Source organism: Muscardinus avellanarius (assembly GCF_963383645.1).
Source record: "Muscardinus avellanarius genome assembly, chromosome: 11".
NCBI lineage: Eukaryota > Metazoa > Chordata > Mammalia > Rodentia > Gliridae > Muscardinus > Muscardinus avellanarius.
The window spans coordinates 103,931,363-104,002,569 of record NC_137797.1 but is presented as its reverse complement, the minus strand read 5'-3'; the positions used below and the strand labels follow the sequence as shown (position 1 = coordinate 104,002,569).

The 71,207-nt window shown below is 48.7% G+C and overlaps 2 protein-coding genes across 3 annotated transcripts; one reads left to right on the top strand and one right to left on the bottom strand.

Annotated features, from left to right (window-relative positions):
* Positions 1-6,013: 6,013 nt before the first annotated feature.
* Positions 6,014-25,477, top strand: GSG1 (germ cell associated 1; the record flags this gene model as incomplete). Of its 2 annotated transcripts, none has more annotated exons than XM_080705276.1 (6): positions 6,014-6,061; positions 17,616-17,934; positions 18,980-19,027; positions 20,030-20,182; positions 21,990-22,101; positions 25,159-25,477. In XM_080705276.1, 6 exons carry the CDS (start codon positions 6,014-6,016, stop codon positions 25,475-25,477), a joined length of 999 nt encoding a protein of 332 aa, XP_080561402.1. The 2 variants fall into 2 exon arrangements, with proteins under 2 accessions (XP_080561402.1, XP_080561401.1); XM_080705275.1 differs by having other exon boundaries at positions 18,980-19,150.
* A 5,356-nt stretch (positions 25,478-30,833) lies between these two features.
* FAM234B (family with sequence similarity 234 member B) lies at positions 30,834-68,753 on the bottom strand (the record flags this gene model as incomplete). Its single annotated transcript, XM_080705037.1, has 12 exons — positions 30,834-31,069; positions 34,205-34,322; positions 37,213-37,368; positions 37,740-37,821; positions 37,998-38,141; positions 40,492-40,633; positions 41,426-41,573; positions 45,065-45,195; positions 50,740-50,928; positions 53,198-53,296; positions 55,761-56,156; positions 68,717-68,753. The coding sequence occupies 12 exons, from the start codon at positions 68,751-68,753 to the stop codon at positions 30,834-30,836; spliced, it is 1,878 nt and encodes a 625-aa protein (XP_080561163.1).
* Between the last annotated feature and the right edge of the window lie 2,454 nt (positions 68,754-71,207).

Here is a 71,207-nt window from a genome sequence, read left to right as displayed (position 1 = left end):
GATTGAACTAGGAAGAAAATGTCTGGAATAAAGGAGATCCCTTAGGGTGCCACTTAGTGTTATTACGGCCAATGGGACACTATAATAACCCAGTCCAGGCAGGATGGCAAATGGCCCGGGCCCTTTAGGAATGACGATGTGGGTCACTGCTCCAGGTAAAGAATCAAGACTGCTTCTGTGCTTGCTGAAGGCAAAAGAACACAGAATGGGTAGGAGAAGGTGGTGGTTATAAATACCAGCCATGAGCAGGTGATCACTTGCAGAAATGAAGGCTATGTACTGTCTTTCTTTCTTTCTTTCTTTCTTTCTTTCTTTCTTTCTTTCTTTCTTTCTTTTTTTGTGGTACTAGAGATGGAACCCAGGGGCATTCTACCTCCCAGCTACACCCCCAGCCCTATTTTTTTATTTTTTATTTTATTTATTTATTTATTTATTTATTTATTTATTTTTTGGTGGTACTAGGGTTCCTGGAAGCCCCTCTACCTCCGGGCTACACTCCCAGACCTATTTTTACATTTTTATTTGGAAACAGGGTCTCCTAAGCCAGCACGCGCGGCTGGCTTCGAACCTGCGCGAACCTCCTGTCTCTGCCTCCCAAGCGCGGGGATTACAAGCGTGCACCACCACGCCTGGCCCTATTTTTTTATTTTGAAACAGGGTCTCACTGAGTTGCATGGAGCCTCACTAAGTAGCTGAGGCTGTCCACGAACCGCAATCCTCCTCTCAGCCTCCCAAATGCTGGGATGACAAATGTGTGCCACCACGCCCAGCTTGTGAGCTGTCTTTCTTTCCTGTTTTGTTAAGGAGATGTTTGTGCACATATACACCTATATTAAATAAATATATTTGTTTTCTTTCCTCTCATTCTTTTATTAGATAGCATAATACTACTGACTTTACATCAGCTACTAAATCCACAGTACAGTACTTAAGTTATAAGATATCATGATAAGAACAAGAAACATACACACACACACACATTCTGCCTCCTCTTCTGGGGAAGGAAGTAGTGTGTGTTTGGTTGGATGCAGGCCAGTTATATCGTGTTAGGCAGAATTTGGTCTTGCTATGCCTTTATGGTCTAAAGAGATGCATTTGGGTGTCAAGTTAACAAGGGATAAATTTATGATAATTAAATCTTTTGTGTGGGGGGTAGGGGAGTAGGGATATATAACCCCGGGCATTCTGTGCCTCCAACCTGCATCGCCAGCCCTATTTTATTTCTTATTTTGAAACACAATCTCACTAAGTTGTTGAATCTGGCCTTGAACCTGCGACCGACGACCCTCCCCGTCTCACTGCCCAAGAACCGATTACAGGCAGGCGCCACCTCGCTGGGCGTGACAGTTCACCTTGTCAATTTGACTGGATTTGAGAGATACTTGGGAAATGAGTACAGCGCTTCTGGGTGCGTCTGTGATGGTGTTTCCAGTGATGATTGGCAGGTGGGTCAACAAACTGAGGGGAGAAGACTATCCCTGAATCTGGGCTGCACCACCCAATAGGCTGGACACCCAGATGGAACAAAAAGTGGAAGGAGGAGGAACCCGCCAGTGTGCGCAGGTGCATTCTTCTTGAGTGAGTATGTTTTCTTTGCTGCTGTATATTTTCTTTATACCCTGTCCATAAAGGACTCCAACTTCTCAGCCTGGACAGCAGCACTGCTCCAGAGACCTTCCACCCTTCAGCTCAAACTGGGGCTGCACCACCGGCCCCTCGTTCTCTGAGGCTTTCTGCTTCTTTGACTTAGTAGCTACTGCTTTTCTGGCTCCCCAACCTTGAGGATGGCCTTTGTGAAACCACCTAGCCCCTGTTCATGTGAACCAATCGAATAAGTCACATATATGATTTATTGTCAATCTAATAAGGCATGCATATGATTTACTATCATATGTAGAATATATTATTTATGATGCATATCATATATATGACTTATTAAATATATCTGTTCTATTGATTTACTGTCTCTGTTCCTCTAGAGACCCCTAACATACATATATACATATATACTTATATGTAAGCCGGGTGTAGTGGTGCACGCCTGGAATCCCAGTACTTGGCCGAAAAAGGAGGATCACAGATTCAAGAACAGTCTCAGCATTTAGTGAGATTCTCATCAACTTGATGAGACCCTGTTTTCAAAATAAAAAATGAAATAGGGCTGGGGGTGTGACTCAGAGGTAGAATGCCCCTGAGTTCAATCCCCAACATCACAAAAAATACTTATATGTATATGAATCCTGAATTTTCACGGATGCCTCTAGTTCCAACCCGTCCTGTAGGGTTCCGTGGCCTTTCTCCAGTTCATATTTTGATACCTTTTTTCCACAGTGAGAACTTGCTCCCAGCAGCAGTAACAAACACACTTTCTCGTCTGTCCAATCCCACAGTTGAATGGCTTCACAGTTTCCTTATTCATTGACATGGTATATACATAGAATGTTCCCCAAAGGCTCTTCACGTGTTGAAGGTCTGGTCCCCAGTGAAGCAGTGCACAGAGGTGGGGCTTTGGGGAAGTGGTTGGACCACGAAGACACTGACCTCATCAGTGGATTGATCCGTTGATTTATTCATTACCTAGAGAGACTCCTGGAGGGTAGTGAAAACTATACGAGGTAGAATATAGTTAGAGGAGTGGACCCTTGAGGGCGTGTGCTTGGGGACAGGATCTTGTCCCAGGCTCCCTCCTTTCTCTCTCTCTCTGCCTCTTGGCTGCTACGAGCTGAGCAACTCTCCTCCTCTTCCCCCTCCCTTTGGGTCCAAAGCCATGGGGCCGGCCAGCCATGGTCTGAAATTGCGAACCAAAACACATCTTCCCTTCTTTGTACTTGTTTTTCTGAGGCATTTGTCACAGTGACAAAAAGCTACCCCAGAACAAGCGAGGTAGGTGCACTAAAAAGAGTTGAGTTGGTCGCAGTTTCCCCCCCAATCTCACTGAAGACTGACCAAGGGCAGCCCAGCGCTGTGTCTCTGGGCCCCTTGAATCCGTGCTTTCCTTTGTTCAGCCCCCTTTGTCGTGGTCGTGATTTTCATGTGAAATGCGATTGAGTTTTTTATTTTCACTCTGCTTACCATTTTAGGTTTCTGATCCCTGTCTTGTTTTAATTTTATTTTTGTTTTAATTTCATTTTTGAGTGTGTAGAACACTAGCATGCTTCCAAAAATTAAAAGTGCGCCCAAAAAAGAAAATCCTCAAGAGAAATGTCACTCCCTGCAGCTTCGCGTCCATTCCCTCCCTCCAGCAAATAACCAGCTTCGCTACTCTCCTGCTTTGTCCTGCCTGTGTTTCTTTTGGTAGGAATAAGCAAATTCTTGTCTAGCTTCCTCTTCTTTCCTACACAAAAGATGGCATACTATATACTCTTAAGCACTGGGGATTTTTTTTTTAATTTCCTGGAAATCATTCCCTATCAGTTCATAGAAATTTCCTTTGTTGTTGTCTTGTTTTGTTTTGTTTCTTGGACATTTGGGTCGATTCCAATATTTTACAGTTACAAATAACGCAATACTGAATGACTTCATCCTAAATATCACCATATTGTGGGAGGTGTATCCCACGTCGCAGCCAGACCACACGCACTCTGCGAGCTCAGAGGAAAGAGAGGGTAATGAAGGCTGGAATGACAGGCTGTTGAGCCTGGAATCCTGTGTCTGGACGGTTATGGAGGATTTAGAAGTGATGGCAAAGAGGAGGAAGGAATTCAAATGCAGGGGAACCCTATGGAAGGCTTGCAGGTGAACTGGGTATGACAAGCTTCCCAGAGCAGGCCTTCGTTCAGACCCTTTGCTAGAATCATGGGGAAGCCAACAGCCTTCTTCAGAAGCCTCAGAGAGTTAGCGTTTCCGTGAGAAGAGATCCCAAACCCTAATTGAACGCTCATTAAAATCATGCTAATGAACGTCTCCTAAGTCTCCACATACCAATCCTTTAGACCCGCCATTTGGTACATCATTAATTTTCAGGGAAGGGTCTAGAGTTGCGATCATAGAGCTACTGGCCACGTGCGGCCCTTGGGTCCTCCAGATGGAGATTGGTCCAGCTGAAGAACCGAGATTCTAATTTTATTTCATTTGAATTCATTTATATCTTTTTGCGTGTGTGTGGTACTGGGGGTGGAACCCAGGGGCTTTCCTACCTACAGGCTATACTTCCAGACCTACTTTTTATTTTATTTTGAAACAGGATCTCACTAAGTTGCTGAGAGCCTCACTAAACTAAGTAGCTGAGGCTGGCTTCGAACCTGTGTGATCCTCCTGTCTCCGCCTACCAAGCGCTGGAATTACAAGCATACGCCACCACGCTTTAAGATTTATATCTCAATTTTAAAAATGGAAGCAGTGTGTTTTTCTACTGAATGTGACTCAGTTTTGGGAGGGCTATGTTCTTTAAGCACAGCATTGTGTAAGATTTCACCGATGTATTGCAGTGTGTGTGTGTCCAGTTGACTATTTTAAATGTGGCTACTAGCCAGGCATGGTGGTGCACACTTGTAATCCCAATACTTGGGAGGCTGAGACAGGAGGATCTAGGTTCACCGACAGCTTTGGCTACTTAGTGAGGCCCTTTGCAACTCAGTGAGACCCTGTTTCAAAGTAATGAATACAAAAATAGATCTGGGGGTGTAGCTTGGAGGTAGAATGCCCCTGAGTTCTATCCCCAGTACCGCAGATAGATAGATAGATAGATAGATAGATAGATAGATAGATAGATAGATAGATAGAATAAAAAATAGGCTGGGGGTGTAGCTCGAAGGTAGAACGCCCCTGGATTTCATCCCCAGTACCATAAAATAAAATTTTAACTTTTAATTTAATTTTTTTTTTTTTTTTGCGGGTCTGGAGCTGGAACCCAGAAGCATTTGACCTCCAAGCTACACCCCCTGCCTAATTTTTTATTCTTTATTTTGAAACAGGGTCTCACTGAGTTGCAAAGGGCCTCACTAAGTAGCTGAGGCTGTCCGCGAACCGTGATCCTCCAGTCTCAGCCTCCCAAATGCTGGGATTACAAGCGTGCGCCACCACGCCCGGCTTAACTTTTAATTTTAAAAAAATGTGGCTACTAGGAAATTTTAAGAGGCACATGTGGCACACATTGGATTTCTCTCTGATGGCCTTACAACTCAGAGTGACCCCGTTGGCATCATGTGGGACCATCCCAGACCTGAGAAATCTGCACTGAAACAAGCTCCCCAGGCAAACTTTGGGCAAAATGAGACAAGTACCATCCAGAGACCTCAGAAGATACCCTGGCCTTTGAAAGATACCCAGAGTCATAAAAACACAATCCCATCACTTATAGGGAAGTGGATGAAACTGGAGGACATTACACTGAGATTAGTCAGTCTCAAAAAATAAGAAATCGGATGCTCACCCTAATGTTTGGAAGCTAGGGAGAAAATGGGTCGTAGGAGGAACTCTAGACGAAGAAGGAGAAACCACAGATGATCAAATAAGGCGATCTGAGGGGATGGAGGGGGGAAGAGGGAAACTCCCTAATGTACATGATGGACATTCACAAATACATCAAAGTCAATCACTGAGCCAAACATGAGAAGGAGGGCAGGGGAGGGAGTGGGGTGGGAATTGGTAAGGGCTCATTGGGTGATGTGTACATGTGTGTCTCCACCATCTTGTATCCTATTAAGATGTCTGACTACAATACACCGATAAAAAAAATTTTTTTTAAATAGAAAAAAAAAGAAATGAAATTTTAAAAAGACACCTAGCGTGCCCGCAACCTGGTCCTTCTGGGGATGGGAGGAAGAGGGGGTGGGCAGGACAGTGACCCCTGCCGGCCACTGTGACATCACAGAGTAAACCTCACGGCCCCGCCCAGCCCTCCCTGGTGCCAGCCTGCCCCAGCTCTCCAACACAAACCATACCACCCTCCCCTCTGCTGGTAAGAGGGGACCTGATTCATCTTCTCACTAGCCCTCTTTCGACCCAGCTGATTAAGACCAACCACCAGAGGAGAAGCTGACAGCTCTCTGCCTCCAAACAGTGACCACAGTGAATGAGCGGTCACTCTCAGCTGACTCAGAATGTTTACGGCACCCAGAAGGTGGGTATGCGGCTTTCTGAACTCTCATGGCGACGTGGGGTGCCCTTAGTGTGGGATCTGTAACCCAGGGTATATACCCATTCACAGGGCTCATTTATCTCACATGTCCCAGCAAGGAGCTCGGGAACCCCGGTAGGACTGACCAAAGGGGACGGAAATTTGCTACTCAGGCCTACCTGGGTGGTTCTTCAACCTGGGACGGTCGTGCCTTGTCCTCTTGCCTTTCTCTTTACACTGAAACCTCACTCCTTCTTGGTCTCTTCTTCGGTTTCCTTTTCTTCTCTGTATCCAGGAACTTCTGAGCTCTTAGCGATGGCTCTTTTGTTTTTCCTACCACCTGCATGACTCCTATTGCCAAAACCTGGTCCCTGGCAATGGCTTAAGGGCAGTGGTGACAACGGAGACGTGACGGTTCTGTGCCAGAGAACGGGGAACGCCCCGGGGCCTGCTGGGCGCCTCGGGGATTGAACTGGGCAGGGAAGCGCGCCTCCCACTCTGGTCTCAGGCAACCTGCTAAGGTTACCAGGGACCCTTCCAGAACCAGGCGGGCCCTCCCAGACAGCAGCCTGGCCTTGCTTGCTCACATCCAGGGACGATTACCTTTCTTTCAGGCTCAGAACTACCAGCTTTCAACCCAAAAGGTTACTGAAAAAACAAGTAGTATCTTGCCTTTCTCAATCTTAATAATTCGCAGAGGAACTAGAGCACATACACACACACACACACACACACACACACACACACACACACACGCTCGCTCGCTCACGGTCGAAGCAATGTGGTATGCTTTTGAGCAGCTAGAAATCAGAGTGTTCAAGTCAGGCGTGGTGGCGCACACTTGTGATCCCAGCAATTGGGAGACTGATACAGGAGGATACAGGTTTGCAGCCAGCCTCAGCTACTTAATGAGGCTCTCTGCAACTTAATGAGACCCTGTTTTCAAAATAAAGAATAAAAAAAATAGGGCTGGGGGTTTAGCTTCAGGGAGAATGCCCCTGGGTTCAATCCCCGGTACCACAAAAAAAAAAAAAAAAAAAAAAAAGAGAGAGAGAGAAATAAAAGGAAGGAAGAAAGAAAGAAAGAAAGAAAGGAATAAATCAGCGTGTTGAGAAGACAGGATAATCTAAATAAGATATTTCTGGGCCTGCAGGACAGAACCTAGTGATTCTGAAGAGCCGTGGGCTGAGGCAGCTCCCTGAATTGAGAATCAGCCCAGAGTGAACAAACAGGCCATAAATAGGAGAACCCTCAGAAGGGGATGTAAAAAATTACAGAAGCAGCCAGTCGTGGATTGGAGTAAATTTATTTTTGTTTGTTTTTTAATCTAGGAGAAACAGGGATTGTGGGTAAGTCTGTTTGCTAATCTATGCCTGAGAAGTGTAAATTGCACTTAATCCATTGCCTCGCCCTGTAGGCTCGGACCCCTGCCATCTGGCTGGCCGTCTGCGGATTTTGTTAAAGATAACTGGGCCTGTCCTTTACTGAGCAGCAAGCAGGCTGCGTTCGGGTTATTGATGTTTGCTTTTTGGTACTGGGGATAGAATCCAGGGGCATTCTACCTCTGAGCAACATCCTTAGCCCTATTTTATTTTTTATTTGGAAACAAAGTCTCGCTAAATTGCTGAGGCTGGCCGTGAGCCTGTGAGCTTCCGGTCTCAGCCTCCCAAGTACTGGGATTATAAACGTGTACCACCACGCCCGGCTTGCGTTTGGCAGCTTTGAATGCCGCCTTCACCAGCCATTCGGTAGCTCTGTGGCCCTGAATTGAGTCCAAAGCTCTGAATTTGAGTCGCACTTGTAGAATAGAGGTGCCACCTTTATTTCAGGCTAGACGTGAGGATCAAAGATGTTCTTGTAAAGTCTGGAGCCTGGGGCCCATACGGCTCATTCCCGCCTCATTCCCACTTTAAAACACAGTCCCTCCGCCTCTGTCGGCCTTCCTAACAGCACTGTGGAGGAGGAGGACCCTTCCCCCTCTTTCGTTCACTCCTGGGAGGCTTCGGTAACCGTGGGTGGCGCAGAGGCTAGAACTCAGATCTGCTAAGGGGATCATGATGAGGCCGCTGCACCTTAGATCTACAAAATGAAGCCAAGGGACACCCTGTCCCTTTAGAACAGGACCCGCACCTTTGGGAGAAGAGAGGGGAAATGCCTGGCTTTGCAGTGCTCAGCAACCTGCAGATCCACCGACCAGGTGTGGGGTCTCGATCCCACGACCCCCAAGCAGGCCTGGCCCGGGGTCGGGGTCGCAGTTCCCAGGGGCCGCCACTGCCAGCCCTGCCAGCCCGCGCCCCCTGGCCGCCGCTAGGGCGGGGCCTGGACAAACAATCCCAAACACGCCCCTGGCGCGTCGCCATGGCAACGCACGCGTTGCTAGGCGACCGTGGCGCCGTAGTACACGAGGGGAGGGGCGCTCCCCGAGGGCGGGGACGGACGGGCGGGCTCCGGCTCGGGCTTCGGGGATTCTGGGCGAAAACGGGGGACGGAAACGGCCCCCAGCCGCGCCCCGCACTCCGACTCGGCGTCCCCAAAGCCCCCAGCCCGCCCTGCCGGCGCCACCCTGCGCCGGCCCGGGATGTGCGGCTCGGCGGCCCCTCTGACTCACGCCAGCTGCTGCGAGCGGGGAAGAAGGCGGCTTCCTCTCCTGGAAATGACGGCCTCGCCAAAGGCCTCAGCCATCCCATTAAGAAGCGGAAAGGGGAGGCCAGAGAGGCCCGCCTTGCCTTCCTTCCTTCCCCTGGCCAGGGTGGAAGCGTTCCCGGCATGTTTAGGGAGACCCGGGTCCTTTTCTTGAGCTTTTGGGGTTCCGTGTCCCCCTGTGGTTGGGAATGATCAGCCCGAGGCAGAAATTTCTGAACAAGAGCAAAGGCCTTTTGGGGGTGTTCCTCCAGGCCCCTCTCTCCTGGGGCAGATGTCAAAGTATCCTGTATGAAAAGACCTTGCTGACTTTCATGGGTGAAGGGCTCAAATGCTCCACACTGAAGTAGAAACTTATATAATTATAGAGCAGCAAAATCACAGAAGTGCTGGTGGCACGCTTGTGTAATCCCTGAGACAGGAGGATCACGGGTTTGCAGACGGCCTCAGCTACTTAGTGAGGCCCTCTCCAACTTGGTGAGACCCTGTTGCAAAATAAACCGGACGTGGCGGCACATGCTTGTAATCCCACCATTTGGGAGGCTGAGAAGGACAGCCTCAGCTACTACTTAGTGAGGCCCTTTGCAACTCAGCAAGACCCTGTTTCAAAAATAAAGGAATAAAATATAGGGCTAGGGGTGTATCTTGGAGGTAAAATGCCCCTGGGCTCCATTCTCAGTACTGAAAAAAATAAAAATTAAAAAAGAATAAAAACTAGGGCTGGGGTGTAGCTGGAAGGTAGACTGCCCCTGGGTTCCATCCCCAGTACCGCAAAAAAAAAAAAAAAAGATTCTAGACACAGGCCTTAAAGGGCTCGAGGATTATCGCGTGGAAAACGACACACATTTCCAATTGGTCACTGGCTTCTGGGCAACTTGTCTGTCCCTGTGAGCTATAGATAATACTCATTTGTGAGATCATTGCTGTTTTCTGAGCTTTGCTCGTGGAAAAGCAAAAGGCAGGAATGTTCCCACAGATCGGAGGAAATGCGCTGGCAGAGTCTGCCGGAAGTCCAGGTGCGCCTGGGTGAGGAGGCTCGGGCGTGTCTGTGGACCTGTGGACCTTCATTGGCTTCCCAGGGCTTTTATATATGTGATGGAGAAGAATTGTGCCTTTAGCAATACAGGCTGCCTGCATACATTTATTCACATCTGCGCCCGTAGGCTTCCTGGTTATATTCACGAGCCCCGTTGGCATTAAAAACCACATCCGTTTAGTGGAGGATGTTAAAACTTCCCTGGGCTCTGAGGATCAAAAATGAATAAAACATGTCCCCGACTCTGTCAAGCAACTTAAAAATCAAGTGAGCTTAGCAGACAAACCGCGTGATGAGTTCCAGGAGAGGCATGCACCCCAGAAAGTAACAGAGAGGAAGGCCAAATCTGTTAGCGCCCGTGATGGCAAAAACACTCGCATCCCACTCATGTCTACCAACTGTCAGAAAGGAATTAGCAAGTGGAAATCTGACTTCTGGAAGAAGGGCAGAGAATGAGCCGGGTGTGGCGGCGCTTGGCTATAATCCCAGTACTTGAGAGGCTGGGACAGGAGGATGGTAGTTGGAGGACAGCCTCAGCAAGTAGTGACTCTCATCAACCTAGTGAGACCCTGTTTCAAAATAAAAAGTGGTTTAAAAGGGAGGGTGTAGCCGGGCGTGGTGGCGCACAGTTATAATCCCAGTATTTGGGAGGCTGAGACAGGAGGATCGCAGGTTCGCAGCCAGCCTCAGTGACTTAGGCCCTCTGCAACTTAGACCCTGTTTAGAGCCTGGCTTTAAACCTGTGATCCTCCTCTCTCAGCCTCCCAAGTGCTGGGATTGCAAACCTGCTCCACCACACCCGGCTGATTCAGCATTCTTGCCTATCACTGTATTCACCTCTAATCTATAGTGCACTCGCAAAAATAATAAACTGAATTTCTGTCTACAAAGTACATGTAGGTGCCCAAAGACTATTATTTTTTTACATTTGTACAGTACAGGGAATAGTGCCTGAGGGCCTTTGCCATGAGTCCTAACCATGCTTTGTGATATCATAGTGGTGAGGTGCCTGCTGTCCCTGGGGAACGAGCCCTACAATGGCAGCGGTCCAACACACCAGAGTTAAAATACTGTTTTAAAGCCGGGCATGGTGGCGCACGATTGTAATCCCAGCATTTGGGAGGCTGAGACAGGAGGATCATGGTTTGCGGACAGCCTCAGCTACTTAGTGAGGCCCTCTGCAACTCAGAGAGACCCTGTTTCAAAATAAAGAATAAGAAAATAAAGCTGGAGGTGCAACTCAGAAGTAGAATGCTCCTGGGTTTCATCCCCAGTACTGAAAAAAAAAAACTGTTTTGAGATGCAAAATCTTCATGTCTGTGCTGAGATGTGAGATTCTGAGCCTAATTATATTTATGTGGCTTGGACTAGCAATGACTTTTTTGGTACTAAGAAAGGAAAAGTAAGGGGAAAAAAGCATATATATATATATATATATATATGTATATATATATATACACACATACATACATACATACATACATACATACATACATACTGGCCCAAATTACAATGAAAGGAAGTCAGTAAGATGCCGGACTCTGATTTTTGTGGGCAGGCAGAGAAACTCGTGTTTGGTCAAAAAGAGGAAGTTTGACAGGTGGCCCGGAGTCCTCGGGGCGGGGTGCCCAAGACAGGCCAGGTCCAGCAGAGTGGACACAGTCTCAAAAGGCGGAGACCTAGGCTTTATGGAGGCCTAAAATAATATCGTTTTGAAGGCCCTCTTCAAGAACACAAAGTTAGCCGGGCGTGGTGGCGCACGCTTGTAATCCCCGCACTTGGGAGGCTGAGACAGGAGGATCGCGCGGGTTCGAAGCCAGCCTCAGCTACTTGGTGAGGCTCTCAGCAACTTAGCGAGACCCTGTTTCCAAATAAAACATAAAACCGGTCTGGGAGTATAGCCTGGAGGTAGAAAGCCCCTGGTTTCCATCCCCAGGACCACAAAAAAATAATAAATAAAACAAAGTTACAAGTTTTGAGCTGGGTAACAGGGTTTCGGAAGCTGCCCAAGTTAGTGGCAGGCAGCAGAGCTGAGGTTCCCGTAGCCTCTCCCTAAACCCACCTCTGGGCCTCCTGTAAGGCACTGAAGATGGCCACTCCCATCCCTTTTATTTTTTTTTAGAAGGCAAACTTCAGGCTATTAAGGCAAAAGGGTGCGGTTTATGAGCATAGGCAATAAAAACCAAAGACACGAGGCTGTGCCAAACGGTGACTCAGGCCGGGCATGAGACGTGTCTGCAAGTATTTGTAGGGTGTAAGGGAAAAGAATTGTTCACTGTTCTAGGGTGAAGAAGAGAACCCAGGGTACAATTAAGAAGAGAAAAATGCGCAGATTGAGCCCGTCAGGAAACACTGGTGAACTGTATTTTCGGATATTGTGGCGCTGATTTCCCATGGCAAATATTTGAGGGTCTGTTGAGTCACTGGAAAGTAAAACTGGCCACAAAATTTTAAAAAGAGGGAAAAAAAGTACTACAGGAAATAATCACACAAGAAGTCCTCCAGGGAGTGGCTGGATGCCCCCAGAGTTCACCCCAGCCCTGAATTCCATAAGGATTAGTGTGTGGGGAGGAGGCCGACTCGGCCAGAGAACAGCTAGTAGGGGAGCAGGCACCTCCGCCCATATTCGGCTGACTGATGGGGGAAGCCGGAACGGAGGCCGGAAAATATGGGAGAACAGCGCCACCCAGCGTTGTGAGGAAGCTCTGCAGCCAGGAAGCCAGCCCGTGGATTCCAAGGCCAAAATCACAGGCTTGGCGGCGCAGGCTTGCAATCCCAGCATTTGGGAGGCTGAGACAAGGAGGGTCACGGTTATCCGCCAGCCTCAGCTACTTACTGAGGCCCTTTGCAACTCAGTGAGACCCTGTTTCAAAATAAAGAATAAAAAATAGGGCTGGGGTGTAGCTCAGAGGTAGAATGACCCTGGGTTCCATCCTCAACACCGCAAAAATAAATAAATTAATTGATTAATGAAAAACCGGGCTGGGGGTGTAGGTCAGAGGTAGAATGCCTCTGAGTTCAATCCCCAGTCCCATCAGGGGATGGGTGGGGGGCGGGGAGCTCCCTTTGCAAACCCAGATCTTTGTCTCTTTGAGCTTAATCCCAGATCTGCATTGGTACAATCTCCCAGAACAGCTGGGTTGTGTTTGCACCGCCAAAGATTAAATACAACGGCAAGACCACATTTAATCAAGAAGAGCTTTAAAACCTTGCAGGGGGGAGGGGGCAGTTCTTGCAACATCAGCCCAAAGGGCCTCACAGCTCAGATCCTGCTGTCCTCCGAGACGCCGACCATGGCCAAGGTAACCAGCTCCCCCTTTGATAGTTCAGCAGATAAGCCCACGGTTATTTTGCACCTGGTCCTTCTAAGCACTGTGCCTGCGTGTGTGTGTGTGTGTGTGTGTGTGTGTGTGTGTGTGTGTGTGTGTGTTACTAGGGATGGAACCCAGAGGCATTCTATCTCCAAGCTACACCCCCTGCCCTATTTTATATCCTTTATTTTGAAAGAGGGTCTCACTAAGTTGCAGAGGGCCTCAGTAAGCAGCTGAGGCTTTCCGAGAACCGGCGATCCTCCTGTCTCAGCCTCCTCCTGAGTGCGGGGATGACAAGCGTGTGCCACCACGCCCAGCTCTAATATTGGTTTTCTGTTTATATGTGTTGATTGAGGGATTGCGGACATATTGGCACCTATGAATTTCCCAATGGTCTATGCTCTGAAATGTCAGAGAATTCACTCTGTCCCTATTTTAAAGAGCACAGAGTGACCTTAGCATGGGGTTTCTTAGCAGAGCAAAGATAGAGCTTTCCCGATGGTGCTGTGTCTCCAGGATCACTTTAAGGAAGCCTTGCAAAATTAGATTCATTCCTTCCATTTCAAGGGGTATCTGGATCCTAGATAGAAAAGGTTATGTGGTGAAGGGTATGGCGTGATGGCTACTGAGGATCATTCTTAAGAAAGCTCTTGAGTGAGATGAACATTCCATTATTAAGAAGTCAAATCTTAGCTGGGCGTGGCGGCGCACGCTTGTAATCCCCGCACTTGGGAGGCGGAGACAGGAGGATTGTGCAGGTTCGAAGCCAGCCTCAGCTGGTTTAAGAACCCCTGTTTCCAAATAAAATATAAAATAGGTCTGGGAGTATAGCCCGGAGGTAGAAGGCCCCTGGGTTCCATCCCCAGTACCACCAAACAAACAAACAAAATAAAGAATATAAAATAGGGCTGGTGGTGTATCTTAGAGGTAGAATGCCTCCGGGTTTCATCCCCAGTACCACACACACACAAGTCAAATCTTGAACGGGGTTCCTCCTGCTTTGGGGGGTCACTTACCCTAGAAGGAGCCTCTCGGAGAGAATCCAAGCTCCTCTTCATCCTTCGTTTTCAAACCACCTGTTTGTGAGCTCGAACGCCACGAGGCGGGCGTAGCTCAGTGCGGGGCTGTTCTCTCGGATTTCTGAATAACCTGGAGACTTCCTTACAAACACGCGGAACCTGAAATGGACCGAGTGTAGAGTGTTAATCTGATGTGATGTGAGAGTCCACAGACTTCCAGACCAAGTAAGATGGAAAACAGCTGAGGCTCCAAATTTAGAATCGCTGAAATAAGCAGGTGGGTCTCTATACAGAATGATTGGGAGCTGTTTCAACCGGAAGCCCGTTGCCTATTGGAGCAGTGACTATAAGAACAACCAGAAAGAAAATGATGCCAAGACCCAATAGGACTTTCATAACTAAAAAGATGAAAACATTGTTTGGGGGAAGCAGGGAAACATGTGATTTCAGTTTCTAACCACGTCCGATCTTCCTCCATTCTAGATGTTGTGTGTGTTGTTGTTGTTGTTGTTTTGTTTTGTTTTATTTGTCTTTAATCCAGATCACCCAAAGTCTTGCGAGAAGTGACAATCCAACCGGGCATGGTGGTGCAAGGTTGTGATCCCAGTATTTGGGAGGCTGAGACGAGGATCGCAGGTTCGAGGACAGCCTCAGCAAATAGTGAGACTCTCTTCAACCTAGCAAGACCTTGTTTCCAAATAAAAATAAAATAGGGCTGGGGGTGTAGCTCGCTAGAAGTGGAATGCTCCTGGGTCCTATTGATGGAGCATTCTATACACACACACACACACAAAAATAAGTGATAATTCTTTGGAGTTAGTTTGTTGAGTACTTAAAAAAGAACAAAAAATCCATTAACGCATTGCTTTCCAGCAACCATTTTATCTTGTTGACTCTTCTGGTTTTTATAGATCTGCCCATCTTTTTTTCTTTCTTTGTTTTTTGAGTTGGTTGGTTTTGGTTTTTATTTTTGTTTTTGCAGTACTGGGGATGGAACCCAAAGTCATTCTGTCTCTGAGCTACACCCCCTGCCCTATTTTTTATTTTTTTATTTTGAAACAAGGTCTCACTAAGTTGCAGAGGGCCTCACTAAGTAGCTGAGGCTGGCCTCGAACCTGCGATCCTCCTGTCTCAGCTTCCCGGGTACTGGAATTCCCTGCATGCCCACCTGATGTATTTTCTACTGCCAGGAATAACATGTATTTTGTCTGTGGTGAGCACTGCTTTTCGTCCCTGGGAATCCTAAAGAATGAACAGCTCTGGGTCTAAACTAAAGTTGTCTGTTAAATGTCAAGCGAGGGGTGGAGGGAGGGGCGGACTGATGGGCCTGTCCATCCGACTGTGGTTTTGTTTACATCTCTTAAGCTAAGCAGATTGGGGTCTGATTAATTCTGATATGAGCAAGCCCTGGGAAGCTCAGATGGTTTACTTTAAGAAGCATCTGTTAGCAACTAAGCATAAGCTTTATTTTTCTTTAATTCTGTTCAGCGTGCATTACTCTACCGCATACCTACTTTGCTTAAGCAAAGCACAAGATCCATCACCATTATTTTTCTAATTCAAACCATTGCTTGACAAAGTTGACAGGTTTTATATTGGTCATTTTTTGGGTCCCCCCTCCTCGTAAAACAAAAATGACAAGAATAGCCAGACATTGGGGGCACCCGCTTATGACAGTGCTTGGGAGGCCCGTGGTTCGAGGCCAGCCTCAGCTACTTAGTGAGGCCCTTTGCAACTCAGTGAGACCCTGTTTTAAAATAAAGAATAAAAACTAGGGCTGGGGGTATAGCTCGGAGGTAGAATGCCCCTGGGTTCCATCCTCAGTACCGCAAAAAATAAATAAATAAATAAATAATAAAAAATAACCAGGAGAACAGAGTCTCCAGCCTGCAGAGATGCCCCACCAGGGCCCCTCCGTCCACCGAGGTCTTGCCTACGGACCCTTCCCCAGTGGTTCCAGGGGCACCATGCAGTCACCTGCCATCTTGGTGACGGTGGATGGAAACTGGGCTTAGATCAGCTGTCTTCCAAATGAAGAGAAAAACCAAACACGGTTACCACAAAGAACACGGAGAGCTCGCAATTCTTCCTTTAGACCTTATATATACCAGCCTCCAGAACCTAAGCACAGTGTGCCTGGGGTCCTTGCTATGTGGCGCTTAACTCAGACCAGTATCAGTTTATTTTATGTTATTTTTCTATGGGTCTGGGGAATGGGACCCAGGGGCATTCTACCTCCGAGCTACACCCCCAGCCCTATTTTTATTCTTTATTTTGAAACAGGGTCTCACTAAGTTGCAGAGGACCTCACTAAGTAGCTGAGGCTGTCCACGAACTGTAATCCTCCTGTCTCAGCCTCCCGAATGCTGGGATTACAAGCGTGCGCCACCACGCCTGGCTTATTTTATGTTATTTTATTTTCCAGTGCTGGGGATGGAACCCAGGGCCTCACATGCTAGACAAGTGTGTTACCACTAAGCAACACCCAAACCCAGGCCATTCTCAATGTAATAATCAGTTCAGCATTGATTCAGGCAGCCAAGGACTACACCAGGCACTGTGGAGAAGACGTATTGCAAAAGACAGATTTGCTGCCTGGGGCAATTTCAAGTCTTGGAGGGGCAATAAGACATGGCCACCAATAAGTGTGAGAGAGACCAAGGGTCCAGCCAGGCGTGGTGGCGCACGCCTGGGATCCCAGTACTTGGGAGGCTGAGCTAGGTTCAAGGGACAGCCTTAGCAAGTAGAGAGACTCCGTTTCCGATAAAAATAAAGTAGGGCTGGGAGTATAGCTCAGAGGTAGAAAGTCCCTGGCTTCAATCCCCAGCACTATTTTTTTAAAAAGTTCTGATGCCTTTCTAAGCCTCCCTTACCCTTTTTTATTTTATTTTATTTATTTGTTTGTTTGTTTGCTTGTTTATTTATTTGGTGGTACAGGGGTGGAACCCAGGGGCTTTTCTACCTCCCAGACCTATTTTTTTATACTTTATTTGAAAACAAAGCCTCACTAAGTTGCCGAGAGCCTCACCAAGTAGCTGAGGCTGGCTTCAAACCTGTGCGATCCTCCTGTCTCAGCCTCCCAAGCGCGGGGATTACAAGCGTGCGCCACCACGCCCAGCTTTTCTCTTGCCTATTTTGAGACAGCGTCTTGTCAAGTCACCAAGGCTGGCCTCGAATTTGTGATCCTCCTGCCCCGGCTTCCTGAGTCGCTGGGATTTCAGGCTCAGTTCCCTCTGACTTCAGCTTCCCTCATTCCCATGTGTCCATCTGGGGGAGGCTTCTGAAGAGGCCCAGAGCCCAGCCCTTGTCCTGAGGACTCCATCTCTGCAGATCACGGCTTCCTGTCTGTAGGGCCCACACGGGTCCAGCCCACAGGGGCGGCATGCCTACGGTGCTCACCCCAGGTCTCCCTCAAAGCCAAGCTTGGGCGCAGTGCCTGGAGAAGACACTATGGCCGGTTCTGCCCCTGGACGGGAGGGAGCCTGGCCTTACCCGGAGCCCTGCGAGGCCAGCAGCCAGCTGCAGCTTCCCTGCCCTGTGTTTTGTTGCAGATGGAGCTCGCGCAGGCCTTCCCTGGCCGACGCACACTCGTATCTGCCGCCCTCAGCCTGCTGTCACTCGGTCTCTCCGCAGCATCCCTGCTCAGCAGCCACTGGTTTGTGGGCACACAGAAGGTGCCCAAGCCCCTGTGCGGGCAAGGTCTGGCAGCCCGGTGCTTTGACGTGCCAGTGTCCCTGGGGGCCGGCCTCGCCAACACATCAGCCCAGGAGGTGGTACAATACATCTGGGAGGCTGGGGATGACCGCTTCTCCTTCCTTGCCTTCCGGAGTGGCCTGTGGCTATCCTGTGAGGAAACCGTGGAAGAGCCAGGTAGCCCCCGCCCGGGTGTCTTTTTCCCTGTTTAACTGTGGGGTGTTTATTTCCTTCCGTGTGTGTGTGTGTGTGTGTGTGTGTGTGTGTGTGTGTAGATGGAAGCCAGGGGCATTCTACCTCCAAGCTACCTTCTCAGCTCTACTTTTTAATATATATATGTGTGTGTATATATATATATATATATATATATATATATATATATATATATACACAGTGGCCAGCCTCAGCTACTTACTTAGGCCCTTTGCAACTCAGTGAGACCCTGTTTCAAAATAAAGAATAAAAAAAATAGGGCTGGGGGTGTCACTTGGAGATAGAATGCCCCTGGGTCCCATCCCCAGTACTGAAAAACAAAATTCAGCACACACCTGTAATCCCAGTACTTGGGAGGCTAAGACAGGAAGGTCACAGGTTTGAGGACAGCCTCAGCAAATAGTGAAACTCTTGTCAACCTAGCAAGACCCTCTTTCAAAAATAAAAATAAAATAGGGCTGGGGGTGGAGCTCGGAGGTAGAATACCATTGGGTTCAATCTCCAGTGCCAAAAAGAAAAAAGAAAACGAAAATAAAGAATGATGTTCATTTTGAGATCTGCTACTTCTCCCAAACTGAGCTGAGTAGGGAAAGGAGAGAGAAGAGCTTGAATAAAAGCAGGGGGTGTTTGCCTTTATGGCTATTTCTGTGGCACTCAGCAGGGCGCCAGCCACGGTCCTGGCAACGATTGAGAGCCCCTTGGTCTAGCAGGACAGTAGCCGCAAAAGGTATTTGTGAAGGCCAGGGTCCTGAGCGCTCGCTGAGAGAAGGAATGGAAAAGAGGAGAGAGAGACAGATCATGACTTGAGCAATGCCTCTTGCCCATGCCGGATGCCCGTCCACGCATCCTTCCCAGCTTTCAAAACGAGACATTCATTGCGTGCCGAGTGTATGTGAGGCCCTGTGGGAGCCCACGGAGCGGAGCAGTGTCTGCCTGGGATGGGTGGGGAAGGCTTCATCCCAGCCGGCCAGGGAAAGCGGCCGCAGGGACCGCGCCTTGTGTGTTTCAGGGGAGAAGTGCCGAAGTTTCCTTGAACTCGCACCACCAGCCGAGAGAGGTGAGAAGGGACTGCTGGAATTTGCCACGGTGCAAGGCCCATATCACCCCACTCTCCGATTTGGAGAGGAGCGGTTGATGGAGAAGGCTTTCCTCCCCCACCTACCCTTGGGGAATGTGGCAAGTATGTGTCTGATAACCACTTCAGTTACCGTTGAGCAGGGCTTCTCTAGATCTAGACCGCGCTGGGCTCTCCTGCTTCTTTCTTCTCCTGAGTCCTCCTAGAGACGTTCACCCCCACCCAGGAACTCAAATGGAAACCGCAGGGCCAAGGTCACAAATAGAAAGCCACCCCTGGCAGCGCTCTTCCAAGAAACCACATTGAAAAGCTTAGGTTTTTCCTCCTTCACCACCCCCTCCAATTTTTAAAATTATTTATTATTATTATTATCATTATTATTATTATTGTTGTTGTTGTTATATGCGATACTAGGAATGGAACCCAGGGCATTCTACCTCCAAGCTACACCCCTAGCCCTGTTTTTTTGTTCTTTATCTTGAAACAGGGTCTCACTGAGTTGCAAAAGGGTCTCACTAAGTAGCTGAGGCTGGCCGCAAACCATAATCCTCCGATCTCAGCCTCCCGAATGCTGAGATTACAAGTGTGCGCCACCATGCCCAGATTATTATTATTATTATTATTATTATTATTATTATTAATGGAAGGAAAGGGAGCAAAGAACTTGATTATCCCATAGTTAAACAAGGAAAAAAGAAATAAAAATGATAGCTTAGCAAAGGTCTGTTGTTGCAGGATTTCTGAAAAGGTTATTTTTCCCCCTATAAGTCTCCCTACAACTGTGGACAGTCCCTCAAGCCTACTTGAGCATAAGCTGGGAGCTGCCGGGTGATGTCCAAAGACCTAAAGCCAAGCTTCTGGCCCCGCTCGCTCTCTCTCCCACTTCTGCGACCCTGGCGGGCTTCTGGTTTCTGGCGGGCAGCCTACTGCCGGGGTCACTTCCTTAAGTGTCGGGGGGCTCCCTCTCCCTGTGGTCTCCTGCAGAGGTCCTCTGGTTATCACTGGGGGCCCAAACTGCCTACATTGGACTACAACTCATCAGCTTCCTCCTGCTACTGACCGGCCTGCTGCTCACGGGGAACCCAGGCTGTGGGCTCAAGCTGAGCGCATTTGCCGCCGTTTCCTCGGTCCTGTCGGGTGAGTGGCCCCAGAATGGGAGGCGTGGGTGTCCTCGGCCTCCCAAGCACTGGAGGCGGGCTTGGGTCTTTATCCTGGAGGGGAGGCAGGCAGGGTTTCTTTCCCAGCTCAGCACCCAGGATAATTCTGTGTGTGTGTATGTGTGTGTGAGAGAGAGAGAGAGAGAGATAATTCTCCATGTGTGATAATTCTCTGTGTGTAATAATTCTCTGTGCGTGATAATTCTCTGTGTATGATAATTATGTGTGATAATTCTGTGTGTTTATGTATGTGTGATAATTCTGTGTGTGATAATTCTGTGTGTGCAATAATGTGTGATAATTCTCCGTGTATGATATTTCTGTATGTGTATGTGTGTGATAATTCTGTCTGTGTGTGTGTGTATGTGTGTGTGTGTGTGTGTGTGTGTTGCTGGGTATTGAACGCAGGGGCATTCTACCTCTAAGCTATACCCCCAGCCCTATTTTATTTTTTAATTGGAAACAGGGTCTCCCTAGATTGCCAAGAGCCTCACTAAATTGCTGAGGCTGTCCATGAACCTGCCATCCTCCTGTCTCAGCCTCCCCAAGTTACTAGGATGACAAGTGTGTGCCACCACACCCCGCCCACTTAGAATCTTTCAAGTCTTTGCTTGAGTTTTTTATTATATTATTATTATTCTCTTGCTTATTTTGTGCTTATTTGTATGTTTTTTTTTCCTAGCTAGGTATAATTCTACACTCTTTATTAAGTTTTAATATCCCTTTTTTTTTTTTTTTTTTTTGGCGGGGTCTCTCTGAGTTGCCGAGGGCCTCACTAAGTACCTGAGGCTGTCCATGAATCGTGATCTTCCTGTCTCAGCCCCCCAAATGCTGGGATTACAAGCGTGCGCGACCACACCTGGCTTGATTATTCTTTATTTTTGGTAGTGAGAATTGAACCTAGGGGACATCTACCTCTGAGCTATACTCCTAGTCTCTCTCCTCTCTCTCTCTCTCTCTCTCTCTCTCTCTCTCTCTCTCTCTCTCTCTCTTTTTGAAACAGCGTCTCACTGGATTACTAGAGGCCTCACTATGTTGCTGGGCCTGGCCTTGAACCTGCCATCTTCTTGTCTCAGCCTCCTAAGTACTGAGATTCCAGGTACCATCATGACCGGCTACAGTTACTTTCTTTACAAAATGATTTGCCTGTAGGTAGGTTCCCTGATTTGCAAAGTTTCTCATCATGGAAGACCTTGTTCTGGGTCCTTTTCAGCTGTTATGTGCCCGTAGCTTTTCAAGACTGTCTCTGTTGGCTAAAGGAGGAGCACATACGCCCAAAGGATAAAGAGTAGGAAGAGTGAGTCGGCCGTGGTGGCCGACTTGTAATCCCAGCATTTGGGAGGCTGAGACAGGATCACAGTTCACAGACAGCCTCGGCTACTTAGTGAGGCCCTTTGCAACTCAGTGAGACCCTGTTTCCAAATAAAGAATAAAAAATAGGACTAAAGGTGTAGCTTGAAGGTAGAATGCCCCTGGGTTCCATCCCCAGTATCGCAAAAATAAGAGGAAGAAGCATCACAGGACGCAGCAGACCTGGGCATAGCATCAACCAGCAGACCTTTCTCGTACCTCTGTCCGTGGTTCTCACCCTGAGCTTTGGGGTCACCGTCGCACAGATAGGCATTCAAGGAGAAACCCCCGCTGCAGAATGTTCTCCCGGGAAACGTGTTGGCGTGAGAGGAACGAGCACCAGGGCGTAGGACGTACCTGTTGCAGAGAGGAGGTGGCCGCGGCGGGTGGCCATGGCGGCCCTGGCCTAAGGGCTCCACCTTCCGTTCTCCCTGTAGGCCTTCTGGGCATGGTGGCCCACATGATGTATTCTCAAGTCTTCCAGGCAACGGCCAACCTGGGTCCGGAACACTGGAGACCACATACTTGGAATTATGGCTGGGCCTTCTAGTAAGTGTTCATCTCCTGAACCTTTCCGGCCCCTCCCTGGCCAGCTGGACCAGATTTTGTCTGCCCCGGCTAGCGGCTCATCCATGCCCTCCCGCTCTCTACCCATCCATCACCTCGGAGTTCTGCTGGCCCAGTGCAGGCTGGATCCGTGGGATGTCTACTCTTTGCCTGCCTCTGGAAGGGGCACAGGGAGCGTCCCTCCGCTTGCTTTGTGAGGAGGAGGAGGATGGAATCTTCTCTAGTCTTTCTGCTCGCCAGCTCTGGCTTCTTCACCAGACACGTTCGCGGCCCTTGAGAAGTGAGACTGGCTTTTGTCCGGCGTATATTCCCGTACAGCTCATGATTCGAGGTGTTAGAGAAGTGGACGCTAGTCAGCCTTGACGTCTGGGCTGAATTCCATCACTTCCATTGACTCGATGATCTTTCATTAAATTCCCTTCCATCCATCGTCAACTTCCTTAAGCCTTCATTTCTCCACTCTAATTCTTTTTTTTTTTTTTTTTTTTTTTTTTTTTTTTTGCGGGTCTGAGGATGGAACCTCTGAGCTACACCCCCTGCCCTATTTTTTGTTCTTTATTTTGAAACCGGGTCTCACTGAGTTGCAGAGGGCCTCACTAAGTAGCTGAGGCTGTCCACGAACCGCGATCCTCCAGGTCTCAGCCTCCCAAATGCTGGGATGACAAGCGTGCGCCACCACGCCCGGCTTTCCACTTTAATTCTACCAAACTGTCTGAAGTCAAATGTCCCTACCGCCGCCGTCATTCCTTAATCCTTAAAGAATGAACGGGTCAGTCATTTTCCATCTCAAGAGCACAACAATAATGAAACACATTTGGGCCCAACATTACCTTTTGTGTATTATCTTTAGTTTTTATTATTATACGCTTTTTTGGGTGTGGTACTGGGGATTGAACTCAGCGGCATTCTACCTCCGACCTACGAACCCAGCTCTATTTTATTCTTTTATTTTGAAACAGGGTCTCACTAGGTTGATGAGAGTCTCCCTACTTGCTGAGGCTGTCCTCAAACCTATGATTCTCCTGTCTCAGCCTCCCAAGTACTGGGAATACAGGTGTGAGCCACCATGCCCAGCTCTTTTTTTTTTTTTTTTTTTTTTGGTACTGGGGATGGAACCCAGGAGCATTCTGCCTCTGAGCTACCCCCAGCCCTATTTTTTTTTCTTTATTTTGCAATAGGGTCTCACTGAGTTGCACAGAGCCTCACTAAGTAGCTGAGGCTGTCTGAGAACTGAGATCTTCCTGTCTTAGCCTCTCAAGCGCTGGGATTAAAGCAGGCACCACCATGCCAGGCTACTAACCCAGGAGCATTCTACCTCCACGCTATGCCCTCTATGCCCCCCAGCCCTTTTTATTTTATTACATTGAAACAGAGTCTTGCTAATTTGCTCAGAGGCCTTCAGCCTACAATCCTCCTATCTCAGCCTCTCAAGTACTAGGATTATAGGGATTTGCCACAATACCTGGCTTAGTGTTCTGAATTTTTAGGAATGTGTTAGATATAACTCCTGGTGTTTCCCCAACCCCACGTACACACTTCTTGAATCTGCCCAGCTTCTCTTAATCTCCAGCTTCTCTTCAAACGTCCACTATAAGCTACCTTAAACCCAGAACCATGCTGTTTACATAAATAAGCAAATTCCACTGGCGCGATTATATAATACCTTCAGTTCTGTAGTAAATGTTTTCCTGAATGACTGGCAAAGGCTGGATTCTGTGGACCCCGAGACTATGAAGTGGAAGAGGGATGAGTCCCCCCAGCACCTGGGAGAAGAGGAAGTTTTGGTGGTGTGTACGTGTTGGGATGCAGGACCGAAGAGCGGGCACGAGGCCATGTCTAATCCATACAGCTGAGCTGGAGGCCTGTGGACTCTTGAAGGTTTTACAAGAACAATCGCACCTTTGGAAACGGGTGTGCCAAACACACACACACACACACACACACACACACACACACACACACACACCAGAGAGAAAAGAGAATGGCCCCAATTAATTTGGTGAAATAAGTCCATTCATTAAACTCCTTGTCTGAATTTAGTGGCACAGGAGTCATTCTAACAACACGGGCAGCAGTTACCCCTCAAGGACACACCAAGTTGGCCTCTTGCCCACAGTTCTTTACGTCAGTCATGGTAGAAGGCGATGTACTCAGATCGCTGAATCCCCTGGGGGCACCAGCCTTGTCTGCCATTGGGAAGGGGGATCATGGCATTTTCCTTTTAAGAAAATCAGGTTTTGCCGGCCGTCATGGCGCACCCTTGTAATCCCAGCCTTTGGGAGGCTGAGACAGTAGGACTGTAGTTCGGGGCCAGCCTCAGCTACTTAGGCCCTTTGCAACTCTGTGAGACCCTTTTCAAATTAAAGACTAAGAACCGGGCGTGGTGGCGCATGCTTGTAATCCCAGCATTCGGGAGGCTGAGATGGGAGGATCGCGGGGTTCGTGGACAGCCTCAGCTACTTCTTAGTGAGGCCCTTTGCAACTCAGTGAGACCCTGTTCAAAGTAAAAACTAAAAAGAAGGGCGTGGTGGCACACGCTTGTAATTCCCGTGCTTGGGAGGCTGAGATAGGAGGATCGCACGGGTTCGAAGCCAGCCTCAGCTACTTAGTGAGGCTCTCAGCAACTTAGTGAGACCCTGTTTCCAAATAGAATATAAAAAAAGTCTGGAAGTACAGCCCGGAGGTAGAAAGCCTCTGGGTTCCACCCCCAGTACCACCAAAAAAAAAAAAAAAAAGTAAAGACTAAAAAATAGGGCTGGGAGTGTAGCTCAGAGGTAGAATGCCCCTGGGTTCCATCCCCAGTACACAAAAAAATAATAAAAATAAAAAATAAAGAATAAAAAATAAGGATGGGGGTGTTGCTCGGAGGTAAATGCCCCTGGGTTTCATTCCCAGTACCAAGAGAAGAAAGAAAAGAAAAAAAGAAGAGACTAAAAAATAGGGCTAGGGGTGTAGCTCGGAGGTAAAATGCACCCCAGTAACATCAAAAAAAAAAAAAAAAAGGTCAGGTTTTTACTGTTGTTTTGTGTTCGTCCCTAGCACGGCCTGGGTTTCCTTCACCTGCTGCATGGCGTCAGCCGTCACCACCTTCAACACATACACCAGGATGGTCCTGGAGTTCAAGTGCAGGCACAGTAAGAGCTTCAAAGAAAACCTGAGCTGCCCCCCACACCAGCGCTCGCTGTGTGCCTACCCCGGCGGTCCTCTGATCAGCTACCACCAGGACCACCATCAGCCCATCCGCTCCGTCTCCGAAGGCGTCGACTTCTACTCCGAGCTACAAGACAGGGGGTTCCAGCCAGGGCCCGGCCGGGAGCTGAAAGGAGCACTCGGGTCATCTGTAGAAGAGCAGTGCTAGGAGATAAGTGGGTTTGGAGAGCCAGGCTGAGCCACACCTTCCTTACACGTTATCAACATCGCTTAGGCCAACATCCGTCTCGAGTGGTTTTTTGTGTGTATGTGTGTGGTGCTAGGGATGTTCTACTCAGAGCCACACCTCCAGCCCTATTTTTTATTTACTTATTTTTTAAAACAGGGTCGAGCTGGGCGTGGTGGTGCACACTTGTAATCCCTGCACTTGGGAGGCAGAGACACGATCGCGCAGGTTCGAAGCCAGCCGCGCGCTGGCTTAGGAGACCCTGTTTCCAAATTAAAAAATGTAAAAATAGGTCTGGGAGTGTAGCCCGGAGGTAGAAGGGCTTCCAGGAACCCCAGTACCACCAAAAGAGAGAGAGAGAGAGGAGAGAGAGAGAGAGAGAGAGAGAGAGAGAGAGAGAGAGAGAGACCGAGACCCTGTTTCCAAATAAAAAAATATAAAAATAGGTCTGGGAGTGTAGCCCGGAGGTAGAAGGATTTCCAGGAACCCCAGTACCACCAACAAACAAACAAACAAACAAACAAAAAACCAGGGTCACCACTAAGTTATAAAGGGCCTCGCTAAGTAGCTGAGGCTGTACATGAACCTATGATCCTGTCTCAGCCTCCCAAATGCTGGGATTACAAGCATACGCCACCATACCCGGCTTTGAGTGTGGTTTTTAGAAGCTAAGAATAAGGGCGTCTCAAAGTGCTAAGTCCTGAGGGAACTTATGGCTGCCCCCCATCCCTCCAAAGCTGTCTTGTTTCAACCATGATTCAAATTTGTGTGTGTGATACCAGGGATTGAACCCAGGGGCATCCTCCTTCCAAACTACATTTCCCAGCCCTATTTTATTCTTTTATTTTGAAACAGGGTCTGAGCTGCAGAGGGCCTCACTAAGTAGCTGAGGCTGGTTGTGAACCTATGATCCTCCTGTCTCAGCCTCGCAAGTACTGGGATTACAAAAGGCATCACCACGCCCAGCCCCTTCTCTCTCTAAATGATTGATTCTGTGCCAGGTTCTGGATTAAACAATGGAGCTATGGGGTAAAGGGCAGTCTTGCCTTTATGGGTCTTATAAATCTGGTTATCTATCTGTAAACTGGAGAAATGGAGGTAAGCAAATTAATAATAGTTTGCCTGTGTTTCAACTTTTCCGCTGGAATTTTCCTGGAAGACAGAGGCTGGAAGAGGGATACACTACTGAGTGCTCTGACAGGAAGGTCAGGTGTCCTCTGCACCGCCATTGCTGTATCCTGCATCCCACAGGAAGTACCAATAAAAGCATCATTGGATATTATCCCAGAGCTGGGCATGGTGATGCACGCTTGTAACCCAGTACTTGAGAGGCTGAGACAGGAGGACCTCAGGTTCGCAGCCAGTCTCAACAATTTAATGAGGCCCTCTGCAACTTAGTGAGACCCTGTTTCAAAATAAAAGAATAAAATAGGGCTGGGGGTGTGGTTCATAGAGAGAATGGCCCTGGACTCCATCCCAGTACTACAAAAAAAAAAAAAGGGAAAGTGGTTCCAGGAAGCACAAGGGCTTCTCCAGTGGACAGAGTGGAGCAGGGCACAGGCTCCCCTCCGGACGCCCATCTGCTCATCCCTTCTGAGGAGCTCCCCCTGCTCCCTCCCCCCCCAAAGGATGTCGCCCATCTGCTCACCCTTTATCTTTTTCATAAGGGGGAGCAAACCACCCCAGGCAGCAAGAGCAAGGAGGCTGGCACACGAGCACACTCCTGTCCATCGTATTTATTTGTTCTGTAACAGTTCACATTGTAAGTAGTGCTTTCTGACAATTGGCCAGTTGGCGCTTCTTGAAGGTGGGCAGTAAGGACAGCCTTTCACATTCATGGGGCTCGCTGGCATCACGCTGGCATCACCGCACCACACGTCTGGGGGATGGGGGCGGCTGTCTAGATCAGAGGGGAGGCTTTGTAAGAGAGAGGCGAGAGCGAGGAGCGGGAAGACCCTTGCGTTTGCAGAAGTGATCACTACGTCTACATAGTGGTCATATGGCTTTGCTGGCAACTGTGTGTTGGGACTGGGGAAAGTAAGGAGCTCTCCTGTTTTGGAATCTAAGTCGGGCGAGGGCTTCGGGGGAGAAGGAAGCTTAGGGTCATGCGAGATTAAGATACCAGCACCCAAACTGGTCAGTGATGTCTCTTCAATCTTCAGCCACCTTTTATAAACTTCTGAACTAGTTTCCAAGAGGAAGTAAACCCAGAGCTTTCCTTCTGTTTTAACAAGAAGAGATCGAAATGTATTATAAGGACAAGTTATTTTCAGTTCCCAAAATTCAGTGACACTGGTTTTCTTGCTTCCTCTTGTCTATGTCTGAGGCTCACTCTTGAGAAACACAGTCCTCTGCTCACAACAATCCCACCTAAATGGGTCCTTAGTAAACACCTTTGTGTTCCACTCCTGCCTACGCTGGCTGGTTTCCAGAAAGCTGCAACATGGATAGAACAGCTGTGCCTGGGTGGCTCAGCCACGCCACAGAACCACCACCATTTTGGGGTTCAGTCCACGATAAATTAGTCCTGAGAATGCTATACTAAACCTAACTATATCCCATGCTCTTACTTCAAGTGGATTCAAAGTCCTGGGGTCATCTCCACATTCAGGGGATATCCTCCTAAATGATCCGCCAAAGTCCAGCCGAACGCACGTATTCCCCAAGTATTGAAATCAGATATGCTTTTAGAGTCTTAGGGCAGAGATACCTAGAAACTGGTAAGGCAAATCTACAGGCCCGTCAGCAGCTTAACTTTTTATTATGCCTTAAGACCCATCTACGGGCAACTCCTAGATCTCTCTTTAGATGTGGAATCCATGGTTTCCTGGAATCCCTTTATTAACACCAAAAAAGATACAAGCCCAAGTTAAGAGAGAACCTGACTTTCACTCAGGGGAGATCTATCAAAATTAGTCCAGGAAAACGTTTTCCCACCAGCCACGGTGGGGCTTTGTGCTACACAGACACTGACAATCACTCAGCAGTGCAGAACTTGGTAGAGGTAACATTTTTAGAGAAGAGGAAGCAGGTACTGGAGCTGATTCTCAAGAACCTAATCACTTATAAAAAAAAGTTATAATATTTACATAAGAATCTTCTCAAAATACAAGATTTCAAAAATCTCTACGAGGAAGGAGGGGTGCCGGGCGAAACGATTGCCTACTGGACCCAAGTTGGGAAAACGAAGTCCAGAAACATCCCTGAATGTAAGAGAGCGAGCCAGGGGCGAGGAGGTGAGGCGGACGCCTGGGAAGGTGCTAAGCAGAGTGGACTCAAGCAGGTCAGGGACGGGGCCCCCGGGCTCTGGCTTCCAGGTCCAAGTCACAGGAGGCATGCAAACACACCTCCGACGGTCCTGAGCAGAGCCGTCCAAACCACGCAGGACAAAACGTGGGGCCCTGGTCCCGGGTGGCTCATTGGGAATTGGGAGACTCTCTCTCCTGCTCCGCTTGCGGGAGGAGCACGTCGTCTCTTCTGGCCACTAACTAGATACAGAGGGAAGGTCGAGGAAAAGGAAACTGAAAAGGCCGGGTGGCAAACTCCTCTTCCGTTCCCAGTCTTCCTCACGGCTGCCTATCGTTGGAACGGGTAGAGAGAGAATAAGGAGGGAACAGGATCCCTGAAGTCTAAGGAATGTCTGGAAAATAACGTGACCACAGCGCTACAAAAATACAAACACAGCCTCATGTAAAACCAGTATTTCCTAGTCGGAGATGGTCACTGGGTTTCCCAGCCAGAGTTCATAAATTAGACATAACAAAATAATAAAACGCCTGTCAGGTTCACATTTCCAAACTTGCACACGAGAGTTCCTCGGGGGGGTTAACGCAAGGACTGAAAGGGTGGCAAGACAGCCCAGCCAAGCGGGTCATGCTTTATCAGAGCGCGCCACCAGGCCTTCCAAAGCGCGCGGCCGCGTGGAGGTGCTTCTCCCCAGAGAACTGCCCTCGCTCCCGGGAGAGAGAGGGGACCCTTCTGCGCACTTGCGAAACTCAAGTTGCTCCCATCAGACTAGACCTGTGGGGAAAGGTAGAAGGATCAGTGACTTTATTTTTTCATGGTAGAGAGTTACAAAGGGGGGAAAAACCCTAAAGGTCAGATGACTCCATCCCCGCCCCCCATCCTCCCGACAGCAAGGCCCAGAGACTCTGTCCTCCTCCCTGATAAGCTCTTGAGTTCCCAACTAGACCAAGTATTTCTTGGGTGGAGGAGGGGCATTAGCACTTTCAGCAAGATAAGTCAGAACAGTTGACTGTTCTTAAAAAAAAAAAAGATCCACCTCCTACCCAGTTACTTGATCTAAAGACCCTACATTTCCAAGTGTTCCCTAGAGAAGATGGTACCATTTCCAGCTGAGAACAGTCAGCTGAGAAACTTTTTTTTTTTTTTTTTGCGGTACTAGGGATGGAACCCAGGGGCATTCTACCTCCAAGCTATACCCCCAGCCCTATTTTTTATCCTTTATTTTGAGAAAGGGTCTCACTGAGTTGCAAAGAACCTCACTAAGTAGCTGAGGCTGCCCGCAAACCACGATTCTCCTGTCTCAGCCTTTGGAATGCTGGGATTGCAAGTGTGCACCACCACACCCGGCTTCCTATTTTTTATTCTTTATTTTGAAATAGGGTCTCACTGAGTTGCAAAGGGCCTCACTAAGTAGTAGCTGAGGCTTTCCGCAAACCGCAATCCTCTTGTCTCAGCCTCCCAAATGCTAGGATTACAAGCATGTGCCACAAGGCCCGGCTCTTTTTTTTTTTTTTTTTTTTAGTACTGAAGGCATTTAGTACCAGAGGCATTCTACCTTCGAGCTATACCCCCAACCTTATTTTATTTCTCATTTGAAAATGGTCTCACTAGGTTGCTGAGTGCCTAAGTTGCCGAGGCTGGCTTTGAACCTTCGATCCTCCTGTCTCAACCTCCCACGTACTGGGATTACAAGCATGCACCACCACACCTGGCTGCTAAGAAACAGTTCTGCTTTCATGATGGGGAAGCACCTTTAGGAAATAGTGCTGGTCCCAAACAACTAGATTTCTTTTTTTGTTTGTTTGTTTGGTTTGGGTTTGGGTACTGGGGATTGAACCCAAGGGCATTCTTCCTCTGAGCAACACCCCCAGTCCTATTCTTATTTTGAAATAGAGTCTCGCTAAGCTGCGGAGGGCCGCATTAAGTAGCTGAGGCTGGCCACGAACCTGCGACCCTCCCATCTCAGCCTCCAAAGTCCTGTGATTACAACCGTGTGTCCCCAAGCCCGGCTGCAACTGGTTCCTGGTGCTCTGTACTCAAGACGCCTCGAGGTATAGTGTGTGTCCTACGCCCTCCAGAGTAACCAAGTATCTCAGGAGCTATTCACCTGGTAGGGAGAATCAACAAACTTTATCCTAGAGAGGAATCTTCGCAGCTCCCCACGGCCAGTTTTGGGGGTGGTCTCCTTCAGCTGGATCACCTGGCCCTCCATCAGCGCCCAGCGCAGACTCAGTTTGCTGACCACCAGGGCTGCTGGGTGCCCCTCGGAGCTTGGCCCTGCTGCCCGGGTGACATAAAACGCATCTCTCCAGAGGTCGTTGATGCCAACTGAGGAAAGAAGCGAGAGGGGTTGAAGAGGACCGACAGCTTCTGCTGACGAAGAGAGTGGTTCAGTGCTACCCAGTCATTTAGCCAAGAAATGTCCTCACAAACGCCAGGCAGCGAGCCACACAGTGCAAAGAAGGGAGAGAGCAGACGCCAGCCCAACATCTCGCTTTTTGAACCTTTGCTTTTCTGATGCTATTTCCAAGAAAGGCCCAAGTAAACAAAGGAGAGAATGTGCCCACGATGGTGAGCTTTAGTAGAGACGCGAGCCCGCCATAGAGACAGCCTGAGACTTCCTAGACTATAATTAATGACCACATAAACTAACAGTTGATTTCGCCTCATCTTGAATATAGCAGTTGCAATAAAAATTGTCAAGATTCTTCATTACCATTATCTGGTATTCCCTGAATACTATTTTATGCTAATACTAAAACAGCCGAGCGTGGTGGCTCACACTTGCAATCTCAGTTCTTGGTTCTCGGGAGGATCGCAGGTTTGTGGCCAGCCTCAGCAACCTATGGAGCCCTCCACAACTTAGGGAGACCCTGCTTCAAAGCAAAAAATAAACAATAGCATTTGGGAGGCTGAGATAGGAGGATCGCAGTTCGCGGCCAGCCTCAGCTACTTAGTGAGGCCCTTTGCAACTCAGCAAGACCCTGTTTCAAAATAAAGGATAAAAAATCAAAGCCAGGCGTGGTGGCGCACGCTTATAATCCCAGCATTCGGGAGGCTGAGACCTGGAGGATCATGGTTCGTGGACAGCCTCAGCTACTTAGTGAGGCCCTCTGCAACCCAGTGAGACCCTGTTTCAAAATAAAGAATAAAAAATAGGGCTGGGGGTGTAGCTCAGAGATCAAATGCCCCTGGGTTCCATCACCAGACCCACCAAAAAAAAAAAAAAAAAAAAAAAAAATTTCAACTGGGGGTGTAGCTTGGAGGTAGAATGCTCCTGGGTTCCATCCCCAGTACCACCACCACCACCACCACCACCACCACCACCACACACACACACACACACACACACACACACACACACACACACACACCACAAAATAAATAAATGAATAAATAAATAAATAAATAAATAAAGATTAGAAAATAGGATTGGCTGGGGGTGTAGCTCAGAGGTAGACTGCCCCGGGTTCAATCCCCAGTACTATAAAAAAAAAAAATCTAATCTGGGTCAATTGCACAGTTTTCTAAGGCAGCACCTCCCATCTCATACCCCACGATGCGCACAACCTGCGGTTTGCAGGGCTTTCTTCCTGACATGACCCAGTGCACGAGGGGCATGGTGCCAATTCAACTCCAGGCAAAGGTCTCTGTCAGCAGAGAGCAAGTCTGTACCTGGCAGTGTGTGGGGAGAGACAAAGCGGAAATGTGGCCAGGCTGTCTTCCCTTCCCCACCCACCGGGAGGAAGCAGGCTCCGCAGGGCCAGGTCTCCATGACAGGACACCAGGCCAGCGGGCCGTCACGGCTGCCTTTCCAGGGCTGCGACTCCCTCCATTAAGGGTCTCCGGTCTGTGATCCTAATTTTGCTTTAGATGGCTGCTTAGATCACCGTAAAAGAGTAGAATGCGTCTGAATGCTAATAGCAGGTATGAGTGGTCAGATTATGGGCGATTTTTTCTTCTCTGATTTCTCTCTTGACTCCAATTTCCATGCCATGCACGTTTACTACTCAAAAAACTGACACCGAGCTGGGTATGGTGATGCACGCTTGTAATCCTAGTACTTGGGAGGCTGAGACAGGAGGATCGCGGTTCTCGGACAGCCTCAGCTACTTAGTGAGGCCCTTTGCAACTCAGTGAGACCTGGTTTCAAAATAAAGAATAAAAAATAGGGCTGGGGGTGTAGCTCAGAGGTAGAATGCCCCTGGGTTCCATCCTCAGTACCACAAACAACAACAAAAATAATAATTATTATTATTATTATTATTTTTTTTTTTTTTTTTTTTTTGGTGGTGCTGGGGTTTCTGGAAGCCCTTCTACCTCCAGGCTACACTCCCAGACCCAGACCTATTTTTTTATACTTTTATTTGGAAACAGGGTCTTTTAAGCCAGCGTGGCTGGCTTCGAACCTGAGCGATCCTCCTGTCTCTGCCTCCCAAGTGCGGGGATTACAAGCGTGAGCCACCACGCCCGGCTAAAATTAAAAATTTTTTAAAAACAGCCAGGCGTGGTGGTGCATGCTTGTAATCCCAGCATTTCGGAGTCTGAGACAGGAGGACTGTGGTTCAAGGACAGCCTCAGCTACTACTTAGGAAGGCCCTTTGCAACTCAGTGAGATCCTGTTTTAAAATAAAGAATAAGCCGGGCGTGGTGGCGCATGCTTGTAATCCCAGCATTCGGGAGGCTGAAACCTGGAGGATCTCGGTTCGCAGACAGCCTCAGCTACTCAGTGAGGCCCTCTGCAACTCAGTGAGACCCAGTTTCAAAATAAAGAATAAAAACTAGGGCAGGGGGTGTAGCTGGGAGGTTGAATGCCCCAGGGTTCCATCCCCAGACCCGCAAAAATAAATAAATAAATAAAATAAAATAAAGAATAAAAAATAGGGCTGGGAGTGTGACTTGGAGGTACACTGCCCCTGGGTTCCATTCCCAGTACTGCAAAAAATAAAATAAAAATAAAAAGTAAAAAAATAAAAAAATAGGCCTGGGGCGAGGGTGTGGCTTGGAGGTAGAAACCCCCCCAAGGTCAATCCCCAATACCACAAAAAGTAAGTAATAAATAAAAAACTGACCCCGCTAAATCAATGCCCTGATGAAACATATTCTACCGCCATCTTAGCCCTTACGGTGAATTCCAGATCCTGAACTCCCAGAGGGTCAGAAACCTGGTCTTATTTGTCTTGTCAGCAGCTGGCACTTGGCCTGACGCAGAGCCGAGGCTTAGGAAGTTCTGCTGAGCCAGGGGCTTGGTGTTTCGGCCCATTTGAGGGGAAGGGTCAGCTTTTGCCTTTCAGGATTCAGGTTCTTGCTCTGACAGCCTGGCGCTCCTATCCAGCGGGGAGCCCCAGCAACAGCCCTGGGGGGGGACACGCTACCGCTGTAGGTGACAGACACCCACCCCTCCCTGGGCTGAGCGAGGGGATCCTCACACACACAGCCGCTCTCCCCATCCCTGGAACTCACCCTCCGCCGCCGCCACGATGCCCGAGGTGTTGGCCAGGTCCAGGAGGATGGAGGGAAAGGCTGGGTGCAGGAGGTACAGGTGGTGGAGGCTGGGGGCCTCGGCTCCTAGGACGACATCCTGACAGCGAGCCCCAAAAAGGAAAAGCAAAAGTAACTCTGCGTCCCCCGCAGGGCGGCCACTCTCGCACAGAGGAGGCGTGTTGTTCCAAAGAGCTCCAGATGCCGACGCCTGCCACACTTCTTCACACCACTCGCTCTCACTAGGAAATGCTCTCTGGGGCTCAGGATGCAGCTCAGTGGTAGATAACTTGCCTGGGTGTGTGATATACATGTATTACACACCCAGGCAGAACGCACGCTCGTAATCACAGCGCTTGGGAGGCTGGGGTTCAGGACCAGCCTCAGCTACTTAGTGAAGCCCTCCGAAACTTAGTGAGACGCTGTTGCAGAATAAAGAATAATAGGGCTGAGGGTGTAGGTCGGAGGTGGAATGCCCCTGGGTTCAATCCCCAGCACCACAAAAATAAATAAACAAGCAAATTAGAGAATGTTCTCATAAAAGAAAAATAAAGTATCAGGAGAAAAAGGCACGCCCAAACAGAAACCTCCCATCGTCTGTCCATGGCAGAAGCGGGGTTCTGGTTTACCCTTTGCATCGGGTCGGGCTTTGCAGAGAGAGGGAGAAATTCTATTTCTGGAATTAATGAGCCAGAGATATTTCCTTTCATTGGCTGGCTCAGCCAACTGTTGACCAGAGAGAAAAAGACCATCAATTATGAAAACCTCCAGGCCCAGGGATCAAGTTTCTAAATTGTCGCTGCAATGGAAACGCCCTCGGGGACCGCGGCGGGCAGCCTGACCTGGGTGCCTGGTAGGAGATGAAGGTTCAGGCTGGCACAGCCGGGCAGATGTCCCAGCACAGAGCACGCCGGCCCCACCTCCACAGCCTCCGCCAGGGAAGAAGTCCACCAGCCGAGCGAGGCAGGGCGGGACCCAACCCACCGCAGGCCCGAGGAGCAGGCCATTTCCCCACGAAGGCAGAGTTCCGACTTGTGACCAGAAAATAGCCAGATGCCTCCCTCGCTGCCTACAAATGAGGCCCAAATTCCACAGCGTGAGCACCAAGGCCGTACATCTGTGTGTGGGATGGGGGAGGTAGATGGGCAGTACTGGGGATAGAACCGGGGGGATGGAACTCTGAGCTATACCTCCAGCCCTTTTTAATTTTTTATTTTGAAACAGGGTCTTGCTAAGTTGTGGAGGGCCTCACTAAAGTGCTTAGGCTGGCCTCAATCCTGCAATCCTCCTATCTCAGCCTCCCAAGGACTGGGATTCCAAGCAGGTGCCATTCCCACGCCAGGCTTGCCTTACACCATTTAAATCTGCCTTTTCAGCTAGGCGTGGTGGCACACCTTTGTAATCCCAGCATTTGGGAGGCCCAGACAGGAGGATCGCGGTTCACGGACAGCCTCAGCTACTTACTGAGGCCTTCTGCAACTTAGTGAGACCCTGTTTCAAAATAAAGAATAAAAAATAGGGTTAGGGTGTAGCTCAGAGGTAGAATGCCCCTGGGTTCCATCCCCAGTACCGCAGTCAATCAATCTGTCTTTTCAAGACAACTTGCTGCCGACCCCACACTTGAAGAATGTCTGATTCCTGTCCTCATTTCTTCGCCCTCCCTCACTGCTGCCAGTCCTGGGATCTCCCCAGCTGGGGTCACAGCGTGCTCACCACCCCATCTGCACACATCAGACCCCTCCCTGCCCTCGGGCCCCAATGTAAACCCACCTCTTTATGGAAAGCTCCCTCGCGCACCAACACGCTAGCCTCTCCTTCCTTTTGTCCGTGCATCTAAACGTCTTTTTCTTTTTTTTTTCTTTTTTTCTTCTTTTTTTTGGTGGTACTGAGGATGAAACCCAAGGGCTTTCTACCTCTAGGCTACATCCCCAGACCTATATTTTATATTTTATTTGGAAACAGGGTCTCGCTACAGTGCTGAGAGCCTCACTAAGTAGCCGAGGCTGGCTTCAAACTTGTGTTATCCTCCTGTCTCAGCCTCCCAAGCACTAAGATTACAAGCATGTGTCACCACGCCCGGCTTCTTTTTCTTTTTATGCTACTGAGAATATAATCTAGAGGCATTCTACCTCTGAGATACATCCCTAGTCCTGTTTTTATTCTTTTTTTTTTAAATTTTATTACTGGGTATTGAACCCAGGGGCATACTACCTCCAAGCTACATCCCCAGCCCTATTTATTTTTATATTTTAAAACAGGGTCTCACTAAGTAGCTGAGGCTGTCCACAAACCCACAATCCTCCTGTCTCAGCCTCCTAAGTACTAGGATTATAAGCATGTGCCACCATGTTTAGCTTATTCTTTTGTTTGCTTTGTTTATTAGTTTGTTTATTTATTTTGTAGTACTGAGGATAGAACCCAGGGGCTTTTCTACCTCCGGGCTATACTCCCAGAAATATTTTATACTTTATTTGGAAACAGGGTCTCACTAAGTTGCTGAAAGCCTCTCTAAGTAGCTGAGGCTGGCTTTGAGCCTGCGCGATCCTCCTGTCTCAGCCTCCCAAGCACTGGGATTACAAGTGTGTGCCACCACGCCCAGCTTATTCTTTTATTTTAAAACAAGGTCTCACTAAGTTGCAGAGGGCCTCAGTAAGTAGCTGAGGCTGGCCATGAACTGCAATCCTCCTGTCTCAGCCTCCCAAGTATCAGGATGGTAAGCGTGCACCACCACGCCTGGCTCCAGTTGTACTTTCTATTCCTTATCTGGCCCCCACTGTGCGTAGCCAGGACCCAGGGGCTCGGCTCACAGCTCTCATCCTTGGCCAAAGCGCAGCACAGGACACAGGCTCCACTCTTCACACAGGTGCGCTCATCTGCTTCCACGCCCAGCCCTTGGAAGGTGATATGACTAACATCCCGAGACCCCAGGGAGACCCGCAGAGAAGCTGCCGCGGGACCGAGTGGGAAAAGAGCCCCCCGGGCCCACTCACAGGTGTGGGAGAGGCGGCTGGCAGCCCTTCGGCCCAGAAGAGAAAGACAGACTTCCGGTCCGAAGTCACCGCGGAGGTGGTCGGAGTTTCTTTCATGTGACACGGAGCGCTGTAACTCCAAGCGATGGCGCCAGAGTCACCATCCACCACCATCATCTGCGAAAGGGAAGACAGGATGAATACGGCAGTGCTTGGAAACAGGACACAGAAACAGGACAAACACCTGCAGACATCCAACGACACCCAGGCAGCCCTCTCTCCGTACGTGGGGGTTGGTTCCGCCACCCCCATACAACTCCCACAGATCCCCAAGACATGACATAGTATTTACACGCCATTCCCTATGTACTTTATCTCTAGGTTACTTAGAGAACTTAACACCATGTAAAAGCTGTTATACTACAACGTTTAGGGAATAATGACAAGAAAAAGAATCTATAAAAAAAAATGTTTAGTATGAGCCAGGCATGGTGGTGCATGCCCAACTATACACTCCCCACGGGCTTGACTGAGTCCCAGCCTTTCACCTTTCTCATCCCAACTCCGTCCTGTATCTGCAGAAAGAAGTCCAGCGTCTGATCCTCAGTGAAGTAGCCGGGCGTAGGCTGACTGTGAATAAGGATAAGGAAGCCATCAGCTCAACGGTGGTCAGGAAAGACAAAACTGTCTCCTGCCTCCCCTCCCCCCGGCTTCAGCAAGCTTTTGTTCTAGGTAATTCTTAAGAGGTTTGGGGTACTTTCCAAGTGGATCGACACGGCAAACGCGAGAAGGGGGAGGCTTCGCACCTGCGCAGGCCTGGGAGGCTCAGCGTCCAGTAAGGTGTAAGGTTCTGCCCCCGGAGCAGGACCAGGCCCTGTCTGGTGGTGACCAGGAGGTTGCTGCAGTTGGAGTCGGGCGCCTTCACCATCTGGAGCAGCTCAACACCGTCACTGGATGAAACGAGACCTCAAGAGTTAGTCTCGGGAGTGGGTGAGAGTCCCCAGTCCAGTTATCCTGGCTTTCACGGTCCATGTTTCCCTGTACTGCTGTCCCTTGACATCCAGGGGGACTGGTGCCTATTGATGGCCAAATCCACAGATGCTCAGGTCCCTTATCTAAAACAGCGTAGTACCTGCACATACCCTACGTCCTCCTCTAGACTGTTTTATTTGGTACTGAAGATTGAAACCAGGGGCATTCTAACTCCAAGCTACACCCCCAGCCCTCTTTTTTATTCTTTATTTTGAAACAAGGTCTCACTAAGTTGCAGAGGCCCTCACCAAGTAACTGAGGCTGGCCACAAACCTGCGAACCTCCTCAGCCTCCCAAGCACAGGGGGATTACAAGAGTGTGCCACCACGCCCGGCTCTCCTGCAGCCTTTAAGTCACCTCTAGATTATTGTAATATCCAGCACAATGTATAAAGGCCATATAAATAGCCCTTATACAATAGTATTTAGGGAATAATCACAAGAAAGAAATGCCTGTACATATTCAATACAGACATAATCTTTCCAATCTAATGTTGGCTGGGTCCACAAATGTGGAATCTATGGAGACAGAGTCCATGGACTCTTATGTCCCTTCCCACCATCATCTTATCAAGTGAGACAGTCACCCGCGGAGTCTCGTTTTCTGGACACTTAGCGACCAAAAATTCCTAAGCCAGGCATGGTGGTGCACATCTGTAATCCCAGTATTTGGGAGGCCGAGACAGGAGGATCACAAGTTTGAGGGGAGCCTCAGCAAATAGTGAGATTCTCATCAGCCTAGTGAGACTCTGTTTCCAAATAAGAAATAAAATTGGGCTAGAAGGCCAGGCGTGGTGGCGCACGCTTGTAATCCCAGCACGTGGGAGGCTGAGACAGGAGGGTCGCAGGTTCGGGGGCAGCCTCAGCTACTTAGTGAGGCCCTCCACAACTTAGTAAGACCTTGTTTCAAAATAAAGAATAAAATATAGGGCTGGGGGTGTAACTCAGGGGTAGAATGCCCCTGGGTTCCACCCCCAGTAATTCAAAAGTAAATAAACAAATAAATAGGGCTTGGGTGTAGATCAGAGGTAGAATGTCCCTGAGCTCAATCCCCAATACGATAAATGGATGACAGACAGACAGACAGACGGATGGAAGAGGGGAAGAGAGAAAAAAAAAAAAGAGTCCCTAGAAAATTTCCTGCAAGTTCAAGGGAGCTCACAAGAAAATTGCTAGGATGCAGTACCTCTCGTGTTGGATGCTCTGGGACAGGTACCAGAGCAGGGATAATGGCACAAAGACAGATGGAGCTCAGGACAGGATGCCTGAAATGCTCAGGAAGGCTGGCCAGCGCTTCTGGCATATCCTTCATCAAATTATTTCTTTCTCTATATCACTGGGCCAGTCTATTTACTTCCTGCCAAAGTCGCTGAAACAACATGATATTGCCATAGAAAATGATTTGAAACTTTTGCACAAATAAACAAAACAATTATTACCCAAGTCTGGGGCTAAATGGGATTCACTGTCTGCGACAACTATGTGCTTTAGTGAAGAATACAAGAGAATTTAAAATTAGGATGTCATGGACATGATCCTAACTCATGTTAAAATGATTCTCCAACAAAGAGAAAAATCCACGAAGGGGGTAGTCAGGGCTGGGGTGGAACTCAGTGGTCGAGTGATGGCCGAGCGTGCACAAGGCCCTGGGTTCAATCCCCAGCACCCAACAACAACAACAACAAAAAAGGTCAGGCACTTCTGCACAGCTTTAAAAAATTGGGGGGGTTTTGTGTTGTTTTGTTTTTCGGTTTTTATGGTACTGAGAAAAGAACCCAAGAGCATTCTATCTCCAAGCTACACCCCCAGCCCTTTTTTGTATTCTTTATTTTAAAATAGAATCTCACTACATTGCAGAGGGTCTCACTAAGTAGCTGAGGCTGGCCATGAACCTGCAATCCACCTGTATCAGCTTCCCAAGTACTGGAATACAAGCATGCACTACGCCCGTAAAACTGTTTTATTATTTTTATTAATAAGACAGTTATTTTTCATAAGTACATCTTTCTGTCACTGTTCTGAGAAGCCTACACAAATATCCTTTCTCACAAGTGATTGATATCCTTTCTGTAAAGTGACTGATCACACGTCATGGTCACCAACACACAGATACTAACACATTCCGTGACCGAGAGAAGGAAGTTTCTCATTTATGCCAAAAGAACCAGAAGATGGTCTAGGAAGTCCAGCGCCGTGTCCCCCAATCCCTGCCCACATATTTACCAGCCCAACCAAACCTCCCCGCACCCGAGGCCGGACGCCGCCCTACCTGTATATGTCAATGAGCTCAGACAGGTTGGAGGATCTTCGCTTCTCCCACTCTGGCTCTTCTATCTGCAGAGAAGGTGGTGACCTGTCTTGATTTTGGGCCTGAACAAAAATGTCCCGCAGAGCGACAGCTTGTATATTTCCTAGCACCACGGGAAGAACCAACACCGAGAAGAAGCAGAATATTAACAGGACCATCCCAGGGTGGGGATTTGAGCAAGAGACACAAAGCCTGGCCATAGAGCTCCAAAAGAACCTGCTTGGGCGGGTCTCCATGGACTGGGTGGGGAAGGGCCAAGAAAATACTGGACGTGGCTAGGCGTGGTGGTGCACGCTTGAATCCCAGCATTTGGGAGGCTGAGACAGGATTGTGATTCACAGACAGCCTCAGCTACTCAGTGAGGCTCTTTGCAACTCAGTGAGACCCTGTTTCAAAATAAAGAATAAAACATACGGCTGGGGGTGTAGCTCAGAGGTAGAATGCGCCTAGGTTCCATCCCTAGCACCAAAAAAACAAAAACAAACAAAAAAACAAAAAAAGAAATGCAGGACAGAATCTTCTCTCTAAAGAAGGCAGCGGGGCCAGGCATGGTGCACACAGTTGTAACCCCAGTACTTGGGAGGCTGAGACAGAAGGACTATAGGTTCGCAGCCAGCCTCCGCTTTGTGAGGCCCTTTACAACTTGGTGAGACTGTTTCAAAGTAAAAAAACAAAATAGGGCTGGGGCTGTAGCTCAGAGGTAGAATGCCCATGGGTTCAATTCCCAGTACCGCACACACACAAGCAAGATGTCAGCGGGGGAAGCGGAGCTCATAACCTACCGCAGGTGCAGAGGGAAAGGCCCCGGCGCCAGGAGGTGATGGCGGGGCAGGCCCATGGGCCCTAGGCGTCCCCCCACCTCACAGAGAGCAGCAGAACCAGACTCGCTCCTTACCAAAGCCAAACAGGATGTAGACAGCCCCGCTGGCGGTGATGTAGACCTGAGGCCCGATCAGATTGCCCACTCCCAGGATGTTGTACTTCACAGGCCGGCCCATCGGCCTCCCCGTCCGGCCAGACACCAGCAGAAAGCACAGATCTGGCTGAGGAAGGGAGAGAAGGGTTAAGTCAACGATGCCCTTGTTTCTTCATTAAACAGCTTCTCCAGACAGTCGCTGCCTCACCGTGACCCCAGGGATCAAAGCGCAAAGCCAGTCCGTTGTGGTGCTTGTCATCTCAGCACTCGGGAGGCTGGGACAGGAGGATCACGGTTCGCAGACAGCCTCAGCTACTTAGCGAGGCCCTCTGCAACTCAGTGAGACCCGGTTTCAAAATAAAGAATAAAAACTAGGACAGGGGGTGTAGTTCGGAGGTCGAATGCCCCTGGGTCCTACCCCCAGACCCGCAAGAAAATAAATAAATAAATAAATAGTGTGTGTGTGTGTGTGTGTGTGTGTGTGTGTGTGGCACTAGGGATTAAACACAGAGGCATTCAACCTCTGAGCTACAACTCCAGCCCTATTAACTTTTACTTGGAAAAAGAGGCTCATAAGGTTGATGAGAATCTTAATATATTGCTAAGACTGTCCTCAAACCTGCGATCCTCCTGTCTCGGCCTCCCACGTACTAGGATCACAAATGTGCATGACCCTGCCCAGCTTGGCTACTGTAATCCTTGGCAAAATCAGAAATACAGCCAGATTACAAGCATAGTGGCACATGCTTGTAACCCTGGCATCTAGGAGGCTAAAACAGGAGGATCGCGGTTCACAGACAGCCTCAGCTACTACTTAGTGAGGCCCATTGCAACTCAAAGACACCCTGCTTCAAAAATAAAGACTAAAAAACAGGACCGGGGCTGTAGCTTGGAGGTAGAAAACCCTTGGGTTCCATCCCCAGTACCGCAAAAACAAACAAACAAAAAAACAAAACGGAAATACAGTCTGCATCAGAAGGAGTAAATCAGGTTTATGTAACTGGTTATACTATGTATAAAATACTGTCTGCAGATACAGATACCACATTTTATTGAGCTTGGTTTTGTGTTTTTGTGGTACTAGGGATTGAATCCAAGGGCATTCCACCTCTGTGCTACAACCCAGCCCTATTTTATTTTTCACTTTGAAACAGAGCCTCACTAAATTGCTTAGGGCCTTGCCAAGTTACCAAGGTTCACTTCAAACCTGTGATCCTTGTGTCTCAGCCTCCCAAGTCCTGGAATTACAGGCACACGCCACCACAACCAGCCAGGTGCCACATTTTTTTTTCTTTTGTGGTACCAGGGATGGAACCCAGCGGCATTCTACCTCTGAGCCCCCACCCAAGCCCTATATTTTATTCTTTATTTTGAAACAGGGTCTCACTGAGTTGCAAAGGGCCTCACTAAGTAGTTTCTGAGGCTGTTTTCGAACCGTGATCTTCCTGTCTCAGCCTCCCAAATGCTGGGGTTACAAGCGTGCGCCGCCACGCCCGGCTCCGGTGCCACATTTTAAAAGGCATGGATAAAGCTGGGCGTGGTGGTGCTGCTTGTAACCCCAGCATTACAGGTGTGGAGGGAGAAGGCCCCTGGGTTCCATCGCCAGTACCACTAAATAAGTAAGAAAATAAATAAGTAAATAAGTAAATAAATAAATAAATGGACAAGTCGGGCGTGGTGGCACACTCCTGTAATTCCAGTACTTGGGAAGCTGAGACAGGAGGATCACAGGTTCAAGGACAGCCTCAGCAAGTAATTCAAAGCTCATCAATCCAGGGAGACTCTGTTTCTAAATAAGAAATACAATTGGGCTGGGGGTATAGCTTGAAGGTAGAATGCCTCTGGGTTGGATCCCCAGTACCACATACAAAAAAAAAAAAAAAAAAAAGAAAAGAAAAAAGACACTAAAGAGCAAAAGTGAAGAAAATCAAGAAAAAGAGGGGTTGAGACTTCGTGTTGCTGGAGGAACCGTATGATGGACTGGGGGAGCTTCGCCGTGAGAGCAGGGGCTCAGACGGACAGACTACGGGAGCTTTCCTCTGGGTGGGGATTCGACTGGGGGCGGCTCCGTGGCACAGAAGCTGGTAGAGTGCAGAGCAGCCATGAGAAAGCGCCTTCTGATCAAAGGACAGAATCTGTAGAGCTAGCGGTGGAGCAGAACACCCCCAGCTGATATTGGCATCAGCCAAGTGCTGAAGGAGCGATGCGGCTCAGAGATCACCGCATGGCGTGAGCAGAAACCACGAGCAGAAACCACGGGCTTCTAAGGTCCCTGCCCCAACGCTCCAGGCCTCGCCTCTTCCCTGATCCCGAGGCAGACCCAGTTCTCACAAGCTCAGCTCACAGCAAACCCGGACCGTGACTTGGTCACTGCCCAAGTCAAGTCGCAGACTTAGTGTGATTCCTTGAGGCCTCGGTCACTTAAACAGCCCCTTGGGCCAGGTGTGGTGGTGCACACTTTTAATCTCTGCATTTGGGAGGCTGAGAAAGGAGGACTGCAGTTTGCGGACAGCCTCAGCTCCTTAGTGAGGCCCTCTGCAACTCAGTGAGACCCTGTTTCAAAATAGAGAATAAAAAACAGGGCAGGGGATGTAGCTTGGAGGTAGAATGCCCCTGGGTTCCATCCCCAGTACCACACACACACACACACAAAAAAAAAAAAAAAAAACCACAACAAAAAAATAGCCCCCTTCGTGCTCTGCAGCCAGGAAGGAGGACAAGGGAGCCAGAAGAAAACTGGAGCTGCTTCTCCAAGCCCATCGCCGTCCCCAAATTTGTTTAGAACTATCACTTTTCAGGCAAAACAGACGCTATTCCATGCTCCCAGACCTGTTTTATATTTTGTTTGGAAACAGGGCCTCACTAAGTGGCTGAGCGCCTCACTAAGTAGCTGAGGCTGGCTTGGAACCTGTGCAATCCTCCTGTCTCAGCCGCCCAAGTGCTGGGATTACAAGCGTGCGCCACCATACCTGGCTTAAAAATTTAAGTATATGTAATATTATAAAACAAATACTGCAGCCGGGCGTGGTGGCGCACGCTTGTAATCCCCGCGCTTGTAATCCCCGCGCTTGGGAGGCGGAGACAGGAGGATCGCGCAGGTTCGAAGCCAGCCGCGCGCTGGCTTAAGAAACCCTGATTCCAAAAAAAAAAAAAAAATAGGTCTGGGAGTGTGGCCCGGAGGTAGAAGGGCTTCCAGGAACCCCAGTACCACTAAAACAAATAATGCATTATATTCGTGGTAAAAACAGGCAGTAACCTAGGTACCTTTCATGAGTTAGCTCTAATTTCATAATAATCCTACAGGAAGAGATAGCATCCCCATTTTTACATAGGAAGAATCCATAGCTTGGACTGGTTGCTCCGCTCTCTACAGCGCAGGGAGGAGGCATTACACACAGCTCGGTCTGGCTGGAAAGCTCACCACCCCGCAGCCGTGGAAGGAATCCTAGCATCACGGCTGGAGAAGTAAACTCAGAGCTCATTTATTCCCCTGCCCTCCCGCAGAGAAGCTACTGACACCTAAGCCCTCGTGGGAAGAAAGTTCCAAGCAGCATGTTAATAACGACATCCGGGAAGCATTCCCCGGAAGAAACAAAACCCACGTCATGGAGACCTTACCTGTGTCTCCCCGACGGCCAGGACCACGACATCCCTGACGCCATCCTCGTCCAGGTCTGGCAGGACCACGACTGGGGCGGCCAGGGTCCCGTTGGACAGCGAGTCTGGGCTTAAGGTCCAGATGGCTTTCCCTGGAAGGCAAATGGATGACCACTTAGGACTTCCTGGCCCTGGGAAAGACAGATGCAAGGTCCCCGGCCAGAGAGGGCGCTGCACAGCGCCCCAACACACGCCAGGGCTCCCCTTCCTTTTTCCCTTTAGCTTTTATCTTACTGAGAGGGTAACGTGAGCCTGATCCGAAATCCTCACGCCTCTGGCTGACATATCCCTGCGGTAACCTCGGTAACCTCGAGCCTCAGCTTTTTAGATCACATGGCGTGTCTGGCGCCTCTCCAGGAAGAGCCAGCTCCCAGCGCTGCGGTGGGGCACAGACTCTTAAAGGACAGAACTCTTGACACAGAACTCTTAACTCCTTAGCCACCTTAAGGAGCCACCCGGGCCAGCCCACCCGAAGACACCTTCTGGCTTCTTGGTCCATAGGGTCACATAAGTAAACCAACCCAGAGAAATGGCAGGAGGTCCAGTGGCCTATATAACATTTCACTACAGCATCTGCGCTAAAGAGCGTCCCTGCGCCCAGCCCAGAGTCCATGCCTGGGAGGGCGGTGACAGCTTGATCGGCTTCCCTCCAGAGCCTGGCCCCGGATGACTGCCGGAGCCTTACTGCACCCCATTCTCTCCCTTCCTTTCTCAAATCGACAGGCTTCAACAAGCCCTGGTTTCTTCCCCTGACCTATTTTTAAGTAGTTAACGCCCAAGTGGATCCAGGAACCCCACGCACAGCAAATAGGAAGAGCCGGTCCTCGTCCGCCTTTTGTTCAACAGGGCTAGGGGACTATTTGTCAAGCAGGGCCTCCTCCAGGGCAGTTTCTGTTTAGATAACCCAGTTCAGCCATCTTATCAGTAAACGCCTTGAAACAGGGATCTATTGATTCATCTGCCCAAACACTGTGTGTGTGTGTGTGTGTGTGTGTGTGTGTGTGTGTGTGTGTGTGTTAGTAGGGACTGAACCCAGAGGCATTCTACCTTTGAGCTACCCCTCCTCAGCCCTACTTTATTCTGTGTGTGTGTGTGTGTGTGTGTGTGTGTGTGTGTGTGTGTGTGTTTTGCTGGAGATGGAACCCAGAGGCTTTTCTACCTCCAGGCTATACTCCCAGACCTATTTTATACTTTATTTGGAAACAGGGTCTCACTAAATTGCTGAGAGCCTCGCTAAGTAGATGAAGCTGGCTTCAAACCTGTGCAATTTTCCTGTCTCAGCCTCCCAAATAATGAGATTACAAGCTTGCGCCACCATGATTGGCTTCCTATTTTGTTTTATCTTTATTTTTTATTTATTTATTTATTGGTGGTACTGGGGCTCCTGGAAACCCTTCTACCTCCGGGCTATACTCCCAGACCTATTTTTATACTTTTTTTTTTTTGGAAACAGGGTCTCTTAAGCCAGCCCGGCTGGCTTCGAACCTGTGTGATCCTCCTGTCTCCACCACCCAAGTGCGGGGATTACAAGTGTGCACCACCATGCCTGGCTTATTCTTTAAACAGGATCTCAGCTGGGCGTGGTGGCGCACGCTTGTCATCCCAGCATTCGGGAGGCTGAGACCAGAGGATCGCAGTTCGCAAACAGCCTCAGCTACTTAGTGAGGCCCTCTGCAACTCAGTGAGACCCGGTTTCAAAATAAAGAATAAAAAATAGGGAAAGGGGTATAGCTCAGAGGTTGTAATGCCCCTGAGTTCCATCCCCAGGCCCACAATAAATAAATAAATAAATAAATAAATAAATAAATAAATACAGTACAATAAAATAAAATAAGATCTCACAAAGTTGCAGAGGGCCTCACTAAGTAGCTGAGGCTGGCCTCGAACCCCAATCCTCCCGTCTCAGCCTCCTAAGTACTGGGATGACAAGTGTGTACCACCATGCCCGGCTTTGCCCAAACTTTTTTTTTTTTTTTTTTTTTGGTGGTACTGGGGGTGGAACCCAGAGGCTTCCTATCTCTGGGCTATACTCCCAGACCTATTTTTATATTTTATTTGGAAAAAAGGGCTCCCTTAACAAGTCGAGTCCCTCCCCGCAGGGGCAGAACCCTAGAAAAGGGGGAGGAGACTCTTCTGGGCGATATCGCAGGTGATATCTCGAGGCAGGCAATGTCGCGATAGGGGCGGCGGCGTTCCCACGCGTAGCCCCACCCACAAGATGTAAGCCTTAAAAAGAGAGGCATTTCCTCTCCAGCCGCGCAGAGGCTCACAGGTCTCCAGGGGCGGTCTGGCCCCCATCCCCAAGAGAGAACGACATTAAAATTCTTTCCGCCCACCCAGTCTCGAAATTTTGTCTTTTTACCGCACACACCTAACATTTGGTGCCGACCCCAGGATGACTTTTTTAATTTTAATTTTTAGTTAAAAAAATTTTTTTTCAATCCCCTGCCGCTGCCACTGTGTGCTCTGGGCGGACTTGGCAGAAACCTCGGCCTGGATCCCTGGGCGCTCGGATCCACTGGGACCGTTCCCACCCCCTGCCCGCCCAGACGGGAGACGTAGGCAACCCTTTTCCCGCCCCCGTGCCCAGGGCCGCGTGCCGCTCCGCCTAGGCCCAAGCTTCAGCCGACGGGACCCACGAGCACCGGGTTCCTTTCCCTGCTGCCTCTGCCTGCGCGTCCTCCACGGCCGCGTCCCGCCCTACCCAGACTCGAACTCCTGCCCAACCCCAACCCCGGCCCAGCCTCTGGCCATCCTGCCCGCCCGGTCAGACCCGCGGGGCGCACGCCACATGGCCTCGGCGTCTGGTATGCGCCTGGCAGCCGTTTTTGTTTTTTTCGTTTTGCTTGTTTGTTTTTGTGCTGTGGACCTGTCTGGCCCCACACTATCCGAGAGCCGGAAGGCATCCACCCCGGCCCCACGTTCTCTCTGAGAGCCAGTGGTCATCTTCCCAGCCTCACGCTGTGCCTGAGAGCCAGTGGCCATCTTCCCCAGCCACATGCCCTCCGGGAGAGCCGGCGGCCATCTTACCACCCAGCCAAGCCCCGGCAGCCATCTTAAACCGCATCCAACCCTAATTCCACCCCACAGCCCCACAGCGTGCCCCGGCTCTGCAGCTTCTCAGCACTTGGCTTCTAGTCAGCACCGGCTGATAACACTACACTGCGCTAAGCTTCCCCTTCCTTGGACAAAGGGGTTCTGGCTTTTAGCCTCTTCTGGACTCAGGCTCACGGCTGTAAAATAAACCCAAGTATTTGGTGTCTAAGTTCTCTGGGGGTACTACCTCTCACAAGGCTGAACTGACTGCCCTAACTCGAGCTCTACATCTGGCAAAAAAAACCAGCGGGTAAACATATATACCGATTCTAAATATTCCTTTTTAATAGCACATTGCCATGCCTCAATTTGGAGAGAGGGGATTTCTCTCCACCAAGCGTTCACCTATTGTCAATGCCACCTTGATTAAGAAACTCCTAGACTCCCTTTCTTTACCATCTGAGCTGGCCATCATCCACTGTCGGGGCCACCAGACAGAATCTTCCTTAGTGGCCAAAGGAAACAGTGAAGCTGATTATACAGCAAGACAGCTGACACAACAAGCTCAGCCAAGCCCACCGGCCTCTGTACTATTTTTAACCCTCCCCTCAATGGCGCCTAATTACAGTCTGGCTGAACGAAAACACCTGATCAAACTTGGGGTGTCCAGTACAAGGGATGGATGGCTCATGACACAGGATAAGATTGCTCCGCCTGAGGCTCAGGCCGAAAAGGTCATTAGCCTAACACACGACTCCCTCCACGTGGGACCTATGGCGCTGAAGCATTTCCTGAGCCCCTTGTTTTACTCTCCTCTCCTGCAGCAGCTGGTTAGTAAAGTCAGTGCCTCCTGTTCTATTTGCACTCCTGTGTCTCCCCAAGGAGGCCTTTGACCTCCTTTCCTACCCACCAAATTAGAGGACACTTGCCAGGACAGGACTGGCAAATCGACTTCACACATATGCCGCCTCACAAAAAACTTAAATATCTTCTTACCATGGTCGACACCCTAACAGGTTGGGTAGAGGCTTTTCCCTCAAAGGACAAGACAGCTAGCACAGTGCCCGATGTTCTATGCTCGGACATCATCCCTCGGTTTGGACTCCCTAATTCCTTACAGTCTGATAAGGGACCAGCTTTTATTTCTAAGGTTACTCAACAGGTGGCACAAGCCTTTGGTATTTCATGGAAGCTCCACATCCCATACTGACCGCAGTCATCAGGAAAGGTAGAAAAAATGAATGGGATCCTTAAAAGCCACCTAACAAAACTCTCTAGAGCGGCGAGTATCATGGCCTGAACTCCTGCCACTAGCTCTGGCCTGTGTGAGGGCCACCCCTCAAAGCCCCACCTTTATGAGACCCTCTGAATTGCTGTATGATCGCCCTTTCCTGCTTAATCACACTCTCCCTTCAGACCCCCCTCCTTTGTCTTCCTATCTTCCTTATTTGTCTTTTCTCAGGCACCTTCTTAGGAAACATGCTGACCAATATCTTCCCCAACCTGGGACTGAAAAAGCAGCTCCACACCCTGCAGTCAAGGCCCTTAAGCCAGGGGATCAAGTCCTCCTCAAGTCACTTCAACCAAAGCATTTCCAACCACGGTGGACTGGGCCCTTCACAGTGATCCTCACCACACCTACCGCAGCCAAACTGCTGGGGGACCCCAACTGGCATCATCTTACCCGGCTCCATTACAACAGTCCCATGACAAATTCTCTTGCACAGTGTTGGGGCCTACTAAGCTTCGTTTTTCTCGGCATAATTCTCTTTGATGTTTTATTTTAGCAGATCCACTTGTTCACATGCTACGGTGCTCTCCCTCTTCAGATCAGATGCCGTACTGCCATAACTCCTTGTCTGCTGAAGTCTCCCCGAGCACACATCACCAAGCTGTCCATGGTAACCTCCGACTCACACTGCAGCCATACTCCCACCTGCCCACTTCTGGAGGACCTAGACTCTCCCGGCCGAGGGGCCCCCTCACGATGCCCCTTGACAGCAGGAAGTAGTTTAATATTCGAATTCCTGCCCATTATCACCAGAAGGCCGGGATGACAAGTCGGGTCCCTCCCCGCAGGGGCGGAACCCTAGAAAAGGAGGAGGAGACTCTGCTGGGCGATGATATTCCGAGGCAGGCGATGTCACGAGAGGGGCGGCGTTCCCACGTGTAGCCCCACCCACAAGATGTAAGCCTTAAAAAGAGAGGTATTTCCTCTCCAGCGGCGCAGGCACTCCCAGGTCTCTAGGAGCTGTCCAGCCCCTATCCCCGAGAGAGAACCACAGTAAAATTCTTTCCCCGCACCCGGTCTCACTCATCTTTTTACTGTGCAAACCTAACATCCCTAACTTGCTGAGAGCCTCACTACATAGCTGAGGCCGGCTTTGAACCTGTGAGATCCTCCTGCCTCAGCCTCCCAAGCGCTGGAATTACAAGTGTGCGCCACCACGCCCGGCTTTGCCCAAACCTTTATCTCACTCCCTGAACAACCCCCTTCCAAGAGCAGCAATCCAGACTTTCCCTGTGAGAGTGGAAAAGTCCCCTCCCCCACCAGACTGTCCCAACCCAAATCAGAGCTCACAGGAGCACAGGACCTTTACCTGAAGTAGCGTTGAAGGCGCTGAGCAGCTTCCGGGTTCCCGTCACGAGGCAGGTGGTCTGGGCCCCGCTTCCAGGCATCAGATCCAAACACGTGATATCCTGGGCCTCCTCCGGGAGGGGGCTGGACCACAGAGTGCTGCCGTTCATCCCCGAGAGGCAGACGAGATTTGCAGTTGGTCTGGAGGCACCTAAAAGCACGCAGAAGAGGGGACGAGGTGGGGGTGAACAGGAGGCCAGGAAGCCAGAGGAATGGCCAAGACACCAGCTCACGCTTCGTGTTCAGCTCCCTCCTGAATTTCTAACGAGGGAGGCCGGAACACACATCTCTGCGCACACCCTCTTCTCGTAAGACAGAGGCCAGGGCCTCCTCGCAGTTACCTCCCTGCCTCCACCCTCTCCCCTGAGCCAGCACACCTGTCTACCTGTCTGCCGCCTTGACCCCGCTCTCTAGTGGAATCCCGAAGGATCAGGATTGCAAAATGCCTGGCCCACGAAGCTACCAATTATTTGCTGAATAAAAGACAGATGCAAAATCCGGAAATATGGAGCCAGGCATGGTAATGCACAGCTGTAATCCCAGTAGTTGGGAGGCTGAGACAGGAGGATCTCAGGTTTGAAACCAGCCTCAACACCTTAGCAAGGCTCTCAGCAAGCTAGCAAGACCTTGTTTCCAAATAAGAAGTAAAATAGAGTTGGGGCTGTAGCTCGGAGGTAGAATGCCTCTGGGTTTAGGCTCCAGTACCACATGTACACACACACACACACACACACACACACACACACACACACACACACATCCAGAATATGGAAAAATAGCTGTTTAGATTAAAAAAAAAAACTAGAAGAGAAAGGTGTTCTCAGACACATGAGACTACTCAAGAATATATGCATAGCAGGGAGAAAATATCTGAATTCTAATCATCAGTAGCAAATGTTCCCTTGAGGAATGTTTTTAGAAAAATAAGCCTGAAGATTACCTATAGCAATCATCAGAAGGTCTTGCTGTCTAGAACTCCATTAGTCTGCTGATTTGCTCCCAGGCAAGAAAGAGTATCTGGCAAGACTTCCTACCCAGGTTCCAGGAGAGCTGGAGCAGCTTATCTTTGCAGGAAACAAGTATTTTTGTGATTTAAGTTAACATAGCAAGCTGGGCGTGGTATCTTAGTATTTGGGAGGCTGAGGCAGGAGGCTCCAGGTTCACAGCTAGCCTCAGCTACTTAGCAAGGTCCTTTGCAACTTAGTGAGATCCTGTTTCAAAACGAAGAATTAAAGCCGGGCGTGGCGGCGCACGCTTGTAATCCCAGCATTCGGGAGGCTGAGACCTGGAGGATCGCGGTTCGCGGACAGCCTCAGCTACTTCGTGAGGCCCTCTGCAACTCAGTGAGACCCGGTTTCAAAATAAAGAATAAAAAGTAGGGCCGGGGGTGTAGCTTGGAGGTCGAATGCCTCTGGGTTCCGTCCCCAGACCCGCAAAAAAAAAAAAAAAAAACGAAGAATTAAAAAAAATAAAATAGTACCGCAGGAAAAAAGGCGGAGAGAAGTGGTTCTTAAAGCTTCCTTGGCCTCCAACTGGGGAAGGCCTATCAGTTGACCCGCTGCAGCCAAGGCCACTGTCACCCACGCGGCTGGACAATCAGAGCCCTGCGCGCCTGCGCTGGAAATGGAAGGTGTTCGTGATTGTTTCTGCCGGTGACCTGTGTAAGGGCCAGCGCTGCAGAAACAGAGTAGGGATTGCACCATCCCTCAGAGCCGTGACTCCTCCCAGGTGCAAAGGGACAAGGGGAGGAAGCCATGACTGAGATCCACAAAAGGACATCCTGTAGAGGGCCGCCTGAGTCACACTGTGACCTGTGGTCAAGGTCATCAATACAGTGACCCGGCAGGGAGGCAGCCGGGGAGCCCTGGCCTCTATGACTCTAATTCCTTGAACTGAACTTTATTTCTTTATTTCCACGGGAAACTTTACAGCAGCAACAGCAGATGAGGAGGAGGAGGAGGATTGTGTGGTTGTGCGCGTGTGCTACTGGTAACTGAACCCAAGGATATTCTACCTCAGAGCTACACCCCCAGCCCTATTTTATTTTTATTTGGACCCAGAGTCTCACTAGGTTGATGAGAGTCTCACTACTTGCAGAGAGTGTCCTTGAACCTGTGATCCTCCTGTCTCAGCCTCCCAAGCACTGGGATTACAAGTGCGTGTCACCATGCCCAGCTTTGTTTTAATTTGTATTTAGCAACAGGGTCTTCCTAGGTTGCTGAGAATCTCACTACTTGCTGAGACTGTCCTCGAACCTGCGATCCTCCTGTCTCAGCCTCCCAAGCACTGGGATGCAGGCGTGCGCCGCCACGCCGGGCTTGCAACGCAGCTTATGTCGGAGGGCAGGTCTGCGGTGGCCTTCTCTTCCTGCAGTGTCTTCTCCCGGCTGACCGCTGCCCTGAGGCGGCCGTGGCTCTCACCTGCAGCGCTGCGGTTCCTGGAGGTCACAAAGGACAGAAACACATCCCGAAGACCGTCTCCATTCACGTCGGCCAGTTCCAGGGGAGACAGGTCCCCGCCTGATGCACACACACACAAAAACAAAGATCCTGAGAATGTCACCCAGGTTAGAAAGGGGACGGGCGCATAACGCTTCCCCACAGAACCCAAGGGACCTCCAGTTCCCAGACTCCTCCCCACTCCCCCCAACCCCCCCAATCCACCTCAAAGCCCTGCATCTTACACAGAAAATAAGCCGAAGAAGACTGCGAAAGGTGGAGAGATTAAAGCAGACAGGAGATCCTGCAAGCCCCAAGGAATGGCAGGCTGAGGAGGCCCCTGAGCTTTCTTTCAGCGTTTTAAGAGTCCAGCCAGGTTGCTGGAGAAGTCAGCAGCAACTCAGAATGCCACAGGTGCAAACCCCCCGCCTCAAAAAAAAGATGGCTTCCCTAATGAAAGGCCCAGGAAGGATGCAGCCTAGCAGGCAGGAAAGCTTCTTTCCTGTTTCTTTGGTTTGTTGTGGTGCTGGGGATTGAACCCAGGGATGTGCTGCCTCCAAGCTGCACGCCCAGATCAATTTTTTATTCTTTATTTTGAAACAGGGTCTCACTGAGTTGCAAAGTGCCTCACTAAGTAGCTGAGGCTGGCTGCGAACCCACATCCTCCTGTCTCAGCCTCCCGAGTACTGGGATTCTAAGCGTGTGCCACTACGCCCAGCTGGCAGGAAAGTTTTAAATAACCAACTGTTCTACTCCCACCTAACACCTCAGACAAAACTACGGCTGCATCTGCCCCACCCACAGCAAAGCTGAGGCAGGCTGGATGCCCACCCCAGGGTCACAGCAGAGAGGAGCAGGTGGAATCCAGGACTGTCACCCCATCCAGCGTTCACAGGCCCTCAACGCAGGGAAACCTGCACTCCTATCCAACTCAGTGTTACTAAGGTAGTCCTCTATCTCCCTCCTCCCCAGGTCACTAATGAGGAGTCTGAACTTCTGTCCCCTCAGGCAGGGACAAGATAGGGCCCTCCACCCAAAAGCCCGGACTCAGATGATGCCACCCAACCAGGAGAGAACTCGCCTGCTGTGAGTGGAAGAGTAAGTTAGTAAGCCACTCTAGAGCATAAACCAGTGTGAACTGTTATGAATAAACAGGCAGCCGGGCGTGGTGGCGCACGCCTATAATCCCAGCATTCGGGAGGCTGAGACTGGAGGATACAGTTCGTGGCCAGCCTCAGCTCCTTAGTGAGGCCCTCTGCAACTCAGTGAGACCCTGTTTCAAAATAAAGAATAAAAAATAGGGCAGGGGCTGTAGCTCGGAGGAAGAATGCCCCTCGGTTCCATCCTCAGACCCGTAAAAAAAGAAGAAAAGAAAAAGAAACAGGGTCTCACTAAGTTGTGGAGGGCCTCTCTAAGTAGCTGAGGCTGCCCACCAGCTACGATCCACCTGTCTCAGCCTCCTGAATGCTGGGATTACAAGTGTGTACCACCATGCCTGACCAAAAATATTTTTTCAAAACATGATGTTGAACAAAAAATCAAGTCACAGAAGATGACATGATTATATTTACATAAAATTTAAAAAGGGACTGGACATGGTGACCCACGCTTGTAATCCCAGCATTCGGGAGGCTGAGACAGGAGGATCATGGTTCGCAGACAGCCTCAGCTCCTTAGTGAGAGCCTGTTTCAAAATAAAGAATAAAAAATAGGGCAAGGGGTATAGCTTGGAGGTAGAATGCCCTGGGTTCCATCCCAGTACTGAAAAAAAAAAAAAAAAATTAAATTAGGTCAGGCTCATATAACCAAGGCAGGCCTAAGGGTCCGCCAAGAGCACTGGGCGTTTGGCCGGGCCCTGAGTCCCACTTTTCTCTGTAAATAGCCCTTCCTGCAGCTTTGGCAGGAGCCCAGCAAACCAGGGCTCTGTCCTCTTTGTGTCTAATTAAGAGCAGCACCCGACTCAGCCTAGCAGCGGTTCCCAGCTGTCTGGAGGTGTACCAATCTATCCCTTGGCTGTATTTCAAATCTTGACCTCCCAAACACCTCCACAGACATGTGCTAGCGGACACACATCAATTTTTAGGATTTGGAGGACATTTCCATGTAATCAGAGAGACCATGTGCTAGAGGACACAGGCTAGTCTTTAAGATTTGGGGGAAATTCAGCCGGGCGTGGTGGCGCACGCTTGTCATCCCAGCGCTTGGGAGGCTGAGACAGGAGGATCGCACAGGTTTGAGGCCAGCCTCAGCTACTTAGCGAGGCTCTGAGCAACTTAGTGAGACCCTGTTTCCAAATAAATTATAAAAATAGGTCTGGGAGTGTAGCCCGGGGGGTAGAAAAGCCCCCGAGTTCCACCCCTAGTACCACAAAAAATAAATAAATAAATAAATAAATAAATAAATAAATAAATAAATAAATAAATAGATCTGGGGGGAAATTCAGTGTAGTGTAAGGGGTAGATCATGAGCTAGGGGCACACGCTAGATTTTAGAGCTTGGAGGAAAGTTCAGCGAGCCGGACAGACCAGCGGCGCCCCACACTCACCTGCAGGGGCGCCCAGGGCGCGGCTCCAGGTGCTGTGCAGGTCCCTGGGCGGGCAGGGGATGAGGAAGGCGCAGAGCAGCACCAGGACCGTGGAGATGCCCAGCGCCAGCAGGAAGACCGCCGTGCGCACGTAGGACACCAGCGAGGCCGGCGCCTTCTGCTCGGGGCCCCCGAGGGCCTCGGAGGGGAACTGCGGGGCGGCCTCGGCCGGGTGCGGCTTGGCTGGCCCCGCGGCCTCGGCGTCCGAGTCGGGCTCGGGGGCCTCGCCCGTGGCGCCCTGGCCGTTCTTGAGGCCCCCGTTCTTCTGCTGCAGGTTGAGCACCAGGTCATCCTCGCTCTCGTCACTGTCGGCCTGCGTGAGCGGGTCGTACTCGCCCAGGTCCGGGCTCTTCTTCCCTGAGAGGGAGAGAGGGATGAACCTCAGCGCACGTGTGTGCGCGTGTGTGCGCGTGTGTGCGCGTGTGTGCGCGTGTGTGTGTGTGCGTGGGGGGGGGGGGGATCCCAGAGGTTGAATACCTCTGGGTTACATCCTCAGTATCACCAAAAAAAAAAATGTCTCCTGGCCCTTATATCCACTTCCCACACACCTAAGGTGTATTCTTGCCGGAGGTTTTCTTGGACCTGTGATGTCTTTCCTGGTAAATTCCTAGAACAATATGGAAAACGACTCAGGAAGTGGAATACTACATATCTGAAGGTGTCCTGCTGCAATCTCACGCCTCAGAGCTGTCCTGGGACGCAAATGCCCGTCTCCGTCATCTTCAACAACGAGTGTTTACCTGTGAAACTGCTGTTCCCAGCAAGTGCCCTGGAGGGGCGACCCAGACTGGGCTGAAAGCTGGCTCCCCGGCGAGCACCCTGCTTTTACTTAGCCTCGGTGTTAACTTGGGGTGGCCGAGAGGTCAAAATTAAAGGCCTCAACGCGGTTGCCAAGCCAGCCCCGGCCTTTGAGGCCAACGGCCGGATGATTTTATCCTATAACCAAGAAAAGGTTTCTTCTTTTATTTTTCTTGGAAATTACCTAGCAGGCAGTTATGAATGTAAACTCTACTGTTAAATCTTTGCTTTGGGAGAAATATAAATATACAACCCATTTAATAGGAAAAAGAATCCCTGCTGCTAATCTCGGCTTCTGGGAGCTCCTCGTCTCAGACACTTGTCTCAGTTCAACAACAACAAGGAAAGGAAATATGGAGACCAGATGTGGAGGAAACTCCTGGGTATAAAGGTTAGTGTTTGTATAGTATAGGAAACAATATTTGCTCCTGGACATAATCTCCTTCTTCACCTGGAGGTCCTCCTATGGCCCATTTTCTCCCTAGCTTTCACATGTTAGGGAGAGCATCCGATTTCTTTCTTTCTGTTTTTTTTTTTGTGACTGACTAATCTCACTTAGCATACTGTCCTCCAGTCCCATCCATTTCCCTGTAAATGATGTGACTGTGTTTTTCTTTATGGCTGAGTAGAATTCCATTGTGTCCATATCCCACAGTCTTGTAATCCATTCATCTGTTGATGGACATCTTGGCTGGTTCCATAGTTTGGCGATGGTGAATTGTGCAGTTATGGACATAGATACGCCTGCATTAGTTTGGCAGTTTGGTTTCCTTTCTTTTGGATAGATAAATAAGGCAACCTGAGGGGACGGACGGGGGAAGGGGGAAACTCTCTAAACATGATGTACTTAAACTTATCAAAGTCAATCACTGAGCCAAGCAGGGGGGACGAAGGGGAGGGAGCGGGGTGGGAACTGGGGCTAATTGGTGGGGTTGCACGCGTGTCTCCACCATCCTTCATCCCATTAAGATGTGTGACTCCAGTGCACCAATAAAAAGTAAAAGAAATAAATAAATATTTAAATTTCATACCTAAACACAAAAAGAAAACAATCAATAAATGTTTGACTTAAAAAATGAATATTCTAGCCGGGCGTGGTGGCGCACACTTATGATCCCAGAACTCGGGAGGCTGAGACAGGAGGATCGTGGTTCGCAGCCAGCCTCATCTATTTAGTGGGGCCCTCTGCAACTCAGTGAGACCCATTTTCAAAATAAAGAATAAAAACTACAGCTGGGGGTATAGCTCAGGGTAAAATACCCCTGGTTCAATCCACGGTACCACACACAAATACTCTGCAAAATTACTTTATAAAATTAAGTACTTTCAAAACAAATCCCCAAAGACAACAGTGAGTCATGTGGCCAGCTAATAACTGGAAATGGCTGTTTATTTTCACTTTCAGAGCTGTTTATTTTGTACAATAAAAATTTGATTTGATTTTTTTTTCTTTATTTCATGACTAGAGATTAAATCCAGGGGCATTCTACCTCTGAGCTACACCCCTTGTCTTATTTTTTTATTTATTCTTTATTTTGAAACAGGATCTCACTGAGTTGCAAAGGGTCTAAGTAGCTGAGGCTGGCTGCAAACCACGATCCTCCATCTCAGCCTCCTGAATGCTGGGATTACAAGCATGCATCACCACGCCCAGCTAGTTATTTTATTTAAAGAGGGCACTCTATTCCCTACTCATCCCAGCTAACTCTATTTATAATAATTTGCAAACAGAGGCAAAAGTTGTTATAATAATATTCACTGTAGTACTGTTTAATATGGCTCTTTAGCCAGGCATGGTGGCGCACACTTGTAATCCCAGCATTCAGGAGGCTGAAACAGGAGGATCGCGATTTGAGGACAGCCTCAGCTACTCAGTGAGGTCCTTTGCAACTCAGTGAGATCCTGTTTCAAAATAAAGAGTAAAAAGAAAATAGGGCTTGGGGTGTAGCTCGGATACAGAATGCCCCTGGGTTCCATCCCCAGTATCAAAGGAAGGAAGGAAGGAGTTCTTTGCTTTACTTTTTTTTTTTTTTTTGCGGGTTTCGGGATGGAACCCAGGGGCATTCTACCTCCGAGCTACACCCCCTGCCCTATTTTTTTATTCTTTATTTTGAAACTGGGTCTCACTGAGTTGCAGAGGGCCTCACTAAGTAGCTGAGGCTGTCTGCGAACCACGATCCTCCAGTCTCAGCCTCCAGAATGCTGGGATTGCAAGCATGCGCCACCACACCTGGCTTCTTTGCTTTACTTTTAACTAAAATACGCCTGACATGATAAAATATGCTGTGTGCAAGTGTGTATGTGTTTTCCATGAATTAGGATTCAGCCTCAAAAAGGAAGGCAATGCTGACGCCTGCTACAGTAGAGATGGGCCTTGGGACCTTATGCTGTATGACCTCAGCCAGGCAGAAGGGAACAGATATTGTGTGATCCCACTTACACGAGGCACACACAGTAGTTAAATTCACAGAAACAGAAAGGAGGATGGTAATTTCCTAGAACTGGAGGAAACTGGGGGTTGTTTTTTTAGTGAATACAGAGTTTCAGTTCTGCACATAAAAAAAGTTCTGGAAACTGGTTGCACAATAATGTGATTATACTTAACAATGAACTGTACCCTTAAAATGGATAAGGTGAGCCGGGCACGGTGGCTCACACCTGTAACCCCAGTACTTGGGAGGCTGAGACAGGAGGATCGCAGGTTCACAGCCAGCCTCCACAACCTTGTGAGGTCCACCACAACTTAGTGAGGTCCTGTTTCAAAATACAAAATAATAGGGCTGGGGTTATAGCTCAGAAGTAGAATGCCAGCCAGGCGTGGTGGCGCACGCTTGTCATCCCAGAATTCGGGAGGCTGAGACAGGAGGATCAGAGTTCACAGCCAGCCTCAGCTTAGTGAGGCCCTCTGCAACTTAGTGAGACTCTGTTTCAAAATAAAGAATAAAAAAATAGGGCTGGAATTGTAGCTCAGAGGTAGAATGCCCCTGGGTGCCATCCCCAGTACTGCCAAAAAAAAAAAAAAAAAGTACAATGCCTATAAGTTCAATCCCCAGTATCACAATAAAATCAAATAAAATAGTTAAGGTGTAGCCGGGTGTGACGGCTCACATTTGGAATCCCAATACTTGGGAGGCTGACATTAACTTAGTAAGAGCGTTTTCAAATAAAAAATTTCTAACCGGGCGTGGTGGCGCACGCTTGTAATCCCAACATTTCGGAGGCTGAGACCGGAGGATCGAGTTTCGTGGACAGCCTCAGCTACTTCGTGAGGCCCTCTGCAACTTAGACCCTGTTTCAAAATAAAAAGAATCAGAAATAGGGCAGGGGGTGTAGCTCGGAGGTCGAATGCCCCTGGATTCCATCCCCAGACCCACAGAAACAAAATAAAAAATAAATAAATAAAACATTTCTGCAGGGTTTGGGGTAACCTAGCAGTAGAAGATCCCTGGGTTCCATCCTCAGAACCACCAAAAAAAAAAAAAAAAAAGAAAGAAAGAAAAAGAAAAAGAATATTTCTGAGTTGTTGGCAATTATCCGTCCTAGTTTTTATTTCTGGGACCCCACTTCCACATCTAAGTCCTTTTAAATAATTGCAAATGTTAATCAGAGAGATGCATCATATAGAATTTAAGAGCTCAGTTCTTCACAGTGAGACCAAAGTAAGCACAAGCCACGCGTGGTGGTTCACACCAGTGATCCCAGTACTTGGGAGGCTGACAGGAGGATCTTGGGTTCAAAGCCAGCCCCAGAAACTCAGTGAGGTTCTCAGCAACTTAGTGAGACCCTGTTTCCAAATAAATAAAATAGGCCGGGTATGTAGCTCGGAGGGAGAACGCCCCTGGGTTCAATCCTCAGCACCACAAAAAATAAGTAAATAAATAATAAATAAACTCTGGCTTTCTTATGTGACCACAAATGTCTTCACTCTATGGAGCCCCAGCTTCTTTATTTATGAAATGGAATAATTATTGCTCCTACCTCATACGATCGATCGTTCTGAGGACTCGCCAAGATGCTACACAGATGGCTCTTCGTGCCTGTCCCATAGTCATACTCAATACACTGCAGTTTCTGTCATCGTCCTTACCATTACGATGGCTGCCCTCGACCAGTCCTCCCACCTCCAAGTGAAACACCGACTTCTTTCAGCTCCTTTTTTGTTTGTATGTGGTACAGGGGATTGACCCCAGAGGTCAATTCCACCTTTGAGCTACACCCCCAGCCCGATTTTATTTCTAATATGGAAACAGGGTCTCACTAGGTTGATGAGTCTTTCTACTTGCTGAGGCTGTCCTTGAACCTGCAATCCTCCCGTCTTGGCCTCCCACATACTGGGATTCCAGGCATGCACCACCATGCCCGGTGTAACTTCTTTCTTGAAGAAGCATTGTTTCAGATGTCCTCAACCTCTCTAGACACAGTGTGATATGTAGGTGCTTTTTAAGGTACGGTTTCTGGAACGGGATACAACCTGGGGTCTGACCCTACGATCACAGAACAGGCGGTCGGAATTGTGTTCTACCAGATAATAGCTTATGATTCAATTACCACATCTCGACTCTGGGTGCTTTCTTGGCAGTCACACCACACAAGCGATTCAACTAGGACTGCCAAGCATTTTTAACATACACTCGGGCTGTCCAATAATTGTGCTACTGGATTTTTAGCAGCAAGTGAAAATTTCAGCATTGACATCTACTTAATTCAATCTTGCCTGGCAGTTTCCACCTTGCAACAAACACAACCTAAAATATAGCACCTTTTGCCAAAATGAAACCATTAATAATACTCACTAGCCAGGCATGATAGTGCACACTTGTGATCCCAGCATTTGGGAGGCTGAGACAGGAGGATCGCGGTTCGCGAACAGCCTCAGCTACTTAGCGAGGCCCTTTGCAACTCAGTGAGGCCCTGTTTTAAAATAAAGAATAAAAAATGGGGCTGGGGGTGTAGCTCCGAGGTAGAATGCACTGAGTTCAACCCCCAGTACCGCAAAAAGAAAGAAAGAAAGAAACTGAACTTATCAGAAGGTACGTTGCCTAAAATTACAAGACTAGCAAAAAGAAAACCCAGGAGAAAGACGCAGGTGTCTGACTGCAGAGTCCACGCACTGTAACCAACAAGCTTCCCCTACCTCCCGAGTTTTACAACATGTTGCCCAGCCTGCAATTTCTTGCTTGGAAAGATAGAGCCTAGGGTCACAGAAATACCCAGGAGCTCCATCCACTATCACAGAGTCGAAGGGGAAGCGTGACAGTGAGAAATGGTACAAGCTGCCATCTGCACAGAAGCAGAATGTCAGCATGGCAGGTTAGAAAAATAACAGGCAGTTAATTCTGTGTGTGTGTGTGTGTGTGTGTGTGTGTGTGTGTGTGTGTACTGAACTCAGGGCATTTTACCTCCAAGCTACACCCCCAGCCTTGTTTTTTATTCTTTATTTTGAAACAGGGGCTCCCTAAGTTGCCGAGGGCCTCACTAAGTAGCTGAGGCTGGTTGTGAACCTGGATCCTCCTGGCTCAGCCTCCTAAGTATTGGGATTACAAGCATGTGCCACCACACCTGGCTTACTTGGTATTTCTTTTCTGGGTTTTTGTTTTTTTAGTGGTACTGGGGGTAAAACCCAGAGGCTTTCTACCTCCAGGTAATACTCATATATATATATATATATATATATATATATATATATATATATATTTATATATATTTTTTTTTTTTGGAAACAGGGTCTCACTAAGTTGCTAAGAGCCTCACTAAGTAGCTGAGACTGGCTTTGAACCTGTGCGATCCTCCTGTCTCAGCCTCCCAAGCCCGGGGATTACAGTTGTGCGCCACCACGCCCAGTCTAACTTGGTATTTCAATGAGCCTGGAGCTGCTTTCACAGGATGAGAAAGCTAAAGTAAATCTGAAGGTCAAGGGTAACGGACTGAAAACTGGCACAGCTTAGAGAACCAAGCGCTACATCAGCACTCTAAGGCCCTGTGATGGGCCTGCATGTCCTGCTAGCCAACAGAGACACCTGGGAGGAAGAGCTCTGAATGGACAGGCCTCCGTGATATTCCAGCTTCCAAGTGCCAGCAGCTCACTCCTCAGCCCTGCCTCAGCCCCATGCGGGAACCAACAGCTAGGTATAAAAGAACTGCCTCCATTTAAATATGAGTAGTCAGGGGGGGTGTGATGGCAAAGGCTTGTAATCCCAGCATTCTGGAGGCTGAGACAGGACAGGCGCTGCTACTTAGTGAGGCCCTCCGTAACTTAGTGAGACCCCGTTTCAAAATAAATAATAAAAAATAGGGCAGGGGGTGTAGTTTAGAGGTAAAATGCCCTTGAGTTCCATCCCCAGACCTGCAAAAGAAAGAAAGAGAAAGAAAGAAAGAAAGAAAGAAAGAAAGAAAGAAAGAAAGAAAGAAAGAAAGGTAAATAATCATCAGCAAGACTGGCGTAGCTCTCACTCCACAAGATACTCCAAAGTTCTAAAACTATTCAAGGAAGAAGTTACAACCAAACGCAGCAAATAAAATCTGCTGAAGAACAAACGCTGAACCAGTAATACCTTAAGATAGAAGTAGTCATGGACAGACACTTCTCCACGAAGCCCAAGACATTAAAGGCTAGTCTTCTTTGAAATAAGGGCTCATAGGAAGATATCATACTTCTAGGAAGAAATGACAGTTCAACAGAAAAGATGAAAAGTGAACAAGCAGGGCAGAGGAAAACAACAAAAGAAAATAAGAAAGTCAGCCGGGCGTGGTGGCGCACGCTTGTAATCCCCGCACTTGGGAGGCTGAGACAGGAGGATCGCACAGGTTCGAAGCCAGCCTCGGCTACTTAGTAATGAAGGCTCTCAGCAACTTAGTGAGACCCTGTTTCCAAATAAAGTATAAAATAGGTCTAGGAGTATAGCCCAGAGGTAGAAAAAATGAAGCCCAGGGAATAATAATAATAATAATAATAATAAAGTAATTTTAGAAAAGAAAGCCATAGCCAGGCATGGTGGTACACACTTGTAATCCCAGTACTTGGGAGTCGGAGACAGGAGGATTGCAGGTTCAAAGACAGCCTCAGCTACTTAGTGAGGCTCTCTGCAAGTTTAATGAGACCCTGTTTTATTTTTATTTTTATTTTTTTTTTGAGACCCTGTTTTAAAATAAAGAAAAAAAAACTAGGGCTGGGGTTGGAGCTCAGAGGTAGAATGCCCCTGGGTTCCATCCCCAGTACTGCAAAGAAGAAAGAAAGAAAGAAAGAAAGAAAGAAAGAAAGAAAGAAAGGCAAGCTTTATTGGAATCAACAAAAAGTATAGACATTGATGGAAACAGACAGATATAAAGGGCAGACCAGGCTGGCTGTGAGCCCTTACCAGACACTCTCCCAAGCCTTTTTCTTTATTTCTTCTTTATTTCTTTTTTCCTTTCTTTCTTTCTCCTTTCTTGTTTGTAGTAGTAGGGATTGAACCCATGGGTATTCTACTTCCAACCTATATCCTCAGCCTGATTTTATTTTTCATTTTGAAACAGGGTCTCACTAAATTGTTGAGGCTTCAAACCTGCAATTCTCTGACTCGGCCTCCCAAGTAACTGGGATTCCACGCGTGAATTGCCATGCCAGGCTTCTAACCCCTTTTTAATGTCTCATCTCAGTAAATTTATACAACTCTTTGAGGCAGGCACAGCTTGTCTTTCATGTTCTACATGAGAAAATTGGAGTTTGGAAATGTAAGCAATCAGTCCTCAGTTAAATAGCAAGTAAGAGCCAGTCACAATGGCACACACCCATAATCCCAGTATTTGGGAGGCTGAGACAGGAGAGTGGCAGGTTGGAGGACAGCCTCAGCAAGTTCTGAGACTCTCAGTAACCTCGCAAGATCCTGTTTCCACGTTTAAAAAAAAAAATAGGGCCAGGGTATAGCTTGGGAGACAGAATGCTCCTGTGTTTACTCTCCATTGCAACAAAAACAGATAAATAGGTAGGTAGGTAGGTAGACAGACAGACAGTAAATAAGTTCAAACCTCAACAGACAGGCTCCAAAGCTGTACTAGCTTCCTATGTGCCTTCCATGAAAAAGATCAAGGCTTCTAAGAAGACTAAAAGGAAACAGGTATAAAAAAAACAAAGAAGAGCCAACATATGTATAACCCAAGAACAACACATGAAAGAGCAGAGTGGCCGGCCGCGGTGGCACACATTTGTATTCCCAGTACTTGGGAGGCTGAGACAAGAGGATCACAGGTTCAAGGACAGCCTCAGCAACTTAGTGAGGCCTTCCACAATTTAGTGAGACCCTGTTTCAAAATAAAAAAAGAAAAGCCGGGCGTGGTGGCGCACACTTGTAATCCCAGCATTCCAAAGGCTGAGACAGGAGGGTCACAGTCTGCAGACAGCCTCAGCTACGTAGTGAGGCCCTTTGCAACTCGGTGAGACCCTGTTTCAAAATAAGGAATAAAACGTAGGGCTGGAGGTGTGACTCGGAGGTAGAATGCCCTGGGTTCCATCCTTAGTACCACTAAATATATAAATAGATATAAAAAATAAAATAGGGCTGGAGGTGTAGCTCAGAAGTAAAATGTCCTCGGGTTCAATTTACCAGTACCACAAAGCATTTTCAGGAAAATATACTAAAACATAAGCTACTCTATAACACAGTATACTACAGCATACATAATAAATATACATTATAAATATAAATACAGAACTAAGGGCAAATAATTTATAACACAGATTCGTTTACCCAGGGCCCATGATCACGCTAAGCCACACATAATAAACCATAAAAGTAACATTATACCCTGCTGTTCCCTTCAGTGTTTAACCTTCAAACTTTAAAATGGCCTAAATATATACACAGACGTACAAACTCGAGATAAGTCTTTCCCCAGGTTTTATAGCTGTCAATCACCCGTCTGCTATTAATTAACCTCATCTTATGCCCATGAGCCAAACTTCTTCCACCCCGGGCGTCGTGCGAGGGTAGGAGACCATGAGGTCCATCCCCAGCATCGGCCCTCTCGTCACCAAGTTGCTGAGATCTGAAAGCGGCTCTCCACAACCCACAGGTGATCGTGGAGCGGCTGCTGAGAATTAGAAGAGCCAGCAAACCTCTGAAGCCAACGGCCCCTCGGCGGGAACTACGGAGCAGACTGTGTGGCACCTGGTGGAAGTCACCAGATGAAGAAAGGACAGGTTTAAGAGACTCAGCAACAAATCAGGTGAAGACCGGATCCGAGCCTCACACTCTCCTTATCTTAACCCCTGTTCCCTCACTCTCATGCAGAAAAATAAGGAGATGTTAACTACGGGTGCATGATACAATAATTCAAGCAGAACAGCAGTTTCCCAGCCCCAGTGACCGAGTATCCAAAGGCAGCTATGGAAAAGCAACGTCTGCTGGGTGTGATGGCACCCACTTGTAATCTCAGTACTTGGGAGGCTGAGACAGGAGGATCGCAGGTTCAAGGACAGCCTCAGCAAGTAGTGAGACTCATCAACTGAGTGAGACCCTGTTTCCAAATAAAAAGAAAAGAGGGCTGCGGGTGTAGCTCAGAGGCAGAATGCCCCAGAGTTCGATCCTCAGTACCAAAAGAAAAAAAGAAAAGAAAAAGCAACATTTGTTTAAATAGAAAAGCCAAAAATTAGGCCGGGGTGGTGGCGCAGGCTTGTAATCCCAGTACTTGGGGGGGCAGAGACAGGAGGATCGCAGGTTTGTGGCCAGCCTCAACTACTTAATGAGGCCCTCCACAACTTAGACTCTGTTTCAAAATTAAATATTAAAAAATAAATAGGGCTAGGAGTCTAGCTCAGAGGTAGAATGCCCTGGGCTCCATTCCTAGTACTGCAAAAAAAAAAAAAAAGAAAAAAAGAAAAAAAGAAAAAAAGAAGCCAAAAATTCCATTCTGGGGAGGAAGGAGGAGAGAGTAATAGGGGAGAATAGGAACAGTACAATTAAAAAAAAGAAATCCACATCTCAGAACATATGGCTACTATAGCTGGGTCTAAAACAATAGTCATCATAACTCACTGTTCAGGGTCACGCTGCTCTCAAACACAGGCCCAAGGCCTGAGCTGGGGAATCCTTCACCGACATGGTCAGTGGAAAAAGTTACTACAGCTGAAAACCACAGTGGGTAATGGTGCCACAGACTCAGGACGCAGGCCACAAAAGAGCTCAAGGGCTTCTACAGCAAGAGTTCCTTGCAATCCCATTCTCAGAGAATAGTAATTATCTATGCTGAAACTGAAGTAGAACCAGGGCTCTAAAAAAAAAAAAAAAAAAAAAAAAAAACCTAACATGTCTGGCATTTCATTACCCCTTTGAGAGAAAATCATCGTAAACTAAGGCTGCTGTCTTCAAAGTGAATCAATCCTGCAAGTAAAGGAACATATCTGTCATTTAATTCCAATATTATATACACATTCCAAGGTAGATATTATCAAGGTTCCTTCCAATGTGCAAGGAGCCCCTGAGTAGGGAAAAAAGTAACCTTTCTAAACTTTTGAAGTCCGAGGAAAGGAAGGCGAATTCATATTCAACCCTGTGTCTTCTGAGGTACAGGGCTTGTTACAGAGAACACAACTGAAAATGTCTTGAGAACAGAGCCCAGCAATTTCCCAGCAGCCTCCTCCTGGATATATAACAGACAGACACCCAAGAAGTGTGTGGTGTGTGTGTGTGTGTGTGTGTGTGTGTGTGTGTGTGTGTGTGTGATTGAACCCAGGGGCATTTATCTCTGAGCTATAACCCCAGCCCAATATATATATTTTTATCTTGAAACAGGGTCTTGCTAAGCTGCCTAAGGCCTCACTAGTTGCTGAGGCTGGTCCCAACCCTGCTGTCTCAGCCTCCCAGGTACTGGGATTACAAGCTCCAAGCGTGCACCACCATGCCCGGCTCCGCGAGGTCCTTTCTAAAATGCAACCGCTTTTCCCTCTTAACATTTCCAGTTATCAGCAAATCAGTGTTTATGATGCTTTAATTTATTTAGGCAGAACACCAAATTTCCTAAAGCCATCACGTTTAAATTTTACTTGGGCAGAATAAACATACTTTTATGAAAACAGCAAATTTCCAACAGTACGGAATAAACGTGAGACAGACCGACAGACAGACAGACAGACAGACAAGAGCGCGCGTTGTGGTACTGCAGACTCAACCCAAGGGCGTGCTACCTCTGAGCCATACCCTCAGCCCTTCTCATTTTGAAACAGGGTCTTGCTAAATTGTTACTGCTGGCTTCAAACCTGGGATACCTCTGTCTCAACCTCTCCAGTACTGGGATTACAGGCGGGCCCGCCACCACGACCGGCTAGAATAAATACACTTTTACCAAAATAGCAAGTTTCCATCAGTACAATCCCACAATGGAAGTTTAAAAACGAAACAAACCTGGGAGGAGCTGCTGCCCAAAGTACTGAACCCCCAAGTACTTCCTTAAAGACTATTTCCCAGCCGGGTGCGGTGGCCCACGCTTGGAATCCCAGCATTTGGGAGGCAGAGACAGGAGAATCACGGTTCGAGGCCAGCCTCAGCTACTTAGCAAAGAGGCCCTTTGCAACTCAGTGAGACCCTGTTTCAAAATAAAGAATAAAAAACAGGGCTGGGGTGTAGCTCGGAGGTAGAATGCCTCTAGGTTCAATCCCCAGTACCGTAAAAAAAAAAAAAAAAAAAAGAAAGCTATTTCCCACCTGATCGACTATTTACGGGTGGCCCGTGCGTAGCTGGACACTCTGGGGCAGCCCACGCGAATCCAGAGCCCAAAGGACCCCTGACACCCAAACAGCTCTTCCCCAACCCTGCCCCGTGCGGCCGCGCTCAGTGCAATTAGGTTTTCTAATCTGCTTTCCGTTTTCTACTCGCTCGGTCGGGAAACACCTGTCTCCCCCCGGGGGCTGCGTGGCGGCGGCCAGGCGCGGGGCAGGCCGCCCGCCCCGAGGTCCCTGCGCCCCCGGCCCCCGGAGCACCCAGCCGAGCCCCGGCTCCCGCGGGATGCTCGGGCGCAGTCTCTGGGGACCGCGGCCGCCGCGGCCGGACCTCGCGCACCCCGCCGCCCGCCGGCCTCCGCCCGCCGCGGCCTCGCCCCCGGCCTCCCCGGCCCCCCAGGCCCCCGGCGGCCGGGCTGCGAGCCCTTACCCGGCAGCTTGAGCGCCCTGGACAGCACGGTCGCCATGGCGGAGCCCGGTGCGCGTGCGCGTGCGCACTGCCGGGGAGCGCGGCCGAGCCCGCGGGGCCCGGAGCCTGCTGCCAGGTCCCCTCCTCGGTCCGCAGATGCAGATGCGCTGTCGGGAGGGCTGCCCGGGTCAGGCCCGAATCGCAGCGACTAGATTAGCACCCTCTCTGCATCTCGCCCGGGCTGGACCAGCCTGGGCAAGTCGCCTGGAGTATCTCAGCTTTGGCCTGATGTCTTATTTATGCATGCATGCAATCATTTGCTTATTCGGTACTGGGGATGGAGCCCAGCAGCATTTCGCCTCTGACCTACACCCTCCCCTCAGCCCTATTTTTATTACATAAATGTGTGTTTGTTTGTTTGTTTGTTTGTTTTTGCAGTACTGGGAGTGGAACCCAGGGTCATTCAACCTCCGAGCTACACTTCCAGCCCTATTATTATTATTATTATTATTATTATTATTATTATTATTTTGGGGGGGTGGGTGGTACTAGGGGTGGAGCCCAGAGGCTTTCTACCTCTGGGATATACTCCCAGACCTTTTTTATATTTTATTTGGAAACAGGGTCTCGCTAAGTTGCTGAGAGCCTCACTAAGTAGCTGAGGCTGGCTTCGAACCTGTGCGATCCTCCTGTCTCAGCCTCCCAAGTGCTGGGAATACAAGTGTGCGCCACCACGCCCGGCTCTTTTTATTTATTTATTTATTTTATTCTTTATCTTGAAACAGAGCTGCTAAGTCGTAGGGGGCCTCAATAAGTAGTTGAGGGTGGCCCCAAACCTGGAGTCCTCCTGTCACAGCCTCCCCAGGACTAAAATTACAAGTATGTGCTATCATTCCCGGCTCAGCTTTTTTGTCTTTATTTTTATTTATGTATTTAGTGTGGTGTGGGGTATGTGTGTGAGTGTGTGTGTGTGTGTGTGTGTGTGTGTGTGTGTGTGTGTGTTGAGGACTGAACTCAAGGGCTTCCTACCACCAAGCTACATTCCCAGCCCTATTTTATTTTTATTTTGAAAAAAGATCTCACTAAGTTGTTGTGGAGGGCCTCACTAAGTTGCTGAAGCTGACTGCAAACCTGCAATCCTTCCGTCTCAGCTTTCCATGTACTGGGATGGCAAACTTGGGCCACCACTCCAGGCTTCTGAAGAGGCTTCTTAGTGTAAGAACAAAGGATCCTAGGTAGCAGTCATTTCAAGGCCCACCTCATCCCCATCAGGAACTGGAGATAAAATCACCCTGCCACTTGGAATCCCAGGACTTGGGAGGCTCTGACAGAAGGATCCAGGTTCACAGCCAGCCTCAGCTATTTAGTGAGGCCCTCCACAACTTAGTGAGGCCCTGTTTCAAAATACAGAATAAACTGGATGCGGTGGCACACACTTGTATTCCCAGCATTTGGGAGGCTGACACAGGAGGATGACTTCCAGGAAAGCCTCAGCTACTCAGTGAGGCCCTCTGCAACTCAGTGAGACCCTGTTTCAAAATAAAGAATAAAAAATAGGGCTGGGGGTGTAGCTGGGAGGTAGGATGCCCCTGAGTTCCATCCCCAGTACCACAAAAAATAAAAATAAAAAATAGGACTTGGGGGTATAGCTCAAAGGTAGACTATCCTTGGGCTCAATCCCCAGAAACATGGTGGCGCATGCTTATACTTAGGCGGCTGAGACAGGAGGATCACAGGTTCACAGCCAGCCACAGCTACTTAGTGAGGCCCTTTGCAACTCAGTGAAACCCTGTTTCAAAATAAAGAATAAAAAATAGGACTGGGGGTGTAGCTCAGAGGTAGAATGTCCCTGGGTTCAATCCCCAGCATCACAAAAAAATAAATAAACATACAAATAAATAAAACCACCTGCCACAGTAATCTCAGGACCCCTACCAATCATTCCCCATCTCTTTTCTCCATCAAAAAAAGATCGCTGGCCCTAAAGGAGCTAGATCTCTGAAGCCAGGTATCCCAAGTTCAAATGCCACCCACTAGACTGTTTGCTGAATCCCTTCCTGCCTTAGTTTCCTCCTCTGCAAAACAGAGACAAAATAGCTCCTATTCCACACAGTTCTCCTGAGAACTAATCATACACCTACAAAGTACTTAGAACCGTGCCTGGCTCCTACTGTCTTTAATAGTGTTAACTCTTCCTTTGATAATTTATTCCTGCTTGAAAGATTTAATTTTTTAACATAATAACAAATCATAATAAAATTAATAATAACGCGAGGGTTTACTTATTTGTGAGGAGATAGAAAGGAAATAGGCAGATAGGGAAAAGGCCTTGGTAAAAAAAAAAGTTAATTTCCTGAGTTTCCTGAGGGGCGACAAGTACCTGAAACTCCAAAGGCTCAGAGATAAGAAGGATCAGAGCTTCACAAGGCCATCCTGAGTTTCCTAATCAACAAACCCACGGAGCAAGTCTGGCATTCCTGAAAGGAGACCCTTCAAAGGACTTGCAAATGCC